The sequence below is a fragment of the Glycine max genome, chromosome 15 (genome assembly GCF_000004515.6).
Source record: "Glycine max cultivar Williams 82 chromosome 15, Glycine_max_v4.0, whole genome shotgun sequence".
Lineage (NCBI taxonomy): Eukaryota > Viridiplantae > Streptophyta > Magnoliopsida > Fabales > Fabaceae > Glycine > Glycine max.
In genome coordinates, this window is record NC_038251.2 from 15,757,964 (window position 1) to 15,829,868 (window position 71,905).

At 30.5% G+C, this 71,905-nt stretch overlaps 5 protein-coding genes across 18 annotated transcripts; 3 read left to right on the forward strand and 2 right to left on the reverse strand.

Annotated features, from left to right (window-relative positions):
• Positions 1–1,880: 1,880 nt before the first annotated feature.
• On the forward strand, positions 1,881–15,145 carry LOC100812435 (uncharacterized). 5 transcript variants are annotated; one of them, XM_006597764.4, is made up of 16 exons: positions 1,889–2,034; positions 2,123–2,168; positions 4,076–4,622; positions 4,701–4,974; positions 5,873–6,168; positions 9,008–9,190; positions 9,711–10,460; positions 10,540–10,634; positions 10,733–10,792; positions 10,853–10,965; positions 11,434–11,985; positions 12,205–12,279; positions 12,534–12,604; positions 12,697–12,754; positions 13,417–13,678; positions 14,077–15,145. In XM_006597764.4, exons 3-16 carry the CDS (start codon positions 4,210–4,212, stop codon positions 14,775–14,777), a joined length of 3,903 nt encoding a protein of 1,300 aa, XP_006597827.1. In that variant the 5' UTR covers positions 1,889–2,034; positions 2,123–2,168; positions 4,076–4,209; the 3' UTR covers positions 14,778–15,145. The 5 variants fall into 5 exon arrangements, with proteins under 5 accessions (XP_006597826.1, XP_006597829.1, XP_006597828.1 ...); XM_006597763.4 differs by lacking the exon at positions 2,123–2,168 and having other exon boundaries at positions 1,881–2,034; XM_006597766.4 differs by lacking the exon at positions 2,123–2,168 and having other exon boundaries at positions 1,881–2,034; positions 10,877–10,965.
• A 6,109-nt stretch (positions 15,146–21,254) lies between these two features.
• Positions 21,255–26,061, forward strand: LOC100812974 (protein phosphatase 2C 50). 6 transcript variants are annotated; one of them, XM_041009644.1, is made up of 7 exons: positions 21,255–21,400; positions 21,632–21,797; positions 22,037–22,144; positions 22,260–23,190; positions 23,292–23,624; positions 23,903–24,008; positions 24,655–25,519. In XM_041009644.1, the coding sequence occupies exons 4-7, from the start codon at positions 22,384–22,386 to the stop codon at positions 24,990–24,992; spliced, it is 1,584 nt and encodes a 527-aa protein (XP_040865578.1). In that variant the 5' UTR covers positions 21,255–21,400; positions 21,632–21,797; positions 22,037–22,144; positions 22,260–22,383; the 3' UTR covers positions 24,993–25,519. The 6 variants fall into 6 exon arrangements, with proteins under 6 accessions (XP_040865578.1, XP_040865576.1, XP_006597836.1 ...); XM_006597773.4 differs by lacking the exon at positions 21,255–21,400 and having other exon boundaries at positions 21,427–21,797; XM_006597770.4 differs by lacking the exon at positions 21,255–21,400 and having other exon boundaries at positions 21,427–21,797; positions 22,037–22,105.
• Positions 25,488–31,197, reverse strand: LOC100789241 (mitogen-activated protein kinase kinase 2). 4 transcript variants are annotated; one of them, XM_003546422.5, is made up of 9 exons: positions 31,020–31,197; positions 30,834–30,924; positions 29,693–29,827; positions 27,767–27,991; positions 27,495–27,677; positions 27,186–27,412; positions 26,729–26,774; positions 26,514–26,639; positions 25,488–25,749 (listed from the first exon to the last, which is right to left on the reverse strand). In XM_003546422.5, the coding sequence occupies exons 1-8, from the start codon at positions 31,100–31,102 to the stop codon at positions 26,550–26,552; spliced, it is 1,080 nt and encodes a 359-aa protein (XP_003546470.1). In that variant the 5' UTR covers positions 31,103–31,197; the 3' UTR covers positions 25,488–25,749; positions 26,514–26,549. The 4 variants fall into 4 exon arrangements, 2 of the variants coding, with proteins under 2 accessions (XP_003546470.1, XP_006597830.1); XM_006597767.4 differs by having other exon boundaries at positions 25,488–25,836; positions 31,020–31,196; XR_005888617.1 differs by lacking the exon at positions 26,729–26,774.
• A 7,392-nt stretch (positions 31,198–38,589) lies between these two features.
• LOC100813510 (pre-mRNA cleavage factor Im 25 kDa subunit 1) lies at positions 38,590–44,821 on the reverse strand. The gene is made up of 8 exons (XM_041009645.1): positions 44,646–44,821; positions 42,790–42,965; positions 42,492–42,537; positions 40,480–40,573; positions 40,319–40,392; positions 40,152–40,238; positions 39,963–40,073; positions 38,590–39,573 (listed from the first exon to the last, which is right to left on the reverse strand). The coding sequence occupies exons 1-8, from the start codon at positions 44,730–44,732 to the stop codon at positions 39,502–39,504; spliced, it is 747 nt and encodes a 248-aa protein (XP_040865579.1). The 5' UTR covers positions 44,733–44,821; the 3' UTR covers positions 38,590–39,501.
• A 5,633-nt stretch (positions 44,822–50,454) lies between these two features.
• On the forward strand, positions 50,455–53,889 carry LOC100814053 (uncharacterized). Of its 2 annotated transcripts, XM_006597775.3 has the most exons (6): positions 50,457–50,686; positions 51,459–51,528; positions 52,021–52,137; positions 52,353–52,479; positions 52,562–52,679; positions 53,501–53,889. In XM_006597775.3, exons 3-6 carry the CDS (start codon positions 52,029–52,031, stop codon positions 53,561–53,563), a joined length of 417 nt encoding a protein of 138 aa, XP_006597838.1. In that variant the 5' UTR covers positions 50,457–50,686; positions 51,459–51,528; positions 52,021–52,028; the 3' UTR covers positions 53,564–53,889. The 2 variants fall into 2 exon arrangements, with proteins under 2 accessions (XP_040865580.1, XP_006597838.1); XM_041009646.1 differs by lacking the exon at positions 51,459–51,528 and having other exon boundaries at positions 50,455–50,686.
• The last annotated feature ends 18,016 nt before the right edge of the window (positions 53,890–71,905 follow it).

Sequence of the window (71,905 nt, forward strand, 5' to 3'; positions counted from 1 at the left end):
TGAATTTTCTAGAATTTTTTAAATCCCCCGTTCAAACATATGGTAAAGACATTAAATTTCTATTTTGAAAATATGGGGAATGAAATCTGGAGAGACTTATATAAAAATATTTGGGTTGCGAGTTTTGATAGAATTACACAAGAATACTTTGAATGGTGAAGTATCTACATCTAATGAAGGATATAATGAAACTTTTGACTAATTTGTTCGCGGGTTATTCCTATCCTAAAATTTGTAAGAAGAATCAATTTGGGGGTGCCCATGCCGCTCAAGACTCCTTATAAATGTGAGACAATTTTTTTTATAAAAATATTATTAGAAAAATGATTTGCATTAGTTTTGGTTGATTATGTTGTAATATTTTTTTTTATTTTCTTACATTAAGTTTTAACGGATTTATTTTGATATTTTGTTTTTGAAATGTTTATTTTAAGTTTTAAAAACTTCATTTTAGTTTTTTATGTAGTTTTATTTTGGTCATTTCCTTTGTTTTCCATTCGTTAATATTTTAAATTTTGAAACAATTAATTATTTTAACTACCACAATTTTAAATTAATTATTTTACTTATATTTAATGTTATGTCAAAATTTAAAACATTGACATAGCACTAACATTTTTAATAAAAAAAAACAGAAAAAAGATCAAAATAAAATTTTAAAAAACATAAAAGACTAAAATAAAACTTTTAAAAACATAAAAAACTTAAATAAAACTTTTAAAACTTAACGTATCAAAATAAAAAAATATTAAAACATAATGAATAAAAAACAATATTTAATCTAACTTCTTTTTAAGAATACATTTTAAGTCTAGTTTTTCACATATAATTAATAACATATAATTCTATGGAACATATAATTTATCAAATAATTATTTATTAAAAATTAAATATTTAACAATTATGTAAAAAAAATTTACTCCTTTAATACATCTCTGGATCTATCTCTCCTTATCATGATTTTAATTTGGACTTTATCTTTTAATAAAAGTTATCTATAAAAAGTTCTTCAAACGTAATTTCAAAGAAATTTATGAAAATTATTGACGTGATTAACTCAAATGCTTGTTCAACCTAGTTCTTCAAAAAACAAAATTTCTTTCATTTTTTACAAAAGAATTTGAAAAGCAAAAAGAAAATGAGCTTCAACTCCACTCTCTTTTTTATATTTTAGAGAAAAATGGTTATATATCGATAATATAATTTTTTTTACACAATTATCAAATTATAACTTATCATTTATTAATTTTTAAAATAATTATTTTAAAATAATTTAAATTATAATGTATAATGAGATGATAATATAAAATTGTTTTACACTATAAATACATAGACATTAAACTCATATTTTTATTTGTCTTTTTCAATACAATAATTATATTTAAATATAAACGAATATTATTTTTAATGTAAATTTTTTATATAATTATTAAATCATAATCTATTATATATCGTAAATTTATTGACTTAGAATTGTAATTATAAAGAGACCATAGTGTAAAAGCTTTACACTACATATTAAATTCATATTTTTATTTGTCCTTTTCAATACAATAATTATATTTAAATATAAATGGATACTGTTTTTAATAAATTGGAACGAACAGAAACTTATATTCTCTTTCATATTATTCTTAATAATAATAACAAAGTATATTGATTTTGTACAGTACATATTATGCAGTAAATTATAAGAATAATAGTAACAATTATTATTATATTATTGATGATAGCATAATCACATGTAATTCAATGTCAGTCATACCGTATATAGCATTGTAGTGACAAAAACACCCTGCCAAACCAGGGCTCCTAAATTTTCGAAAAATACACGAGCATGGGCAGAAAGGTAAAATCACCTTAGTCCAATTAATTGCCGATCAAAACACCGGTATCTCCTCCTCCTCCATGGCTTCTTCGTACGAACTTCGATTTGGAGCTCACAGCAAAATCAAATTCTAATACGCTTTTCGATTCTTCTAATTTTCTCAGCTATTAAGAGAACCAATAACAAGCACCATTACAAGATTCGAGGTATATTTCGATGCATCAATTTTTATTTTTATTTTATTTTTTTGAGTTTGCTGTTATTTAATTGCTTCATCTTTTGTTTAACTTCCAGGGTTTTGATTTTGAAGTTCGTAGTATTTTATCGCGTTAATAGGATGGTTCGTGATTTTGATTTTTCGGTTTTTGCATTGATTCAACCGTTAGGGTTTCTTAACGTTCTGGCTGCTTCCTGTATGTGTTTTGTTGAGCTTTCGAACGAAGTGAGATTGGGGAAGTAGAGGAGAAAGAGTATCTGCATGCATGGAGTAGCTAAAACTTGTGAAACAGAACTATTGTTGTTTATAGATAGATACATCTTGCTAATTTTGTTTTATGTTTGGCTTTTTAATTGAATGTTTTGTGTACTAAAATTTAAAATGAGAAAATGCATGCTTGAAGTTCAGAGGGCGTATGATTTATTTTTTTATTTACTGTGTGGCCATTCCCTGTATATTGGCAGATAATGTCATTGAATTGAGGAATTTATTATAGGAGTAGGAGTAGACCAGAGTTAGTGTAGGAAGGTGAACTTGTAAACAATAGTGTGCATCTGTTGTCACTGGATTACAAATTCGGGCAGTAAAACTCAATTGTTTTGATGGGGTTACTTTTAAAGTGACGGTTAGAATTGATGATTATTTCTAATTGAAGAAAAAGTAGTCATCTTGTCTTTATGTTGACTACCTGTTTATGTTGAGAATATGGTAAATTGATGATGGACTAATGGAGTATAGTTCTTGGGTCCAAGATTGGTATTTGAAGTCACTAGTCACAGTAATTGGTGTTTGAAGTTGAGAATGAGAATTTAAGTTGTAGCAATTGGTCTTTGATGTTGAGACAGTAAGCCACAGTAATTGGTTTGCATACAGTATGTTGTTGACAAAATCTTCATAGCATTTGTCATAATTCATAATCATGTAGATTTCATCTTGTTGCCACATTGAGCATTTATGTCTATTAACTTACATTTCTCTATGTAATAGTTAGGCTTGGTAAAGTTAAATAAATCCATTTGCAAAGTTTGTTTGTGTTTTGTATATGAATTTGATCCATGGTTGCAATCAACATGATTTGCATTAAAGTTGAGATGAACTTGTCAGTAGAGCACAATGTTGATCCAGGTAGAATTGGAAGGTTTGTTACACATGGTCAATTCCTCGTTTTTCTATGGAGGCATAGCATCAAGTTTATTCATTCAATAATCTGCCGTTTCAAAAATATCTACATTATATCAAAAGGGTGTCTAATGGTTGTAGTTGTTGTTTAGACTAAATAAATATATTACATATGGTGATCCCCCCCCCCCCCCCCCCCAATCTTTCTTCATTAAACTGTAACTAAGATAGTTCAAGTAACTTAGAAGAGGGGTAATGTGCTATGAAGTTTTTGTATGATCAGTCTTAAAGGTATATTTTATTAAAATGATATTTTGTCCTGGAGATTAAGGTTAAAATTGAGATGGTACACTGTACAGAGAGCTGATAAGATTTGTGATATAAGAACAAGGACAAGGTCCTATGTAGAACAGAATGGAGAGGTATATATAATGTAATTTTATCCAATTGTTTCATGACATTTTATGTAAAATGGTGCTAAGGGCAATACTTGACCATGAAGCCTTTTTCTTTGGTGTGTTTTGTGATATAAGAATGCTGGTTCTGATAGTGTATTTTTTTCCTCTGCATTTGGAGATTTCTGTAAACTTGTTTTTGTCATATATGTAAATAATTAGTTTACATGCCGAATATAATAACATATTATTCCTTTTAATTTTTACTTTGACGTAGATGAGTTGAACTAGGATAATGATAGATAGTTGAGTCATTCAGACAAACTCTATGTGCTGTGTTACAAACCCTTAGCATTTGTTGAATTTTAAAAATTTCGTGTTCATCATACAAATTTAGGGTGCTTTTGGGCATGAATCTTGACTTTCTATCCCAAGTCTTTTACTGTGCACATGAATATTTCTACATTTCAGCCTGTTGAGTTTGATTATACTGTGTTATTGTTTTGATCCTTTCAGGTGCACATCCAATTGTTTCCCTTGTAATATAGATTTGCCCTTTATGTGCTTTAGTCAGTGTAGTGCTAAATCTTTGTCATGCACCAATCTCTGTTCTGTGTATTTGGCTCAAGAGATGTGTGGGAATTAGTGCTATGGCAACATCCACCAAGTTTGACATATCTTCTAGCAGCCCAGATAGACCATTGTACTCTGGGCAGCGTGGATCCCACATAGTTCCTTCGTTAGATAGATCAGGTAGCTTCCGTGAAAGCATGGAAAGTCCAATTCTGTCTTCTCTTCCAAGCATGTCAAGAAGCAGTTCTTCAGCAACACAAGGGGATGTGGTGAGCTTCTTCAGTTGTGTGCGTTTTAATCTAAAGTTGGTGGCTCCAGAGCATAAGTCTAATCGTCAAATAGATTATAAACGACTTGTCAGTGCTGCTTTTGGAATTTCTCCTGATGATTCTCCATCTAGTTCTGCCAAAGGCAAGCAACTATCATCCCCAGTACCAGAAGATATCAAACGACTCAGGGATAGTTTACACACAAGTTTTAGGAGGGCAAGGTAGTTCTTTCATTCTTTGTATGTTTTACTACTGGCATTGAAGTTAGAGCTGTTTAATAACGTTGTATTCTTCAACAGGGATCGTGCTAAAATGTTTAGTGAAGCCTTGTCTAGATTCAACAAAGATTTCCAAAATATAATTTCAAAGAAAAGGTCTCGAGCTGAAACTTTTTCTAATGAACGCTCTAGTTTCACGTTAAATGATCGATCAGTCTTGGGAACAAGTACAGGTAAGGTTGGAGTTGAAGGTCATGCAGTCACAGGTGGTTTTGAACATGACCAACCGAAGTTGGAAGAAAGAACCAAAAATGTTTCTAACAAGCGCACTCGAACTTCTTTGGTTGATGTAAGGGTATGTGTCTTTGTTTTCTTTGTGCTTGTTTGCTATTATCAACATGATATTCCATTTCTTTTTATGCCTCCTAATATAACTTATTCAGTTTTGTGCTGTTCTCATGTAAATAAGTTGTGGTTTTAAGTAGTGTTTAACTATTTAGACATCCCTTAGTTGTAATATTCCTCAAAGTGTTTGTTACATCTGTGTGACATGGGGTCCTGTTTCAAATTTGGTTTAGCAAAAGTTGCTAACTCAAACATTTTCCCTCAGTTCTTAGAGATACCACCTAATGTGTAGAAATCTATTATGAATTCTTTTGAACATATACATATAGGATAGGGATCAGTTACTCTGGGATTAACTCTTAAAGTTACTTTTTTCAAAAACTCTTTGCATATATTAAATTTCATTAATCTAACCATTGAATATTTTGATAATTGATATTATCTGAACAATTATGCACACAAAATTTTAGATAAATCAGACTTATAATTGACATTTTTTTTATATTTTAAAAAAGTGTATTATATGTTAAATTGAATTTACTTAATGAATTATTTAGTGCCTTTTAAAATCTTATAAAAATATATAGACTTGATCTATTTAATAAGAACTTCTAATTTAATGGTTGGATTATGGAAATTTAATATATACAAAGAGTTATTGAATTGAGTAACTTGATCCTCACCCGTATATATGTGTATATGTATATTGCATGTCTTTCATGAACTCTAGGTTTGTTACGAGTGTCTCATTGCTTTTATGAAATTGCCAAATTACAGAGTATGGCTCGTGATTGTGGCTTTACAACTTTATTTTTACTTCTCTTTATATGGGAGAGTCTGATTTCAGATTACCTTGGTTTGCTTTAAAATCTGTTGAGCAAAACTGACTTGGGTTTGATAAATTCTAGATGGATATACGGACTAATTCTCTTGTCAGGCCATCGGGGACTGTAGATAGAGATAAAGAAATACGGATTGCCAATAGTGGTGCAATTCAGGGTGAGGAACGAACTTTACCAATTGGAGGTGATGGGTGGGAAAAGTCAAAAATGAAGAAGAAGCGTTCTGGCATCAAACCAGATGGGTCTCCAAATGCAGCATTGACAAAACCTGTTAACCTTTTCCAGGAAACTAAACATGGAATGCAACAAAGACTAGCCACTGATGCTCGATCAAAATTGAGTAATGATTCTCATTCTTTCAGGTATGAATCATGAATGTATTTGTATGCATTTGTACTGTTTTAGACAAAATTATCTTATGGGTTTTTCTATCTTGTGCAAGTTTGCACAGGTTAAGTAGCATTAATTATCTACTTTTAATTAAATTTCATCAATTAATTAATTATGTTTTCTTAAAAGAATCATGAATGTATACTCTAATATTTGTAGACCCACCTCTTTATAATCTCTCTCTTTCCACTAAAAAGTTATCACTGATTGTTTTTATTTTACTGCATCTCCATCAAAATGTAACTAGCTCTGTAAAGTTTTTCTTTTTCAGATTTTCTTAACTCATACAGTGAAAAAAAAGTAATTCTAGTATACTGGGTTAAAAAACAAATACTGCAATCTTTATCTACAGTATTTTGAAAAGTAATATACTGCAATAAAAAGCAAAAAGCAAATAATGATTGAAACCTATTTTAAAAAGTAAATATAAAATAATTTTTAATTTGAGAACTCTACAGTTTTTTTTTCTCATACAGGAACAACAAATTATAAAAGAACTAGTTATAAAAGAACTAGTTACATTTTTATCTCTTGACAAGGAGATGCAGTAAAATAAAATCAATTAATTATAATTTCAGTAGAAACAGATAGATTATAGTGATGTGAGTCTATAAAATAAATAGGAGAGATAGATTATAAAGAGCTGAGTTTACAGTAGTAAAATAAATAGGAAAGAGAGATAATTACTTCCATCGAGAAAACATAATTAATTAACTAACCAATGTTAGTTAAAAGTGAATAATTAATGCTACTTAACCTGTGCAATTGCACAGGATAGAAAAATCCTTAGCTTATATATGCTCTCTTGCTTCCCTATAATAATTTATTAGTGCTGATTTAAATCAGATATTTAGTTTCCTTATGATTAGCCTTTGATACGACAATTTACTTGATCCAAAATTGTAGGTTCAAGATTAGATTAGTTTATCTTTTATATAGCATATTACTTGTATATATATGGTTACACATGCTGTAAATCATTCATTGAATAATACAGATTTTAACTATGAGTAGATAAAATGATAAATAAATTAATTAATGGCTTTTTATATATGAAAATGAAAAGGAAAAACAAAAAGATTAAAAGGTGTCAAGATTTTCTTTTTTCTTTCTTTCATCTAGGGACCAAAATGAAGTGTAAACTTTTTTCATGTAGGGACTAAACCTTTGTCAAGTATAGGGACCAAATACAACACTGTTATAGGCAGGGTCCAATGTGTAAATGCCTTTTCATTTTGGGACCAAAATGTGGGTTTTTTCATGTAAGGACAAAATTGAAAAATAGTGTCAAGTGTACAGACCAAATTACTAACTTAACCATAAATTTAATTAATAATCTACCAACAAAAGCCTGCTACAATTGGTAAATAGTTGGATCCCTTAAGCATGCTGGCCAACATTCACTCTTGGCCATATAATAACAAAGCCTTATCCCACTGGGTGAGGTTGGCTAGATGAATCACACAACGTCCAGGGACAGATCCAGGAATGTATTAAAGGGGGGCCAAATTTTTTTTACACTATTTCTTATATATGTAACTTCTAATAAATAAGTAATGAATAAATAATAAGTTTAACAAAAATATTTTTTATTAATTTTATGTGTAAAACTAGAGATATGATCTGCAATTAAAAGAAAATTTAGCTGATATTAACTCAAAAACCTATTTTTTTTATGTATTTTCCTTTATTAGTGCTTTTTTTTTTTATTTTTACTTTTTCTTTTTTTTCCTCATATATACACAAAAGGGTCCTAAGGGGGGGAAGGCCCTGCTTGCCCCCCTTGTATCGGTTCCTGACAACACCATTTGGCACAGTTATCACTCTTGGCCATGCAAATGAAAATATTTTGTTGGGAGTGAGTGACAAAACCCATTTTGGTGATCTCTATGGCTTGAAGGGATTAGTGATTGTTTGTATACCCTTGGTTCATTCCAAAAAAATATTTTAATTTGACAAGGAAGTTGAGTGAAATGTCGTAGAGTGTGAGCTACCAAGACGTTGGCTCTTAGGGGTGGTGCTATGATAGTGACTTGGGTAATATGTCGTGCCTAAGTCCCACATTAAGTAGTATGGGATGCTTGGTGGAGTATTTAAGTGCTTGGCCCTCCCCCCTTGCATCCCATACTACTTGATGTGGGACTTAGGCACCCCATAATACCCAAGTCCTTGTCATAGGGCAAGTTCAAGTATTGTCTTATAGTGAATGTACTAATCATATATTCATATGTGATTATGAATTATATCTTTGCAATTCCAATATGTAGATTAATTAATGGAGCAATTTATATAAACAATTATTGTTAAAAGTTTGTGCTTTAGAATTTAGATTCAATATAATGATGCGCAACAATGCCTTTAGTCATTCATTGTAAACACTGTATTTTGCAAATTAAAATTTTAAATTACTTGTTTCTCTAGTATCATTATTAGCAATTTATTACCGCGCTATACACATCTAATGCTAGATAATAAGTACTTGAGTTGACATCATAAGAATCACATATCATGTGTTAGGATAGCTATAGCTCCCTTGTTCTAGCAATGGTAATTTATTGCATATCTTCCTTCTATTGTCATAACACAAAGACAGAAATGAATGAAAATAATAGTGAAAGGCTTCAAACTCATCTGTAGCTGAAGTAACAAGAGAATATAGTTGTGAGGAATTGTGCTAAATTCTCTCTGATTTCAAGGATCTTTGATGGAAGATATCATGTAACAAGAATTTTTTATTTATTTTTAATTCCTGTTGATTATCTTTCTTCAATATAGGCTATCATATAATACTTTCATGTATTTTTGGTTTAGGTCGGGGGTTTCTAATGGAACTGTTGGAGCTGGAAAATCAGATGCTGTCTCTCAACAATCAGGGTTGGGCATACGTGTCTCTACCCCTAGAAGTGACCTAGAAAATAATTCTGCTGTCAATGATAGGCGGGATCGTCCTGTTAATTCAGACAAGGAAAGGGTGAATTTCAGAGCTGTTAACAAGTAAGCAAACTGGAGCTCATTTCTTATCATAATTTATTTCTTTCAAAAAGAAAATTACATTTATCATCGAAAACATTTTTTTCTTTCATGTAGCTTTCTCCTTGATTTCTTTGTTTTGATGGTTTGTTTATTTGCTCCGTTTCTGTTAAGGATCCTAATGTATTATAATTAGTACTCATAGCTCTTTCTTTGTCTTGATATATATCCTATAATTGATAATTGATTAGGAGTTTTGAGATACGCAACTGCTTTAGGATAAGATTAGTTGTTTGACTTGCATATGATGTAAAGCACACGGGCTTTGTAAAGGGGTATCCCTTACAAATATGATGAAGGATGGGGTAGCTTTATTATGTCGATGTTTATTATTTGTTGTTTACTTTTTCTTCTTTTTTTAAGGATGATTCTTATCCTGCTTTCCCTTTGTAATTTATCTAATTGACTTAATAAATTTACTGTCTTAATAAAAAATGTAATGTATAACTGATTGATTTTGTCTTTACAATTGTTCTATGCCCAGGGCAACTGTTCGCGATGAATATAATTCAGTGAGCCCTAATTCAAGTGCAAAAATGAATACACCTATTCGGGCGCCACGATCTGGTTCAGGAGTTGGCCCAAAGTCGTCACCTGGTGTCCATAGAGCATCTTTTCCTAATGATTGGGAGCCCTCGCATTGTATGACCAAGCCCCCTGCCAGTGTTGGCACTAACAATCGCAAGCGTGTGGCATCCGCACGATCATCTTCCCCACCTGTTGTGCACTGGCAGAGGCCACAAAAGAGCTCCCGTACTGCCAGAAGAACAAATTTTGTGCCCAATGTATCAAGTAATGATGATTCCCCTGCTTTGGATTCTGTATCTGATGTGACTGGTAATGATCTTGGGTTGGGATTTGTTAGACGTTTGGCTGGCAATTCTCCTCAGCAAATTAAATTAAAAGGTGATTCTTTAACTTCAGCTACCTTATCTGAAAGTGAAGAGTCAGGGGTAGCTGAGATTAAACCCAAAGAGAAAGGCAGGAAACCAGAGGAGATAGATCAGAAAGCTGGACAAAATGTTCAAAAGGTTTCTAACTTGGTCCTTCCAACAAGGAAAAATAAGCTTGTCTCTGGGGAAGAACATGGAGATGGTGTTCGGAGGCAAGGTAGGACAGGACGCAATTTTCCCTCTGCAAGGTCGCCAACGCCAGTGACATCTGAGAAGCTTGGAAATATAGGGACTGTAAAGCAACTTAGAAGTTCAAGACTAGGACTTGAGAAGAGTGAAAGGTTAAAATACTTCTATTTCTTAGGTTTGACAATTTGTTTAGGTGCACAGATTAAAGCTAATGTTTTTGATTCTACGTAGCAGGGCAGGTCGTCCACCAACCAGGAAACTTTCTGATCGTAAGGCATATGCACGTCAGAAACATTCAGCAATTAGTGCATCAGCAGATTTTCTTGGTACTAGTTTCTGCTTCTAGAAAAGAATAATGATCTCACCTTTTCATATGTGTATAATACAAGTATATCATTAATCACTTTTGGGTTCACTGTTTTAGTTGGGTCAGAAGATGGACATGAAGAATTATTGGCTGCTGTCAAGGGTGTTATCAACTCTGGTATGAATCTTACTAAATATTATCGAACTGTGTAGCCTAAATACTTATCTGATGGAGTAGTTCTGTACTTCCTTATTACTGCAGCTCGTGCTTTTTCCAGCCAATTCTGGAGGCAGATGGAGCCTTTCTTTGGTTTGATGAGTGAGGAGGATCTTGCTTACTGGAAACAGAAGGTACTAATTTTTTCCCTATTGGCTATTATGAGTGTTGCATTTCTTTTTAAGAGTATGTGTTAGATCAGTGATGAGCATTATTGTCACACTTCAAATATGGTGCTTTCATTTGTAAGAAAAGGTAGTTTAGTGATGCTTCAGATTTGTGCTGGTGTCCATAATCTTATAGCCCCGATGAATCCTTTGGTTGATTATTCTGGAGTTAGAATTTATTGGTTTTACCATAAATGTGTGTCCTGATTCTGTATGGAACTATGGCCATTATATTATCAGTTATGCTTATTCCTTATCGCACACATGCACGCATGGTTTGATGTATATTATAAAATTCCCAACCAATCTTGCATAAGTTATCGTTTTATTAATACTGGAGATTAAAGCATGATTTTATTGATCTGAATTTCTTAGACATACCTATCATGGGAATAAATTATTTAAATTTCAAATAATAATTCATTCATCTTTCAGATAAATCTTGAACCAAGTGGATTGATGCCAACTCCAGTTCCTTCATATATAGATGATTGTGAAGCTGTGGCTAATGGGTTTGGGTTAACTGGCTCTGAAAGAGATTTTGAACCTGGTGATCAAACGGGTGCTGGAATTGTAGCAGAACAGTTACAACTAGCTAAAGGAGATTCTAATGGAATTCCCTTCTGTCAAAGGCTAATATCTGCTCTGATTTCAGAGGAGTGTAACAGTGAAAGTGAAGATATCATGTTTGATGCATGTGATACTGAATCTGAGGCTGACGGAGAGTTGGATTTGAGAAGTTTGGATCACCATTCTCGATCTAATTCTCATCTTGCTTGTCGTTCTCCTTACAACGGTTATAGGATAACTAGGAAGTCAGGACATGATGAGACTGAAAGTGATATAGTTGATATCCCATCAACTAGGTTAAATTCAAGCCAGAACATGCCTACCTTGATCTGTTCTGAGTTGCAATATGCCACCTTGGGTATGAATGAAAAGCTTCTCTTGGAGCTTCAAAGTATTGGAATTTCCTCAGAATCAGTGGTTAGCTTACTTTCATAAGAATTTTTGTGCTGTTTTTCATGAAATCTCGATATTGGGGAACTATGACGAATCAATATCAGATGTGATTAAACTATCTTGTTCTAGTTTATTCTGTAGTTCCTTCAGCAGATTTATTTCAAGATGTTCTGTCTGTTATTGTAAAATCTGCTGTAGATTAAGGTTAGTATATACTTATTGTTTTTGCTTTTGTTTTTCAAGCCTGAAATGCTGCAAACAGATGATGAAGGAATTTGTAAGGATATCACTAGGTTAGAGGAGCATTACCAAGGACAGGTACCAACTGTTGCTGAAGCCAAGCTATAATGTTCTGACTTCTAATCATCTAAATGTTCTTTCCCCAATGTTTTTTTTCCATCTGTTATGTAACTTCTCTGAAAATTTGCATGTTGCTTTCCAAGTATTATGTAAATATACAGATCAGGTTAAGATCCAGATATCTGATTTATAGATAAATATAGAACCTAATGAAGTTATTTATTTTATCTAACATAATTCACCTTTTGATTTTATTTTCATATATATTGTAGATGTCCAAGAGGAAATGCTTGCTAGATGGATTATTGAAATCGGCTTCAGTGACAAAAGAACTTCAAGAAAAGTAAATGCCACCATTTATTCCCTGATTATTTACTTAATTTTAACTTATGTGGCTCATAGCTCTTATTGGAAATTCAATATCTTGATTAACAGGGATTTTGAACAAAATGCTCTTGACAAACTTGTCATGATGGCTTATGAGAAATACATGGTAACCTTCTTATTGTTCAATATCTCTTTTTGCATATAATCAGGTTTACAATTTTGGAATAAAATTTTTGCATTCTAGTCAACTATCTCCAAGACCAAGAGTTTTGTTACCATAGTTAAAAAGGCTAGAGATCTTTATACAAGAGTAGTGGACAGGACATTATTTATAGAGTTGGGCCATGGTCTATAACTCTGATTATCCAGGTATAAGAATGGAGGAAGGACACACATCAACAAGTGTATAGGACCATGTTCTGTTGTGTAGTAGTGTGTGTAGCCTTAAATGCAGGGGCTAGAATTTATCGTACGCATAATAGTTTGTGATCTTAATGTCCTAATAAGACTTGGATGGGGTGTTGAGGTAACAGCAGCATGAAAACTTACCATACAACTGGAAATGGCAACTATCAACCATGTCATACTCTGCCTTTTTAATTCAGACTTGTGATATCTTTGACCTATTCTTATTTTAGTGTTTAGTTTTATAAGAGAAACCAAACTCCATGCCCTGCCTTGTTATCTTGCATGAAGTAATTTAAATTGTCTAGGAATAAAAGTTGAACACTCCATTACATTAATAGATGATACTATTATATTAGAAAGTGTTCTCTACTTTATGAATAGGTTGTGTGGCTGAGTGAGTTGACAATAACTGATTGGCAGGCTTGCTGGGGTCCTAGCTCATCAGGTGGGAAAAATGCAAGCAACAAAATCGCTAAGCAAGCTGCATTGGGATTTGTTAAACGAACATTGGAACGATGCCGGCAATTTGAAGATATGGGCAAGAGCTGCTTCAATGAGCCTTTGTATAAGGATATGTTCCTTGCTGCTTCTTCACAGCTAAGTGTTGTTCGGAAATTAGATGGCATAGAGGCTGAATCCACAAAACCTTGTGCTTCTTCCTTTTCTCTGGAAGCAAGAACTGGTATCATCCTCATTTCTTGAATAAATATTCTAATATACTTTTTCTATCTTAGCTGTGTTCTGTTTGAGCATTTTAGCCATATTTCAAATATGGCTTTAACTTTATATGCCATCTTCTTGTGGACTTGAACCCTTTGTCCCCAATCCTGTCTAATTAAATACTGCCCAACTAAAGCAAAAGGTACTACCGGCTAAAGAGGTAACTGCCAACTAAGAGGTGAAATTTTTGTTTTGTTCCCAATATTATATTGGGTACAGGATTGGGGGTGGGAAGGCAGATGATTAGAGGCCCTTTTTTTTTTTTTAATCTTAATTGTTATATCAAGTTCCGTTCCCCCCTTTTTTGCTCCTGAGCACAGCCTGGAATTTGATATTTAATTCATGTTTTTCTATCTGCAGGTTCCATGGGTTCACAGCAGAACCCTTCACAATTTAGTCAGAATATGAAAAATCATGATCTCAATTCATCAGATATTCTTCCTGCTATAAATGGTTCATCTGAACAAACTAGTGGGAAGGAAGATCTGTGGTCAAACAAGGTGAAGAAAAGGGCATTGTCCCTAGATGATGTTGGCGGTAGCATTGGAAGTTCTCTATCAAATAGTACAAAAGGGAAGAGGAGTGAGAGAGACAGAGATGGAAAAGGACAATGCAGAGAAGGGCTATCTAGAAATGGAACTTCCAAAGTTGGTAGGCCAGCATTATCTAGTGCTAAGGGAGAAAGGAAACTCAAAACAAAGCCTAAGCAGAAAGCAACTAAGCATTCTGTTTCTGTAAATGGCCTCCTTGGCAAGCTATCAGAGCAACCTAAAACAGCTTTGCCTTCTGTTTCGAAGTTTAACGAAATGTCTACTAACAGAACTGCCAAGGAGAAAGATGAGTTTGACATGGGTGAATTCGATGACCATGAGCCTATTGATTTGTCCAACTTGCAACTGCCTGGAATGGATGTGCTTGGTGTTCCTGATGATCTTGGTGACCAAGGTGCTGATCTTGGTTCATGGTTGAATATTGAGGACGATGGATTGCAAGATCATGATGACTTTATGGGCCTTGAAATTCCCATGGATGACCTTTCAGACTTGAATATGATGGTTTGAAACTGCTTTTTTTGTATAGTACTGTTCATTATACCAATGACAAAGGAAACAAAGTACCTTTAAGAAATGACTAGTTACATAGGATGGTTTTATGGCTATTCCTGCCCTCAATTAGGTTAATATATATTCTTTGGTAGACTTCCTTCTCCAGCTGTTTCTATTGACAGATCCAACTGTTTTGGATTTTGCTCATGTTGAAGTTCACGACTTCCACTGTAAAGATATTTTTGTTCTTGGTACAAGTTAGTATTCCTAGTGATTGTATGTTAGCAAACACTGTATCCTGGTTGTAGCTCTTATAAATCAGAGAAAAGCCTTGTGTACATACATTTAATTTTTCTAATAAAATCAGCTTTCATTTACTGAAATGATCTTCGTGGCTACACTCCGTATAATTCCCTCTCCCTCCCCTGCAGTTTATTTTGGTACTTGTGTTTTGCAGGTTCAGTTCCTCAACATGATGCTGTTCAAGTTGTTTACTGAGCTTCATCCAGCTGTTCATGCAGATTTCCATATGAGGCTTTCCTGGAAAATTTGGTATATATGATGTAAATGTGACCATTTTGTGTTTTCATCAGATAATGAGTGCTGCTCTTCACTCTGGACAGTTGCTGTCCTGCTTATGATTTGCATATATGACAGTTTCTGGCTATCTATCATCACTGTGGCTACCTAATGACTAGTTTATTAGCTGCAATTCCAAAGCTCTTTTTCCCTGTCTTGAAATAATCTATTTGTAGAAGGTTTTGCCGAGGAACTTCTGAAGATTGCAATGGCATTTTGTTGAAACTTGTCCCAAATGTTCTTGATACGATCAACCTTTCTGAGAAATTACTATGCCAGGGAATCTACATATCTTCTATAACTTCTACAAAGGAAGTTTTGATGTGACATTTATTCATAGAAAATATTTATTTTTTATTCTAGTATTCTTTGCTCATTTATCTATTTAAGTTTTTGTTTTTGTTTATGAGAAATATTAAAGTTATATTTACTTTTTAATTAATAAATGGTGAATGTGTTCAATTATGATTTCAAAAGATTTTTCTTGTACATAAAAAAATGTTGTGGATTAAAAATGTAATGACTTCTAAGATTTTTTTAAAAGATTTTTATGATTAAGATTTTATAGTTTGGATTTTAATAAATTTATAAAATATGAATTCTTATGATTTAGAAAGACTTTATAAATTTATAAGATTTTAAAAAATTTCATGGATTATCAAATATTGTAATTTTACGCATTCATATGACTGAATTGAACAATAGACATTGATCAGATTTAATTTTTAAAATAGTTCTAATCCAAACCGAACTCATACATGTGTATATTTTTATTCATAATTTGATAATATCACCTGTGTTTATATTTTTATTTCTTATATATCTATAAAATTATCATAAAACTTATACCTATTTATAGAAAAGGTTAATTAAAGACCATTTTTACTAACTATTTAAGTTAAGATGCATAAATATAGCTATATAATGATATATACATAAAATATTTGATATTTTAAATTAATTTTTTTATAATTATCATATATCTTATCATTTATTTAATTTTTTCTCAAAAAAATAAAAATATGATAAAAAATTAAAAACTAATCCAATCTAAACTATATCAAATTCGATAGGATCGGATTAAAGTTTTGAACGAAATTGATTGGATGATAAATTAAAAATCAAAGTGATTAAATTTTTCCTTCAAAATTGATCAAATTTAATCCAACTGCATGTAAACATGTCTAGCATTCATTATTCGTAGACCAAGCAATAAAGCATGTAAACATGTCTAGCATTCATTATTCGTAGACCAAGCAATAAAGAAATACACTTGGATTGCTGTATGATTATGTAACAGATAGAGAAGGAAAACTTACAGCAACAAAGAATATACAATTGCTAACTTCTGTAATTAGCAATCCACAATTGCGAAATGTGGTAAAAACGATTGGAGCTGCAACATTGTAAAAAACGTGATTTCACAGCACAACGAAGAGCATCACGATGCCATGAAGACGAAGCCAAGCAGTGGTTAGAGAAGCCTGACTCAAAATTACAATCATAAAATTGAAACTAGGATTCACGTGGTTGTTAGAAGGAAATTTGGACTAGGGTCCAAAATAGAATTTTTGGTACATTTTTTTTAAAGCTAACAAAATTTCATTCCAGGCAAAATTGGAACACAAGGTGTGTTCAAAATTTACCAACAACATTACATGAAAAAACCTCATTGCCACTTCTACCAATAAGATATCAACCCCCACCCCATACAACATGGGTGATGTTAGGTACATTCAGTGCATCCAACATTTTAAATGAATAAGTAAAAATATCAACCCCCACCATTACATGAAAAAACCTCATTGCCACTTCTACCAATAAGATATCAACCCTCACCCCATACAACATGGGTGATGTTAGGTACATTCAGTGCATCCAACATTTTAAATGAATAAGTAAAAATATCATATGGATCTTGATCCATATGACTCATACGTTAATCCGTATGAATCATATGAATTAGTATGATCTCGTATGTTTAAATTATACTTAATCTGTATATTTTATACGGATCATATAATATGTAAGTTTAACTTAAACATTCAGATCAACCACGAATTCGCGTACCTTCAATGCAAGATAATTTTAAAATTAACAAAAAATACTGGATAGATAAACAATAAGATGCACATAGTAACACTCATACAATATCCATCTCACAAGACCAAACAAACTTTGGACGAGTTAACTACCCAAATCACACGTAAACCCACAAAACTATTGATCTTATAAGGAGTTCGTTGCAAAGAAACTCCCTTGTGCTGCATAAAATATTACCAAGCACATAAAAGACTTTTTCCTATCATTAACTTTTTTACCTGAGTGCAGGAAAAGCGTGTGATATTCTAAGAACATTTTTAATGGAAGATTCCAAATTATATTACTTTTTGGTGGACTCAGTATCATATAGAATTAAAGATCTCTTTAATTTTTTTTCTTTATTGATAGATCTCATTTTAATATTTTAGATAAATTTTAATAAGTTTGATATGAATTCACTTTTAAATATTTTATTAAAATATTTATTAAATTTTCTTCGTTCACTTCTCTTGTTCTCCTCCAGCGTCCCCTTCCCCCTTTCCCCTACCCCTTTGCGCGTGACCCCCCTTCCGGACCTCTGCGGTTTTACAAGTAACTGTCAACAACATAATTCATCGAATATGATTTAGATATCAGAAGACATTTTATATGTGTGAAAAATCTTAATTAAATATAACTAAATTTTGTTGTCATCTAAACAAAAAGTGCAAGTTCTTTTTTAATGATTGAAAATCTTGATAAAATACTACAATATTTTTTTTTATAAAAAAAGTCTTTTAAAATCTTTTATTAAGAAATGTTTATATTTCATATTATTTTTTGGACCAATTATTTTTTTTTTGTAAATAGTAAATACTATTATTTTTTCGTACGCTCAAGAATTAATATATAACTGGAGGGGCTTTTGTGGTGAGTAAGATTCAAACTTACGTTTTAATTTTAAGATAATATCAAAACATATTAAATCCATTAAAAGGATCATTAATCATATTATCCATACACAAATTCAAAAAAAATATTGTTAAGATTGAGTTACGTTTAAACTTAAGACTTACAAATAATTTATACAGAAAATATGATTAATATTTATTATTTAACTTGATTCAAATCTTAATTATTACTAACTCAGTACCATATACAAGAAATAATTATTTAATTCATCAAGATGAATAAAAATAATTAAATTAATTATTTTATCATAAATTTTGATTTTATTTCAAGACTACTCATATATTAAATGATTTAAAAGGTAATTATTTTTCAAATTCAACTAATGAGTATACCTTATTTTTTACTAATAGTAGAATAAATACACCCAATTTGATAGGAAAATGAATATAATCTATTTCACTAGCGGTGACGTTGACATTATCTAATGGCATGAGTTGCTTGATTCATCATTAATGTATACTGAAAGCTTTTAAGTGACACCACTATCCTCATTGTTTGTTCTTATCTGAGTAGGCTTTTACCTTGGTTTTGGGCAAGGGAACGTGCGGGAAAATGACACACTGTCTAGGCGACCAAGCCTTTTACCCTTTACCTATAGGAGGAGATTTTTATATGTTAATTAAAAATATTAATAATATAAACTTTGGCAATATACTTTAAGTTATTGATTAAAATTTACATGAATTTTAATGTAATTTTATTCATTAAATTTCACATAAATTTTATTCAATAAAGAAAAAGTGTGTCAAACACTTTTTTCTGTTTTATTTATTTGTTTATTCATTTTTTAAGATAATGTTTAGATTTTTTTATAACTATATCATTAGTGCAACATATTCATATTTTACTGATGATTAATTTTAGCAAGAAAAAATAATTAATTAATTATTTTTAGTGGGATTTTTTCTTTTAGTTATATTTTTTCTCTTTATAAGATTCAAATACGAGATATTGCTTGAAAAATGAGTGTAGTTTCACTTAAATCATTCACGAGATAAATAAAGTCCAACCAAGAATTATTTCCTTTAAAAAACATGAAGCTTAATTTCCATAAAAAAACATGAAGGTTAATTTAATGGTTTAAATATTTGATTGGTCTTTGTAAGTTAACATTTTTATTATTATTTTTTGTCCCTATAAATTCATTTTTTTAATTTTAATCCTTATAAGTTTGACGTTTTTTCAATTTTGATTCCTCTGGTCTATTTTCATTAATTAAATAATAATTGATGTTACAAATGGAGAGTGATGTGACACTATCATGTTGGTCAATCATTGTCACATCAAGAACAATGCCACATCAACACTTACCCTAGAGGGATTAAAAGAAAAAATAATTTAGAACTAAAAATGGAAAAAAGAACTTATAATAAGGACTAACAATGAAAAACATGAATTTATAGCGACCATATGAAAAAAACAACTTACAGAGACAAAAATGAAAAAAAAAAGCTTACATGATGAAAAATGAAAAAAAATATATGCATTAAAAGAAATAAAAAAGTAACATATCTGTAGACAAAAAATATTTAAATTTTAAATATCACATACAAATTTAATTAAAATCAATATATAAAATGAAATAGGTAAGAATGAATTAATTATAAGATCAACGTATAGTAGATATTCGTAAACTGATGCATATTCCACTATCCTTGGCAGAATTATGTTTATTCCATGCACAAATATGTATTCAAGATTCTTGAAAATAATAGCACTAGTGAGAAACAATTGAACTTTGTCACTTGCATGTCACATGATTTTAATCATGTGACAAATACCTTGGTTAGTTAAGATATGCGTTTTGAGTACTTTGGAGCAAAGATGAGACTTTCCCGTTGGTATTATCTTAGAGGAACTTATGAAAAACTCCCTCGTGATTTCCAAAGCTTTCTTGTATATAAGTTTTTGTATTCATACTTTATCCAAAATAAAAATACTTAGGATTTATTTTGTTATTATCTTTTGCATTAGTTGTTTTTAATATGGCAATTGTCATTTTTGTACAACACAGTACTCTCAACACAATATTTATTTTTAGTTGTTATATTTTTTTTTTCAATTTTAGTCATGTAAGTTCTATTTTTTTTTCATTTTCTAGTCTTTGTAATTTTGTAAGTCCTTATAATGTCACTGCTAAAGTGGTAATAATTAGATGTCATTTTTTGTTGATGATGTCATCTTTTGTTTATATAACACGTGATGACATCATTAATAAAGAGTTTTTAACTAAATTAGATAACATGAATCAAAATTGAAAAATATCAACTTATCAAAACTAAAATTAAAAAAAGAAGAACTTCTGTATAAGAACTAAAAATATAAAAGTATTTATTTACGGGAACTAATTTGATATTTAAATTTAATTTGATCTACAAATTACACTTTCAGGATCTCATGTACCATTCAAATTTTATATACTATAATTTGAATTTTTTTTGTCACTGATATCACCTGACCCATATCTTCCACATGTAATTGATTAATTACTCAATTAAATTCCATGATTTGTTGCCTTTGTGCATCTCCCCTAGGCCGTGGGGATCTTCCCTTGATCTTCACGCACATGTCCTCGAACTCATCTTTCCCTCTTGGGTGCTCTCCTACTATTGGCTTTGACCATTTTTGCTAATTATTTTTCTTACATAAATGCATAAAATAATATTATGTTGGCTATGGTTCAAACTTGATCTCGATTATAGTAAGAATGTTGTTGTAAAATCAAAGCACGTTTGTAAAAAAGATACGAATGGATGAGAGATCAGAAAGAAAGACTTTTCATGTCCAAAAATCTTGTGTGGATATCGGTAATATTAAAGAAAGTGTTCTCTTTTAGATATTTGTTAGGGAATGATGTATTGATGTAACCTAACCAAACCGACCAACTAATAAACCAAACGAAAGTGCTACGTGTCAAACTCTTGCATCATTAAGCAAGGGAACAAGTGTGAAGCCTCCAACAATTTTCTTTTCTTTTCCCATCCTCTTTGGTTGGTGAACAAAAGATTTTGTTTAAGGAAGTCTTTTTTTTTTTTTTTTTTTGCTTTTTTCTTAAAGATATAAAGGTAATCAATCATGAATCTATTACGTATTGTAGTTTGTTTTCATAGGATGAGACTTGAGAGTCCTTTTTATTTTTACTTTTTTTAAGCAAAGAAATCTGTGAAGAAAATACAAATGTTTCATTGTTTAAAGTTTGATACAAAAAGTCAATAATGGCATTGGCATTGGCATCTACTTACTGATGTTTTGGATCCTCCTTTTTATTCCTTTTTTTTTTTTTTCATTTTGTGAAGGTAAGCAACAACTCATTGCTTTTACGGTTTCAAGAAGTTAATCTGAATGCACTCAAGAAAGAAATGAAGGCAAAATTTATATAGATAGCAATGGCATAAAGTGGGTGGAAGTTGACATGAGGATGGGTGGCCATGTTGTAGTTGACACATGAAAAGAACATAAGAGGTAAACCCAGGGGAATTAATTTTCAATGGTGGATGTTGTTTCCCTCAGATCCAAGGAACTTCTCTTCTCATTCTGTACTATTTGTTCTTGTCCTTGTTTTCTTGTTTATTTATTTATTTATTTATTTTTATGACCCCATTCCCTTGTCTCCTTGTTTGCTAGAGAGAGACAAGGCACTGACTTTGACAATTATTTGGATTTGGGGTTTTTCTTGAATCATCTATTGTCTTCTGCCTCAGGAATTAATCGAAGATTGGTGAGAGGGTAGAGAAATTAAAGATTTTAGAACAAAACAGAGTCCAAAACTGGTGGATTAAGAAAGGGTCTAGAGGGCTATTCTAATTCTAGTATCTAGCTTCACTGTTTCAATATAACCTTTGATTTTGAATTTTTTATGTCTAAAACTAGTATTGTTACACTGTAGAGGAGATTGTTCTAAGATCTTTTGGTTTCTTGCCGTAGGTGTCTTCTCGGTGTTTATATGCCAATTGAACTTGTCATAGAGAAGAGGGTTGATGGGGTTAGCATTTATAGGATTCTAGAGGATAAGGCTCTTTTTTGCTACAAAGCAAACTAAAAAAAACCTATGGAGGAAATAACTTCGACGGTTGCAGTGCCATTCACACTTGGGAATTTAATACAAAAGGAGCAAGCAGTGACAACCCACATGGAGATAACTGGTCTCAAACTCAGGGCAAATACATCATCATCTTTGATATTAAATCCTGCAATTGAAAGTGAAAAGCACACAGATATTGGGCCACAAACCCAAATTGAAGTGTCTTCAGAGGCAAAGGAGAATCCCGTTGGAGCTGGCCTTGTCTCAGAAATGGTTAGTCAAGGAGACAATAATGGTTTATATTCTGAAAGTCTAAATCAGGCAATAAAAGAGAATGAATCATTGTTAGCTAAGGATTCTCAGTGTGATCGGCATATCTCTCAATCTGCTGCTGGTGGCAAAAGTAGTCCTTGTAGGGAGGAATCTTCTGTTTTGAGGACTAATTGTGAAAGAAATTCACCTATTACCATCAAGGTTGATGATAACATAATTGATGGAAAGTCTGGTTCGACCAAGCTGCCACATGCTAGGGAACATGAAAGTGATGATGGAAGTGGATCAGATGAGTCTAATAAGAAAACATTTGATGTGCGTTGTGAGATGCCTGAGAAGCCAACATGCTTGGAATTGAGTGGTAATACTACTAGTACTACCCCACTTTGGGGTTGCTCATCAGTTTGTGGAAGGAGAAAGGAGATGGAAGATGCTATTGCTGTTAAGCCTCACCTTTTTCAAGTCACTTCAAGGATGTTAGTGGATGATCATGTGAGTGAAAACACAAAATACTCACCAGCCCACTTTTTTGGTGTCTATGATGGACATGGCGGCATTCAGGTATGCCTTAAAATACTTCCTTTAAATTATACTATTATTTTATCATTGAAGTTACTCTTTGTTCCATTCTATTTCACATAGAGGGTGTGATGTTCTCATAGGTTGCCAATTACTGTCGGGAACATCTTCATTCAGTGTTGCTTGATGAGATAGAAGCTGCAAAGTCAAGTTTGGATGGAAAGAAAGAGATGGACAACTGGGAGGAGCAATGGAAAAAAGCATTCTCCAATTGCTTTCACAAAGTGGATGATGAGGTTGGAGGAGTTGGTGAAGGTAATGGTGTTAGTGTTGAACCTCTTGCTTCTGAGACTGTTGGCTCCACTGCTGTAGTTGCCATTTTGACTCAAACACACATAATAGTTGCAAACTGTGGAGATTCAAGAGCTGTCTTGTGTCGCGGAAGAGAAGCATTGCCATTGTCTGATGATCACAAAGTAAGGCATTTGATTCAAGGACTATAATATTACTTACATAAAGTTTCTTAAGTGTTTTTAGTATTGATCTTGGAGTTTCAACTTGGTAACTCAATTCACATTTAAAGTCAACATTGAATATCAAGGTGAAATTCCAATTTTGATTGGATAACAATACCAAAGAACCTAAAGAACTATAACTAAGTTTTGTCCTCGTTTCAATTTGTTTATTGGACTATTAGTTAGAAGTTCAAGCTATCTGATGGAGTAGATTTTTAACTTTATTTCATCTTTTGCAGCCAAATAGAGACGATGAATGGGAAAGGATAGAAGCTGCAGGGGGAAGGATCATACAATGGAATGGGTACCGAGTTCTAGGTGTTTTGGCAGTGTCAAGGTCCATAGGTATGTCTTTATTGTGTTGTTTTTGAGCACCAATTTATACAGGTACAAAAATTTATATATGCTCAATTCTGGCTTATTTGATTTTGCATTTCCACGACAAAAAGTTTCTACACAAATCTACATAGAATGCAATGACAAGGTAAATTTTTTCTCTTGGTATAACGTTGTATCTTGATGTATACAATACCAATGTTGGTATAATATTATCTTTTGATCACAAATCAATTTGCTTAGCTTTTTTTTCTTTCTTCCCTGCTGTTAAATTGACAGAGGGGATGAGAACACTATTTTCTGTTCATTATTGGTTCAATGAGCCGTGATTTTTGGATCCAAAAGCGCTCTGATAAATAATAATACTTCAAAATATTGCTTGACGATTTAAAGAACTGGAAAGGGATAGCTCAAGCCAAGCTTTTACTTAATCTAATTTGACTTAAAAATAACATTAACATACTTAATTATATTAATTAATAAATTATAAGATTACGTAACTTTTTTCTTTTTTTACATTAATGGGAGGTAATCCGTCCCCACCACGTTTTATGGATTCTGAGTGCCTTTTCTTAATACTTATCATCCATTTTATGTATAAGATTCAAGTCATATATACTTAAGTTTAACTTTGTTTCTTGTTGTTGATTAAAAGGTGACAGGTACTTGAAACCGTGGGTAATTCCAGAGCCAGAAGTGAAGTGTCTCCAATTAGACAAAAACGACGAATGCCTCATTCTGGCCAGTGATGGTTTATGGGATGTCATGACAAACGAAGAAGCCTGTGACATTGCACGAAAGCGAATCCTTCTTTGGCATAAGAAGAATGGCAACAACTCATCATCAGAACAAGGTCAAGAAGGAGTTGATCCTGCAGCTCAGTATGCCGCAGAGTATCTTTCTAGACTTGCCCTCCAAAGAGGAACCAAAGATAACATCTCTGTCATTGTTGTAGACTTGAAGCCTCAGAGAAAAATCAAGAAAAAAGAATAATATAGATACGCATAATCTAGAATAATTGTTACATATATTCTATTATTTTAGAATAAACCATTAATTTGGTCCCTCGACTATTGCGCTCTCTCCTAAGTAGTCCTTAAACTAATGAAATTATGTAAGTAGTCTCTAAAGTATTGAATATTCATCAGTTTAGTCCCTAAACTGATACTACTATACTAACATTCAGGGACTAATTTGAAGAATTTTCCAATATTTGAGAGACTATTTAGAATGATTGATGATACTTGAAGGATTACTTGTATTATTTTTACTTTATGGATTATTTAGGAGAGAGTGTAATACTTTAAGGATGAAATTGATGGTTTATTCATCATTTTACAAGTATTTTTCAGTCCATAACATAATTTATTTATTCTATTAGCCCTTAGTTTTGAAACAGGGCTATGTAATGTATGCTAAAATTTGTTCTGCAGAGGGATGCCTCAGCTTAAGATGAGATTGAGATGTCACTGTAGAGCTGCTCCCATCAGAAAGTTAAAATATTTTTTATTGGTGTAAAAGTTTCAAGTTGTCCACTCAAGTAATCAAAACAACAACTATTGAATTGCATTATTAGTCATTGTCAAATGAGCAGGCATAAATTTTAGAAGCTGGTTTCCTTGGCTCCATTCTACAAATTCTGGTCATAGGCAACTAGGAATCCTCTTCAAGGAGTACAAATTGCAGTTACATATGAAGTGACAGCAGTACTTGCCATTTGCCCAGTTGACATAGAATGCCATATCTTTCACTGTGCAAATAGTCCAGAATATTAGTATGGAAACTTGGAAAGTTGCAAACGAGCACATCCCACATTTACTTGTAGTTTAGGTAATATCTGTAAATTATGATATTGGCTTTAGAAGAGTATTCCAATTTCCAATCTGATTAGTAGCACAATAAAAGCTCTCAACACAAAGGCTCATTTCAATAGAAATTGGAAATCAGTCATATAAAATTCTAAGCACCAAAGCACCAACCTTTGTAGTGATTACCAAGGTTTTAAAAAAGAGGAGTACTAGCAACACATTGTGACCCACTCTTTTGAACAAACACTCTATAATTGATTAAAATTTATTGAAAACTCCAAAATCAGGCTAGAAAATCATTAGATAATAAGTGGACTTACAAAATTTGTGATTTTCAATAAATTTTTGCTAACAATAGAGTGCATGTTTAAAAGAGTGTATTGCTATCTTTTTTCTTTAAAAAAAATGGTTCGTGGTCGTGATTTAGGCTGCAATGTCAAAGTTTTTGGAGTCTCCAAATTGCCTTGCAACCACAATTTCAATCACATTTGTTTGTAAATCTCTGCAGTATTAAGGATCATGATAAAATTGCAACTGTGGCCACAATTTAAAGCCTTGGTGCTTACAATTCACACTAACAGATCACTCCCTCAATATAGAAGCAATAATCGTGACAGATCAACACATTCTGACTGTTTAGATAGTAATTTACATTCAAGAATGCCTAGTGAAGTTACATGCAGTGCAAATTTGAATAAACTGTTACCTTTGAATAAAGTCCAGGATCGGAACATACTGTGTTCTATATGGTTGCAAGTGTACATCCTGAGTTGAAGAAATAAGCTGAAAGATCCACGTTCAAGTCCTCATGCATGTTGATAAAAGGATGATTCTGTAAATCAAATCATAGATATACACCGTAAGAATGACTACTTGATCTATTTTACATGGCATACTCATATAGTTAGGATTTATGCATACTATAAGGTCCCGAGCTGACGGTCTATCCCCTGGATTTTTCTGTAAACTATAGACAGAGAAGATTGAATGAGGATCAGAAGTCTCATAAAAATGCAGAGACATAAAATTCATGACAGAATAAGTGATTGAAGGTGCCAACCTTTTAGATTTGGTTTAAACACAGATGGAGGTTCGTTCCATAAAATAATATATCTTAAAATATAAGGCTTCAGATCACAGAATTTAGGTAGACTATATAACAAAAATATGAATATAAGGCCCCACACACAATTAGATAGACTACATGTTTTGGCTACATACTCATTCTGCTTTTGAATTGTTGGCTCATCAAGTATCCCAATTAATTTCAGGATGAGACTCTGTGTGCACGTGTGTGCATGTGAGTTTTCATTTTCTTTTGATGGGCCAAGATTCTTGAGTTATATGATTTAGTTACTGAAGCATACTTAATATTTACCATGCTGAGATAAATGAGCAAAATTCTGGAGAAAAATCATCTGATGGAGCACTGGGAGAAGGTTTTTCCACAATGACTTCAATAAGCTGGAAAATATTTTCCCACCCTTCACGATCCGGTGGTGTATATGGAAACTGCCCCGTAGCACACTTGAGCAAAATCAGTCCCAAGCTCCATATATCACTTTTGTAGTTGTAGCCATGCTGGTTACCAATGATTCTTTCTGGCTGCAAAATTAGCATGATGGATAAATTATATTCCAAAGTTCGTTAGAGCAAAATGATAAATATACTCGCATTTGTTACTCACCGACATATAGCTGTATGTGCCAATGAATGTATTTGCTTGACCAGATGTATTTTCCATGATTACACTTACACCAAAGTCAGTAATCTTTACCTCCCCTCTATGATTTATCAGCAGATTAGAAGGTTTTAAGTCCCTATGGATAATATGTTTTGCATAGTGAAGATACATTAAACCCTTGAGCACCTACATTTTAGTATTAAAACAAGAGTCTAGTTAGGCATGCAGCGAAAAGAATTAAAGGTGCAAGGATGAAGTAAAATATTATTCCTCACCTGCTTGCAGATGGCAGAAAGATACGACTCTGGAATTGTTTTAACTTTGCTCAGAAGATCTTCCAAGGACCCTCCGTCCATGTACTCTAAAATGATTGATATGACACCGTTATGATAGAATGAATTGTAGCAAACAACAACATAGGGACATTGTGCTGATTGATTGATTTTTAGCTCTTGTGCTATCTGCCTGCGGATAGGCTCCTCAATAGGCATTTGGATTTCCTAAGTCATGAAGAACACAGCATAAGATACAAAAGAAAAAAGTGGATTGGAGTACATGATTGGATTTATGTTGCCATCAAAGAAATCGGATAGGACAAAACTAGTCTGTTACAAGAACCTAGATTAAGATAATGATACAGATGCAGGAATTTCAAGCTAATAAAATTCATATTGTTAAAGCAAACAACCACATACAAAATATTAAAATTTGGAAACGCTAAAAGCAGGACGAAGAACCAATATACTGGATTTATTACCCCATAATTGCTGTAATTCCAATTCAAAGTAAATGTAAATATAATGAATGACAAAAAAGAAATTAGATTTAAATACATTTTTATTCCTATAGTTTATCTCAATTATGGTTTTAGCTCTCATATTCTTAAAGTTTGGTTTTTGATCCATATACTTTTATTTAGTTTAGGTTAGGGACCCTCCTACCAACAGTATGGCATCACATGTTCCCTTCAAGAGACAACCATCTAAACCAATGTCTAGTAAGTTATTTGGACCAAAAACAAACAAGCATGTAACTATAGGAGCTCAAACTTAAAGAGAATGAAACTATAGAGCAAAAACCTAAACAAACGAAACAAAACTATATGGACCAAACATTAAACATTTAAACCAAAATTGAGATGAACTATAGGGATGAAAATGTTGATTGGATGGCAAATGCTGCTCATCTAAGCCCATGGGTCTGCATGTTATTTTGGATCCCCTCCACTTGCTCCATGTCAGCTCCTCCTATTGAGGGATGCTATGGGGCTCTCATCTCCTAGATCTGTTCCTGTCTAGCCTTCTTTTTCTTGGGGCTTAGCCCTCCTCAACATAAAAAAATAAAATAAAATAGGGATGAAAAATGCATTTAAAGTTTAAACCATATAATTATGACAGTTGCGGATGTCTTCTGTGTTTGGGGTCTTCTGACCATAACCTAAATTTGTCCCATTGAACTGATTAAAATATAACAGTTCCTAAGAAGAGATCCACATCTCAATGATTTATGTTCTGTGAAATTAGAAGGTAAAATGTTGAATGAAAAAGAAGATGGTGTTCAGACATAATGGAAAAGAAACAAACTGCAGCAAAACTAACTAGTGGAATGAAATGATTTTACTCTTCATGAAATCAAGTAATCAATTGGTTAAACTCTAATTGAGATCAATACTTTCTGGAACTTTATGTTTCCATGATTTACACTGATTGCATAGAGATATTTTTAAATTAAAAAAACCAAATTATGTGGAAAATTTTAAAACTTAGATTTGGAGTCTAACTCAACCCTACAAAACCAAAACTAGTTTATAAGGTGAGAATTGTTCTCCACTTATATCTTTAGTCAATGTGGGACTTCAACATGTCTTCTTTTGCTCTGGGTTACCCATCATAATGTGGGACTTCAACATACTCTCATTGTCCACAACTACGTGATCACAATTAAGATTTACTGAATTACAATTTATGTTCTTGTGACTTACAATGATTACATGGAGATTTTTTTTAAAAAAAATCACAAAATCTAAATTAGATTGAAAAATACCGTTTCATCAATGAAATGGATTTAATGGACAATAGGAATGATTTTACCTTTGAAATTATGATTTAGGTAGTACAAAAAAGTTAACAAAAAAAGGAAATTAGGAAAGAAACGGAAAATGCAAACTCAAAGAAAGGTATGTATGCAGCCAGCAAGTATACCTTCAATGCAAAAAACTGATTAGTCCATTTGTGTTGCACCAATTGCACTACCCCTCCATTTCCTTTTCCAATCACTTTGATTGTATCAATGTCTGCCAAACTTAACTGGTTATCTTGTGGCCTGATCGGGGGTGGCTGAAAATAGCACAAATATTAAACATTTAAACTCAAATACAAAATTATCAGAATTCAACCCTCATGTAATCTGTTTTCAAAAGTATAGTGACCAAACAAAATATTACTAAACAGGAAGACCAAGATTCAAACCCCTTGTACCAGAAACCACAATGATTGGATGCTACAAATGATTGTAGCTACAAATCTATGGAGATTGAGATCATAACATAGAATAAAAGTGAGTTACATTATTCTTCACCGTGCTTTTCTTTCTTCTCTTTGTATCTCTTAGTTGTAAAAAAAAGTTATACAAAAGGGTTTTATAAATACAAATTTTCAAATCCACGAGGTTGGTGCAATGGTATAAGGTCTTGTTGTATTCACATGAGGGACAACGATCTATTTAGTGTGAGAAAACTTGTTCGATTCTCATCGTGTATAAAATTTTCTTGGACCACACATAGCATGAGTGGAATTAGTCTCTCCCCCAATGAATCAGGTGACAAAAAAAAAAAAAAAGAACTTTTCAAGGCATAAGAATTTTTCCAATGTGAAGCATACACTTCTCTTTCGAGTCTAGACAACACCAAAACAATTTTGTTTTCTACCAAGAACCTTGGGAGAAATACACCACAAAAATTGATAACTACAATTGTGGAGTCCAGTCTTATAAATCCCACAATTGAATTTCATATTTCCAAAGTGGGCTTAAGTCACATATCTTGCAATTGGATCTTAGCATCTTAAATCGAATGGAAAGGGAATTACAAGCTCATTTTATTTAGTAGTTCATGAAGTGGATGATATCTCCTGAACACGATGTTTTCCTTCATCAGCTTATCCTCCATTTATTTATAGAGAAAACGAATGTAAGAGAAATAAAACCAGAAATTAAATTCATTAGCAATCACTAAAGATCAAATCCAAAAGGAGAAACAATTCACCAACCCAATTGAATACACACACTTTAAAACAAGCAACTAAAAAAGTGCAAAATATAAAAAAGTTAAGAGAAACATGTTACAGCTTCCACTTCATTCTCAGAGACAATTCGAACTCCTTCATTATTGACAAGCAAGTCACCAGCCTTAAACGTTCCACTTTCAGGCTCAGACCTGCCAAATACCCACAATTCCAATTATCCAAAACAAAAACCATACACAAAACAAACACATTCATTGACACAAACAAAAGATCTAGAGAGGCTCACCGGAACTTTGTAAATGAATCACGATCAGATGCAGCAGGAACTGTGAGTTTGAGACCAGAGCTTATGCTCCCTGCTTTCTTCATGATTATGATTATGTGCTCTTAGTGGGGTTCCCCAGCTCGAAGAGAAAATTTTCTTTATTTATAGTAAGATTTTGTATTAATATAATGAAAATATGTGTGCAACTAAGTGTGGTTGTATTATATATTATGTGCAAGTATTTTAAGTTGAAAGTGAAATGTTTATTATTTTGAAGGATTGTGGTACAAGACTTTGACTTGCAATAAGGACTAAAGCAATAAGGTTTGAAGTTTGAAGACGAAGACTTGTCTTGACTTTTCAGACATTTTATTTACCCGCGTCGCATGCTCTCTCTTCTGTCTTTTTTTTCTCCGGTCGGCTACTTGTGTTCTCACGTGCAATAGCAAATAGTAAGTTTTCATTTAATAATTATTTGAAAACTATGGGCACGTATCTATTGAGAGTTATCTTCACAAGAAACTAATATGAATTATATAATTATAAATAATTACTCTCATATTAAAAAAATTACTCTTGTTGGATACATTTCCAACAAGACATAAATAAATTTTTTCGATGAATGTTTTATACTCAACGATTATAAGATTCAGACCCTTTAAAATGTTCCTCTCACTTTATATAAATAAAATCTTTTGTCTTGTCTGTGTGATAAGAGGAGTGATACATACTTTTTTTAAGATTCTCTTTATCATTAATTAAACATTATTCATTATTATAAAATTATTAGTAAAAATCATTAAATAGGAGGTAAGACTTATTAAATTTTGTATTTTTTTAATAATTTTTAGTTAATATATTACTAGCATATCTCTTGTAACAATAACTAACTCATTATAAAATAGTCTGAGATAGAACATTTTTATGATCTTTTTTTTTCATTTTTTCTCTTTTATTTATTTATTTATTTATTAATTTGCCATTTTTCTCATAGATATACAATACCTACCTACTCCATTATTTAATACACTGCCAATGTTGCTTTAAGTTAGGTTGTCTAATTTCTATATCCAAGCTAAGTTAGCCCACCGACGACAAGAAGAGTATGTAATCTTCTTCTTCTATAGTCCCCTCCTCTCTTGTGAACACAAACACAGATCCTGTAAATTTTATTCAATAATTAAAACAACTGTTATTATACTATATTCATTTCAGGTTTTTCAACGTTGAATTAATATTGCTTATATTTTAAGGGTGGGCTTGGCTGACTATATTTTAAACTCGAGTCCGATGACAAAAAAACTTAGGTCAATAGATGATTATGAATAATCCATCCGAAAAATACAAACCACTCTATTAGTTTGGATTTTCATTGTTGAAAATCAAGGAAGAGAAATAAAAGACTTGTTCACATTTATTCTTCAATCTGACTTGTTATTCAGCCGATAATCTTGTGCGGAAACCATTGCTGTTTTCTCTTTTCAAACTTGATTGCAACGCAATAGGACAACTGTTGGAAACATAAGGGAACACAAAGTTAAAAAATCAATTGTGTAATCATATTAACTTTGTGTTGATAGATGGACAAATAGTAAAGTTGGAATGGAAATTCGAGTATCAAATTCACAGGGACTTTGTTTGTATTTATGTGAATGAATATTTGATTAAGAAAAAATAGTGAAAAAAATTGATTTGAAAAGATTATGAGAAAACACTAATTTCAATTGGTGGAAAATTAAATCAAACAAGAGAAGAAATTAAACAAGAATTTAAATTATTAATTAAAGACAGAAAAATTAGAGAACTCAATAATATTATAGAAGCAAATTCAGAAGATAAGAATGGTAGGAACTTAACCTACCAGTGCTACTCTTTGATGTAATGTTAATTATTTTTTTTTATTTACAATTATTCTAATTTACACTTGCATCTACTAATATACTCTAACTTTGGTCCCCCGCATGAAAGAGTCTAATTTATCTATTTTTTCTCCCAAGTTCATTTGCAAAGCTAAAATAGTAAATTGCATTAAGAATAAAGATGTGTAGCAGGCAAAACAAATATAAACTTATCCCTAGTAATGACTTTATTTAGATACATTTTTCTAGGTCTATTAGAACATAATGTTTCTCAACACTATCTCTAAAATTTACCATGCAAATGGGTGATCAAGCCACAAACAATAATATTAAGCACAATAAAGGATAATGTAAATGTAATATTATTAAATAGATAAGAAGACAAATTACATCAAGAGTAGTTGAATGTCAAGTCTAATTGTCATGAAAGTTTTATAATTGCAAAAGGAAAATATTTAGCAAACGGAGAAAAGATAAGAAAGAGAATGAAGGAAAGGAATGACTCTCAATGTTTATTTCTCCTTCTTCTAACTTTTGCCTTTTATAAGAAATTATATTCTCTTGGAATTTTTGTATATATTTTCCTTCTTCTCTCTTCTTCTTTTATAGGTGTAGATTAGTGGACTTCTTACACTAAGTCCGTCTTTAGTTTCCTTAATTAGTCATGTTTTCCTTAATTAGTATATTTTTCTTGATTAGTCATGATTTCCTTAATTAGCTCGTTTTCCTTAATTATTTCTGTCTTTGGGAATTATCTTGCTTTTTGGACTTTATTTAACTCACTAATCATCCTAAGTTCATCACTTTTAATATTTTTTACACAAAAACTTAAATGATATTAATTTAATAATTATTTGCTCAAAAAAAATCATGAGAAAAAAATTACAAATTCATATATGATTTAACCCTAAAATATACTCATAATTAACTGTTATCACTTTAGAAAATAATTTATTTCGATAGTTAATTATAGTTTATTGAATTTTTATTACACTTGATTATTATGTTTGGATGTAGACATGTGGTAAGTGAAAAATAATTAAATTTAATCCATTTTGTTTTAGCTACTTAAAAGAATAAATTTTATATTAAATTTACAAAAGAAACATGAAGTTGTATGTATTAGTTGATTTTGTATTTGAAATAATCAATTACTAGAAATAAAATGAAAAAAAAAGTAGATAAAAAACTATTAAATTTTAAGCATAAGTTTAAAAAATTATATCATTTGAAAAAGAATATCTTGCCAAATACAAATAAAATATAGTCAATAAAGAGCCTTTCAAGGTACAGTACAAAGAAGCTCGTGGTTGGAAAAAAAATTAGAAAAAGGAACCATACATTACTCTAAATTAATAGTCCAAAGACTGACTTTCTTTATGGTCTTTTCTGATCGAGATAATGAGTATTTTAATCATTTTCTTGGTCTATTTCCTTTGATGCTGCAAGGATGACCGACCTTGGTGTTGGGCAGCAATCAATTGACATAAATCAAATTGTCACAATGTTAGAAGGACAAATAAATGCCAAAAGATAGGTAAAATTTGCAACCGTGTCCAAAATGTGTCCCCAGAATTTATATCACTACTAAACCTTATCATTGTCCTAGCACTTATATATATCATTACGATATGCTTTCATTTTTTATTTCTACGGATAAAAAAAAAAACTCATTCTAATGACTGATGCAACCCCACCACACCATCAGATCTGGATTTTTATGCATTTTAATTTTTCACACATTCATGTATTCAGCAATTCAAAATCAATCGTGTCATGAAAATCAGACAGTTCATATCTTATTTCAATGAATCATGAGTAAAACACACATTTGCGATCTTCATCCAATGGTTACAAATACTGCGACTATGTGAATGCGTATAAATTTAACCGCACTAAATCTGGTCTCCACGCGATGTCACTCCTGATTATCCGTTCCAACCCAACTCAGCAAATCAGCAACAAATCAGATACCAAAGAACAAGAAACTAACCTCCAACTGTCAGTATTTTCTTTTCTTTTTGGTCTTGTTTATGGAGTTAACATATTGGAAATCGATGAAAACCAAGTTAAGGGTAAGGTTGTGCGAGAACAAGCACAAAACCAAGTCAAATATTATGCAAATGCATCTGAAGCTACCTCACTAGACAAAAACTGCGTTATCTGCAATAAATAGATAAGGGTTTCATAATATTAGAAAATAAATTGATGTTTTAATTAGTTATTTGTCTAATAAAAAATAAAATAGAGTTTATTTTTATAAAATAATAAAATAACGAGAAAAAAAGTAAATAATAGACTCAGAGTATGCTATAAATAGAGACATACTAGCTCATTTTTTACAATTAGGATATGTTTTCCTTTTCTTTTTTTCTCTCTCAAAACTCTTTCTTTTTTTTTGTATATATTCAAATCTGTCTCAATAAAATTATGATCTCAGACTTTTTAACCGTTAGATCATTCTAAAATTTGGACACCACATTCAGAATTCATTTTCACACATTCCCATCATTGGGATTTGCGAAATAATATTGATAGAAAAAGAAATAACCCTCGCACAAAGAGTGAAATTGATATTCTAATCTCTTCTCCTTCTCTTTAATGCTTGAAAACCCTAGTAAAGCAACTAGGGAAAAAGCTTGAAAAATCTTAAGGAACCGTTAGAGACACCTCTATCACTGCCAAACTGCACACGTGAGTCCGCTTAAAAGAACACGTGTAAGGATCCTTAGAGAATCAAATTGGAGTTTATTTTGAAATGTTTATTGTATTGTAATTCTGCCTTTATGATTATAATCACAAGATTATTATGTTTGACGGACCAATTGATGCTCTGATGCGAATTGGTTGATAAAACTGAGTGTTCTTCGTTTTTTTATATTTTTGAACCTATGATTTTGATTCATTTAATTTTGATATGATTATGTGAAATTGTTTAAAGGGTTTTACTCTCCATGTTGTGAGAAACATTTTTGTATAATTTATTTGTGTTTTGAACAAGATTTACTAGATTAGCATGAGAATTAGATTGTTGGAAATGTTCTTTGTCACATTTTGGTCTCATAAGCTTATTACGGGTTGATGATTATAACACATATATATGTATATGAATTGTTAAAATAAATTAGGAATTAATAGTTTCAAATAATAAAATTAAATTGAAAGAAAATTAATATATGAAGATTCAATGATAAATACTTTCAATACATTTTTAGTTTAATTATTTATTAACTCTTTTTAATTGAAAATAATATAGTTCGATTTAATATATGCATGTTTTGTGTCAGGTAAATATTAATACTATGTGATGTTTATATGATTCATAAGGTGTGATAACATGTTAAGTTGGGATTATAACATTGTGATTAAGATTTGGTATATGTGATAAATTGAGTATGTGTTGAATTATAAGATATATGTGTATTGAGATTTTATACGCATTGAGTTGTGAGCTATGAACTATACAATCACACAATTGTAAGACCCTTAAGGGCAACAAGTTAATGTGCGACGAGTATTGTGATGGGATCCACTGTGGAAACCCGACGAGTTGAATCACTTTGAGGCACGACGAGTTAAAATGATTTTGAAAACAATTGAATAGTTGTGTGTATTGCATAGTTCAAACTCCAGTGACACATGTATGATTTTAAATGCCTGTTTTAATGTGATGATTAATCATATGAACATAACATATTAATATTATTATTGTGTGATATGTATATGATGAATGAGGCGTGATAACGTGATGTCTTGGGATTATAAAAGTGTGATCAACTGTGTATAAATGACAAGTTGAGTATGTGTTAAATTGTGAGATCACACGAGTATTGAGATGTTGTGTGCATTGAGTTATGAGTTATAAACCATACAATTACACGATTGTAAGACCCTTTAAGGACGACGAGTTAATACGCAAAGAGTATTGTGATGGAATTCATTGTGAGAACCTGACGAGTTGAATCACTTTGAGGCGGGACGAGTTAAAATTATTTTGAAAACAATTGAGGAGTCGTGTGTTTTGTATAGTTCATAGATAGAGTCTGCATGTTAAAATGTTTTTTGAGTTGGACCTGAATCAACAGGGAGAGACCCTAACGGACTCTTCGGAGTTTAAGCCTTGGGGGTAAATACACCCGATTTGAGTGCTCCTTTAAGCTTGTGTCGATCCCACATGGTTGGAGCATTCTCGCAAAACAGTGTCACCCTGACTAGTAAGAGTGACCTAACTTATCAGTGTGCGGTCTGTCTTATCATGTACTCCTAGGCGCCTGATGAGATTTTTCATTGACATGGTATCACATTGCATATAGGATTGAGTCTTAGTTTATCTGTTGCATAACGCTTATGTAATGATCATTGTGACTTGTTACGTGATGGTAGGTAATGAATTGTGTGAGTGTGAGATGTTGTGTTGTACTTGAGATGTGTTGTTCTGAACACGTAATTAATGTGAAGGTGTGGAATGTAATTTTGTGATTAAATCCTTGGGACGTACGCAATGAGTAGTAAAATTATGTGAATTGTGCTAAGTTGAGTTTGTTATACTTATATTATATATATGTTTTCGTTTATCTCTACATGGTTAGGAATGTGATAACTCATTCCCTGGGTATTGTTTATGTTTGGATCTTGTTATGATCTCGAACCTTGTGTTTGTGGGAGTAAATGGTAGATAGATGGCTTTAAAGAACCTTGTGTTAGATGACGCTGGGACACAATGCTTTGATAGGATGTGACATTGATGCATGGGTTTCTGTATTAATTGCATGAAATTCTAGACATGTAATTTTTATCATTTTTGAGTCACGTGCTGATAGGGGTGGAAATAGGTTAGGCCAGGCTAGGCTTTGAAAGGCCTGAGCCTAGCCTACGAAGAATTTTTTAGGCCTGAGCCTGGCCTATAGCCTATCAAAGACTTTTATTTTGGCTCGACCTGACCTTTTTAAAAGTCTAGTCTGGCCTGATAGCCTTTTTAAAAGCCTTCTTCACATTAAATCTTTAATATTCCTTTTGCTCTGGAGTAGGTAGGAACGTAATAGGAAAGTTAAAGGAAAATGAAAGTCAATAAAAATAATGAGGAATATAAAGGGACACATGACTCACACCTAAATTGTAATTAAAGTCTTACTTGATTATAGGAAATGACTCACACCTAAATTGTAATTAAAGTCTTACTTGATTATAGGAATAGAAGTTATGGAGCAATAATGTGTAATCAAAGTCTAATAGTTTAAAAAAAAATTAATTATACCCAAAAAATAATATAAGTATATATACATATATATAGGCCGGTCTATCAGGCTTACAAGGCTTTTTAATAAGCCTAAGCTTGGTCTATTTAATTTAATAGGTTTTTTAAAAAGCTTGAGTCTAACCTTTTAATTAAATAGGTAAGTTCAGGTCAAGCTTTATGTAGGTCAGGTCGTAGGCCGGCCTGGCCTATTCCCACCCCTACGTGTTGAGTCTTTAATTCATTCTCTGGAGTTTTGGACGGTCTTGTTTTAAGCCGGGAATGTTTTCATATCCTTAATTGATAAGTTTTTAATTTGGTGATTAATGCGAATGTGAATTTTTTTACCTACGTGAACTCCATTATGTTTATTGAATAAAATCATCTTATGTAATTTCGCATTTTCATGTATTTTATTATATAAATATGTATAACTGGATAAAGAGTATCAAATTATCTATTAAAATCCATCTGCATAAAAGACTTTGAAAAGTACAAGTAAATTTCAACAAAGGCTAATTATTTCAACATTGTATACATGAGTAGCATCAAAAACTCTTCATGACTAGTCTATCTCTAAGAAGTTCGATAAAAAAAATTATAAAAAAAACCTCCATTGCCACCAACTCTATTAACATTACCTTCCCTTGCAGCATCAGTACTCTCTTCTCTAACCTGTCAAAACCAGTCTAGATTCTCCTTTTGGCATTGGCAAGATCAGCTGCTCAAGCATTCTTTCTAGCACCACAAGATCCTTCCGGCATTCAAAACACCATTTCAAGAGCCAAAACCTCACTGTTTGGTATATCTTAGAGATTCTATGCCAACAAGTCACAATCTCGCATCACGGCCATCAAAGAGTCAAAAGTACAAAGCCTTTTACTGAATACACTTGCATGGCATCAAGTTACATGCTGATGAACTAGCTGTTTGTTTTGTCGGTCAGACAGTTCTTAATGAAGACCTAACTCTTTACCTTCTATGTTTTCCAAGAAACTTAGAAGCATAATGCTAATAGTTATATGATGCCTATGCAAGCTTATGTGTTATCCATTATCATGTCAAGTGAAAACAAAGGCAGAATGAAAGAACCAGTCAAATCCATTACTCTAAGAAAATTTCACACTAACCATGCAAGTATAATATATGTAGCTATTTTCAACATTACAGTATAATTTTTCGTATAAAAGCTATGACACATACAAGCCTGTGTCTGGACACCACAAGAGGAGAGGATGCAAGTATAATACATGCAGTTATTTTCAACATTACAGTATAATTTTTCGTATCAAAGATATGATATATACAAGTCTGTGTCTGGACACCACAAGAGGAGAGGATGCTAACGAGCAAAGGCTGCCTAATGAGGCCACTTGAACTCTGGATGATAAAAATAGGTTACAATCAGGTATCACGATTCAATCATGTTGAAAGAGAATTTTGACAGCAACTGTGGGACCCCTGATATAATTTTCCCATATGTCTGAAAAATGCACAGTAAAGGGGTCAACCTAATCATTAACTGAACACTCCAGCATTTCTCATTGGAAATATTGGATAAGACAGACTATAACCAACCAATGTCCTTACAGTTTTCAGGAAAACAAACTAGTACTCCCAGATGAAGTCAACCACAATCACCATAATGAGGGGGGGAAAAGGAATTGTTATCCTTGAATAATGTCAGTTTGACCATGCTATCCTAAAGTATGTTTTAATTTATAAACATAAATGAACTATAATAAATAACACCAGACTAGCCACATGTACTAATTTCAAATATTACTCTGAAGTGTGAATGAAGGCTTAATGATATCACTTATCAGAGCAACCTAGATACTTTCCATGCAGATGGATTTTCTTAGTCCATACCTTGTGATTTTCATGAACTTGGCACAATGGGACTGCAAGCAACCTCATGTTTTTTGGCACAATGAATTTTCGACTCTCTGGAAGCTTCACAAGGAAGACTTTGATACACTCCTACACCAGAAAGCGAGACTATGAAACTAAGATATCTCCTAACAGAACTTGTATAAACAAGCCATTGGAATTGTGTACCTTTGTCTGTTTCACATTAGGTGGCAAACAAGGAAACACTAATGTTTCAAAATCAGGCCTCCACCACATCTCAAGGCATTCACCCACCTAAACCAAGTAAATTATAGTTCAAATGCTCTATGTGATGTGAGGTTTGTAATGACAAGTAAAAAAGACAAGTTTAATACCTCCCATTCTGACCCATCCCCATCTTCGATAATGGAGAGTTTCCTTGCCAGCTTACGCTTCAATCCATCAGTATCTAGAAATTCACAATTTCATCTTCAGTAATATATCACAAAAACATTCCCAAAGCTTTTCATTCCAATGTTTGAGCTTCCTCTAATACCTGATTCACCAGGCCTTAATCGGCCACCAGGAAGTTTATATATGGAATTTCTTATTTGCAACAGCAACAAATGAGGATGTTTGAACAATTCAACCTGATAAAAGAACGTTTACATTCTCAGTTCAGAATCAAATTGCAAAGCTTAGGTGTTGGACAATATCTATTTAGCACTTCGGCAACAAAATCAAATGCCCAATAGCTAAGATGAAGATTATGAATATAAACTTCAAGAAAAGTTAAGTCAATCACGTCTTCCCCAATCTCAATTTTCAAGAAGAAATCTCATATGTTTACTTGCAAAAGGAAGTTTGAAATAGAAAATAGACCTCAGGAGGCAATAGAAGAATATCTATCTTGGGTAAACTTTAAATTAACAGTAGGCATGATGAAATTAAACATATATAAAAAGTCATATAATGGAGAGGAGATAGTGTGGTAAGTCACGCCAGAGCAAGTGAATCCCACTATTTTTAAAACAGCATACAAAAACTTTTTAGCTAGACAATCAATCTCTGCACCAGTATCAGTGTGAATTTGATACACAGTAAAATCAAAAACACTTTATGATACAACAGAAATATAACTCCCTCTCCAGATATTTGAGAAGTTGCTGCTCTGCCTCCAATATCTGAGAATTTAAAAATTAATTGGTTCTCTGTTTTAGTTGATTAAACAACTGCTTTAATTAGAGGGCGAGCCCTGGTGCAGCGGTAAAGTTGTGCCTTGGTGACTTGTTGGTCATGGGTTCGAATCCGGAAACAGCCTCTTTGCATATGCAAGGGTAAGGCTGCGTACAACATCCCTCCCCCATACCTTCGCATAGCGAAGAGTCTCTGGACAATGGGGTACGAAGTTTTTTAAACAACTGCTTTAATTAAGGTCTAATATAGGTAAATACAAAAACTATTAGTTTGAATCCTCATGAATGTCCCATTCGTCTTAAATTTTACTTACATAATGATCACAATAATATACTGGATGTGAATTGGCAAAATTTAAGCATAATAGCTAAACGGCGTGTTTGATTCCACATCAATACAGACTTGACACGGAAGCTTCAAACTGTTGCTTTTGCATAAATATATATAATTAACATGATTTTATTGCTGGACGTGAGTATTGGATGTGTGTCCAAACATACAGCAAGGGAAGAGAGTAAGTGGAATCACACAGACAAAAACATGACACATAGAGTAATTGGAAACACAGACAAAAACATGACATGGACAAGGCTATTCTAACGAGAATTTATCTTTAACAAGATATCTACTCTTAAAGTTTAGTTCGTTAAGAAGGTGAGCATGCACTTTTAGGTAATGATTGACCACCTTTTTTCTTTTCGTTCAAACTAAACACATTTTTCTGAAAGTTATTTAAAAAATAGAATTTAATTTTTATACACATGTAAAAAAAAATTATCTTGTTAACTAATAAAAAATCATACAAAATAAAAAATCATAGTTTGTATGACTATATGACTTTGAGGATAGTTATTAGATAAGTTAACAAATTTATTATACAATCAAATTATAATTAGATGACTGAATAAAAATTATTTATTCTTTATACTCTCGGGTATATAGATAATTTATGCACTCAAAAAATTAAGTACCTTAATTCTTATACAATAAGCAATTTAAAAAAAAAAAAAAACAATCTTTCTCTTTTCTCTCCCCACACTCTAGTTTCTGTCACCTTGCTCTGTTGTCTCTGTCTAGTCTCTCAAGTCATCTTAAAAGAAATAAAAAATTTCAAATTGTTTGTTTCTTCCTTTTGAAATTCTTACTTTGAGTTTAAAAATAACTTCTAAGGAAAAAAAAGAAGCTGGCCGAACATAGCCTAAACTAAATTAAACGTGAATACACACCTCTTCTCTTCCACCATAAAAATTGTGAGGCTTATGGTCCCAGAAACTTATACAAGAAATCACATGTAATTATTATGAAGTGAAATCAAATAAAAGAAAATGCAAGAAGCGAATGAATGGCTAAAGGAATAACCAACGAACGAACCAGTACGACAGCTTCCACACAGGTTCGTATTCCTCGGGCAGCATAGCTAACAACGCGCAAATTCAAATATCAAAAAAACAAAACAGTTAAAAGAAGAAAACAAAGAGAGACACGTGAATTGCAATAAAAAAAATGCAAATGCTAAGCTATTGAGATATACAAAATTACGTTTGTTTATGACTTTTTTTACGCTCTCTTGTGATTTTCAGGATAAATATTTTCTCTTTTTAGTTCTTTTAAGTAATGCCTTAAGCACTGACACTAAAAATTAAACAGAGAGGGGAGAAAGAAAACGAACTTGGATTTCATCCTGAGAACACGATCAGCTGAGGTGAGGTATTTGGAGGGAAAGGCATCTTTGGATCCAAAGTAGTAACTGCTCAAAGGATAAATATCGAATTCGAGGCTCTGATCATCGTTTCCGCTGTTTGGATCATGCAAAGCTGTGGCACTTCTTCTTCTTCTTCTCCTACACTACTTTATTGGTGAGACTCTTATTTATTTTCTCAAGTTGTTCTATTCTTTTAGTAAAAAAAAAAGTGATTATATTTTAACAATAAAAAATTTTAAACATTAAATTAATATTTTTTTTCCTCTTTATCTCTCTATATTATACTATATCATCAATCAAATCACAAATTATAAATAACTCATAATTATCCAATAAACATTAAGTAGTGATTTACTTCACCGGTAAGAAGTGGTGTTAAAAAATATCTTAAATTAATTGTTATTTTAATTACAAGTAAATTAACGATAATAAGATTTATTTTGTGGAAAAAAAATATATTTATTAGGATTAAATTGATCTACAAATTTTTAATAATTTTGATTAACTTTTAGTTAAATTCTAACTCACCATAGATAAAAAAAATATTATAACATTTTTAGAAGAATAAAAAAAATTACTGTATAAACTACTTTTTTATTTTTTCTTCTAAAATTTTTTTTTGAAAAAATATTTAAACAGACTGAACAGGTTGGATAGTCTATATAATTATGAAGTTCTACATTCTAACATTTTGTGGCCTCTAGCGTCTTACTCCACTCTAAACTTTTAATTAAATTATTATAATTATAATTTTAGAATCTAAATTTATTTTATATCGGAAAGTATTTAATGATTTCAAAATTTACTATCGTAGAGATTTAATTTTTAATGTGTCACATCCTCAATTTTTATATTATAAACGACATAATTTAGTTTTTTAAAAAATCAATTAAAAATATTAGCTGAGCATAATTTTCTTTTCTTTTCGAAATTCTAGTGCTTAGGGGGAACAAATAGGGTTTAATTTTCTATTTTCTACTGCTGTTGGTGGTGTTTTGCGATCTTTGTGTGTCCATTGTGTTTGCCTATCCTTCAGAGATTAATCTTATAATTATGATTTAATTTCGTAAAATAGGAGTGTAATTTGAATTTATATAGTTTATTAAAAAAATTGAATTTATACGGGCTTACAAATTATCTAAGCGTTAAATTGGATTTCGCCTGATAATTTGATCTTTTTTTATATGATGAAGTGAATTCATAAAGAGAGGTTTACTTTCTGCACTTTCCTACTCTAGTAATTTTTAATTTCTTGAATATTTATAAACTATCCTCTTTATATTATAACTTTTTAGACGGGATATTCTTTAATATACTTGTAATTTGAAGATGTAATCTACTATCCTGAAACATATTTTAGGATATATAAGTCTATTATGAAATATTCATTTTGCAATATATTTGTAATCCAAAAATATATACTGAAGCACCTATTTTTGAAGAAAAATTTCAAACACATTGTTTCAAAATACATATTTTGTAACACGTTTTTGAAATTTACAAATTTATTATAAAATATATATTTTATAATACATTTGTAAATCTGAAATATGTTTCAGAATACCTATTCTAAAAGTAAAAAAGATAATCAAAAGTTATCTATTACAAAATAGGTCTTCCTTAACATATTTTTAGGTTTAAAAATATATTACAAAATAAATATTTCATAATAGATTTAAAAATACTAAGATGTTTCAAAACACCCACACTAAAACCTAACACCCAACACCCACTCTGCAAAAGCCAAACACCAAACACCTACATTGGAACTCAAAGCCACAACAAACCAAAGGATTTTTAACCAAAAAATGACCATCACTTACATTTGTTGGCATTCCACCTAGAGGGTGAGTCCCACAAACCACTTTGTTGGTGTCATGCCTAGAGGTTGAGATCGTAAACCATTTCATTGAAATCGTGTGAGTGATGATGATACAATGGCTGTTGCGTGGGATTTTTCGACTGAGGTTAAGAGGTCACCCCAATCGCGTGAGGGTGAGACATTTGGGGAAAGAGAATGTTAAGACTCATTAAAGGTAGTTTTGTTCACACAATTAAAATGAAGAGTGTAGGAAGCAGGTAGGGAAGTGCAGAAAGCAAATATCTCATAAAAGTGCAATTTATGATAACAATTATGGGCTATACTAATGGAATTGGGCCTCATAGTTTTCAGGCCCAGAAAGCCCACTAATTAGTCCTCTTGGTTCTCAAAAAAATCCCAAAAAGCTCACTAATTAAGCAGGTAGGGAAGGGCAGAAAGTAAATGACTCGTAAAGATTGCAATTTTTTATAACAATTTTGGGCTACTAGTAATGGACTTGGGCCTCACTGTTTTCAGACCCAGAAAGCCCACTAATTAAGTCCTCTTGGTTCTCAAAAAAATCTCAAAAAGTGTCAGCATATTGAGTTTTGGCATGTACACGTCCAAAGCACGAAATATGCATAAATCCAGTTCAAGTTTCTAATTCTATAAAGTAATCCATATATCAAGAATCATACTCTAAACTTTCAAATGAATTCCATCCTCATTTTGAATAGAATCATAGGTGTTTTTCCTTCCCCGATTGGTTGTGACATCATCAAAATATTTAATATTCCTATCTCCAAATCTGAATCATTTGCACCTTAATTTTTTATACCAAAGTAACTCATCTCCAAAAAGGATCTGCTCATATTCTGACATGGAGATCATGAAAAAAAGAGTTTATGCCATATGGCAAATGTTTATGGATGGCATTGAGTCTGCTTATAAGCTTCTTTTTTTTTAACTTTGAAAATATTCCCGAACTAAATGTTCCAAAATTTGAGCATGTCTTGAAGCTTTCATTCATTATTATTACGTCATGTGTTGAATGGTGATGCACCAATTGGAGAAAGTATTGTGGTGCATAATAAAAATCTTCCAATTTGACCTCTTTTTAAGTTTTCTAGTACATTAACATTAATGGGGGGCTAAGATTGATTGAGTCAACAGCAGCCTTGGGCGAAGGCAAAAATTCAAATTTTGCAGCTACGTTTAGACGTAGAGAAAAGAAACAGAGGGATATTTTTATGATTAATTAATAATTATTAATTTTTAAAATAAAAATTTACAGACTAATATAAGTTTAAAAGAATATACTTCACTAAATTTTATTTATTTTTGTAAATATTATATAATTTTTAAAGTATATTGTTTTCCTTAATATATCGTTTACTTAACAGTAGCGTTTAAAGCGTCTTTTACACTTTATTGTTGTTTCATCTTTTATCATAAATATACTTCTAAATTGAATAAAACCTTAAAAGTATTCAAAATTTTGATGAAAATAACAATTGAATTACAAACAAATAAAAAAAGACAAATTTAAATAAATAAATAAGGCTTATCCAACTTTTTTATATAAATAAATAAATAACCTTAAATATCATCTTAGATTTTAAATTCTTGACTATACAACGTAAGGCTTGTACAATTATTCTGGTCGCTATATTTAGGTAGATCTCATTTACGTCAAATTGCAGTAATTACCCGAGAAACGTGTACTGTTTGTTGCCCTACTATTATATTCATTGCATTAGTTTTCAAAGGATGTTTAACCCTGGTCGGTGTTTAAAATCAAACCAACAGTTGTAAAGTGTTAAATCCATAAAAAAAAAATTTAAATCTGTTAAATCGAAAATTTCAAAAACCAAAATTTTTTAAAAATCACATATTTTTTTACATTAGGTTAATTTTCAGATGTTATTATAAAAATCAAATCAAATCAAACAAACCACATATTATAATTATTATAATTATGTTTATTTTTATATTAATAATTAATAATAAGTATTAAATAATTTATTACTTTTTATTTATTTTATAATCAAGATATATATTTTATTTTCTTACATTAAAAAATGTATTAATATTACTAAAATAATATTAAATATCAAGTGATACACAAATTACTATTATATTATAATAAAAGTTGATAATATTATTTTGTATTAATATTATATGAGTGAACATAATAATTTTTAATTAAAATATGTTATATAAAATTTAATAAAAAATAATTCATTTTTAAAATTATATAGCATATATAATAATTATGTAAATTTAGTTGATATATTTAAATTATAATATTAAAAAATAAAAATAATCATAAAATTAAACCAAATCAAACCAAAAAAATTAATTTGATTTGTTTCAAAATTAATATTATATTTAAGTCGAATCAAACATTATTTTTTATTTTATATTTTATTCAGATAATTTTTTATCTAAAAATTAAATCAAATCAGGCTACCAACACAATGCATACCACACTCGCAGACTATATTGTAACAATAGAATCTTCAATAAGATTCTACAATAATAAATAAATAAATTAAGATCCATTTCTTTCGTTTGTTATAACTCATATCCTGTGTTTTTATATGAAAAAACCTCCCCACGAAGGTTACATCATACTATTTATTAATCTATAAATGAGTGCTACAGTAGTTTATATATCCTTATTTCTACGATCTCCTTTAATGATTTTTAAGTATTTTAACATTTATTAACTATTATTATTAATATTTTAATGTTGATTAATATTTAGCTTCGACAGTTAATAATTTACTATTTATTTACTCCAATTCCCTTAAATCAAAATTCAATTAATTAACTAAGTTGTAAGACATAAATTGTGGTTGTAAACCATTTATTTTTCCTTTAATAATTAGAAATGTGGTCAAAATAATACTTTTATCTATAAAGTTTAAACAATCTTTTCCTTTTGAGTTAATTTTTAGAACTAAGCGAGATTCAATTTATTTATTTTAAATATGATATGGTATGTTAAAATAGCACGTGCAGTAATATTCCTCTTCTATTTTGCTAACAAGTTTGAAAGCTTAAAAATAATACGAACCGACCTCTTTATTAAAAGTTTAAATAAATACTCAATTAAGTTTTCATATATAGAATATAATCTATTTTTAAATTATTATCTGACATTCATTTTTTTTAATCAATTATTTGAAGGAAAAAAATTATCATTCAATTTATTATCTATCATTAGTCGTCTTCCGATAAATGATGACATGATAAATGAAATATAATATCATCACGCCTTGTCACACCTCATTGTCACATCATCATTTTCGATAACATGATAACATGACAAGATGTGTTACTGATTGGACGGACAGCATGATGACGTGACAAATAATAAGTTGAAACATAAAATTTTTTATAAGTAATTATTTAATAAACATGAATTTTTAGGGAGTAATTTGAAAATAATATATTTTTCAGGTATGTAAAACTTAATTAAGTCAATCTAAAAAATAACTTTTTAGTTAATATATGATAATGAAGAGTTTTATCAAAATAAATAATTTAATTTCTGATGAAATGATAAATAATAAATTTTATTATTTTATCAAAAATAAAAATAAAAATGGTAAATTTAAGTTATATTTGAAAGTAAATCTTATAAAAGTCAATAAGAAAAAATTATTTCTCAAACACTTTTATTTGATAAAATATTTACAAACTTGTCAAAAAACTCAAAATTAATTAAAATAACTTGATGAACATATATGCAATTTACTTTTATATAAACTTAAGAAACTTTATCCTATTTATTTTTAAGATAATTCCTCATTTAAAATAAAAAATAAATTAAATTAATAAAATATTTTTTACTGGTAGGAATAAAAAAAATACTATTTAAAATTTATAATAATCCATCTATCAATTTATTAGGTTTAATCAACAGAACTAGATTAATAAGATAATATTAAAGGTAAAATTAAAGAGTTAAGATGCATACATTTAATATCTAAACAAAGCTAAAAGAGAACCAACAAGATCAAATGGTGAGATGTAAATTTAATATTTTGGATCCATTGAATAATGAAGGAAGTGTGAGGAAAGTCATAACATGTTACAACATGTGTACCTTGATCATAAACCGTAAAACACTAATTATATATAGTTTAAATAAGTTTTTCATACCTGAAAAATATACCGCTTTCATATTACCATCTAAAAATTCATTTTTTGTCAAATATCTACCTAATTTTTTTTTTAATGTTTCAACTTACTACATGTCGTTAATCTTCTTTCCTTTTGTTAAGTGATGACGTGGTAGACAAAATGTCATGTCATCACGTCCAATCATTGTCACACCATTGAAGGTAATGATATGACAATAAAGTACTCATGACAAAACGTTATGATATGACACTCCATCTGTCATATCATTACTTACAACTAAGGCTTGTGCCCTTCCATCCTTTGGATAGACAGAGAGGAGGGGCAGAGTTTTTGGTTTTTTCATGTTGTCAAAAAGTTGAACAATAAAAATGGATGACTAGTGCCTGGTCGAATTGATCAGATCATGTAGGAACAAGGTTCAAGTCTACCTGTCTGTTAGGATGTCTCAGCTGCATACATCATTGCACTTCCACTTGACACTTATCATTAATTAGAAACGGCTCATCTTGCTGTGACCTTCTCTTGAATTCTCAAAACTTCTTTCGCTCCATCCTCGCTGGGGTAGAGAACCCATCGCTGTCTCGATTGTGCTACCAAAGACTTTGGGAAAGTCGAAATAGGAGAGCACTCATCTTGGGGTGGGTTTACTACTTAGATGCTTTCAACAATTATCCGCTCCGCACTTGACTACCTAGCGTTTATCGTGGACACGATAACTGGAACACCAGAGGTGCATCCTTCTCGGTCCTCTCATACTAGGAAAAAGTCATCTCAATGTTTTAACACCCACAACGGATATGGTTCTAATGACACTAATAAAATGAAACTAAAATTTTTTTCAAGTATTTGGTTGAAAAAAAATGTTAAATAATAATCTAAAAATAACTTATATTCCAGGAAAAACTTAATTAAACTCTTAAAAAAAACATTTAAAAAACAATGTGTGCCTCTGTAGCTCGTTGCTACTTACTCATTATCATAATTTTATTTTAAAACAAACGTTTGACTTTTAAGACTTCTAAAATGCAATAACAATTACTAAGTCATACTTTATTTTTTTTCTCAGAATTGTTATTCAATTATTTATTATTTATAACAGTATTAAATTATTCATAGAAAATAAAATAAGAGGAAAAATTATTCCACCACCGCCAAGCACTGGCCAGTGCTGACCATTGACCAATCAAAAGACACTGTTATGAAGAATAAAAATGCAGAGTCAAACCAGAGGTTTAACAGTCAATTACAATTTGGTTTCAATGATTTTTATTTGCAATCAAATTAAGGTTTACGAAGCGGCAATAAATTTTCAAACATAATTTTGTAATATATCCTTTATTATGAATAAATTTGTTGAAGTGAAATTCACAAACTTTTATAATTCTTTATCAATTTCAGTCAATGACAAAAAAAAAATAGTAAGTTTAAGAAGTATATGAAAATCTCTTTTTTTTTTTAAAAAATGTGAAAATGAGCTGGTAGAGGAAATTAATTAAAACAATGTGAAGCAAGGCAAGGAGGCTGCGTAAATATACTGTCATCCGTTATTTAAGAATTGCAGAATTGACTATGTGACAAAGACAATTTATATCACCAAAAAAGAAATAGACAATTATATTTATTATTCAAATTGATGTATTAAATTAAGGTTCGTATGATTTTAAGAAGACAAAGACGTCGTCAATTCTCTTCAGCTTCGAGCTGTTTTTAACTTTTATTATGTTTGAGATGCGCTTATTTTTTTGGAAAAGGTCTGAGATGCGCTTATAATACAAGAGAAAAATGGGGTAACGAAAATGGCTTATCATGTTTAAGCACCTCTCCAATACAAAGAAGTTCTCTTTTTTGAAATTATTTTCTGCTCCTTTCTCCATTCTTATCAGTGGAACTTCTTGTTGTTTTTCCAAGGCAAGTGTTTTTTTTCTCTCTTGTTTTTGGTGTTTTCTCAATTCTGTTTTTGCTTTTTTTTTTTTTAATGGGTATTCCATTTTGCCTTCTGGGAATTCTCATGTCCTTCTTATGCATAAAAGCTTTTTCTTTTTTATGTTTCTTTGCCACCTTTAAAAGCCTTTTTTTTTCTTTTCATCATCTTGTTATGTTCCACTGTTCCTACATGTTTTGTTATAGATTCAATGAATTGTATGAGCTCAAATTCTGAATTGGGAGATGTTCTGGATAACTTTAAGTAGATTTTTTCATACCTTTGGTTCCTCTGTTTTGAATTTTGATACCCGTTGCAGTACAATGCATGATTAGTTTCTTAATTTTCAAGATTGGGGTTTTAGGTGGCTAATAGTTTTGTTGATTCCAATGGTTTTGTTCTCACTGGTCATTAATATAAAACCTTACATTTCAAAGCCTCTTGCCTCCGAGGGAGCCATGAACAAATGTTCTAAGGTTCTCAGTAACATACTACAATCGTGAAGCATTCTGAACAACAAGTAGAATGCTAGAATTTCCCTCAGAAGTAAGAACAACTGAAAAAGTAAATGTACATAATCACTTGAGTTCTATAAATCATGCATTCTAAAGATTTTCTAAGCTTCAAAGTCTTCAAAACTGTCGTGCCATATCTTGTAATTGTTATGTATTTTTCTCTTTTATCTACCTATAAAGTGAAACATATTATTGGTCTCAAAAAATAATTTTATCTAAGGTGTCAACTAATTCTGTGAAACAGGGATTTTGAGTGTTGTTTTGAACAGTTAAGGGCTGAATCTGTAAATTAGCACTGCAACACAGGGATAAAGGTACTCAAAAGTCAAAACGTTTTCTTATTAATCTTATTAAGCAACTAATTCCTCTAAATAAAATTATTAATCTTATTAATCTTTATAGGCTTATTAGATTATAATTATAATAAGGAAAAGCTTCTTGGTACCTTTATCTATATTGTCTTTCAAATGTGCAGAATGTGCTGCTATGTACTTATTCACTATTCTGATTCAATAGTGATCCTTCACTATTCTGATTCAATAGTGATCCTTCTCATATATGCCAGTTTGAAATTTTATTCAAACAATGTAAATTAAATAATATATTGGCATCAGCTTGATATGCAGGAGATATTTGAGATTTGAATGGTATCCGTCTTAATCTTTCACTCCTTACCTGCACTTTATCCTTGATTTTCCACTATGACGATATTACTGCATTCATAACTTGTATAAGGCATTTGGAACTCAACAAGAAACAATGCAACTCAATGCACTTACATGAAATGTGATTTGGTTTGATTACAGATTGTGGTATGGAAGAAACTGTTGATTTGAGAAATGGTGTGGAATTGGCAGCATCAGTCTCTGATAAGCATCTTGACCTTCTAAGGCCATCAGCACGAAATTATTCAATTTTTAGAGGTAATGACTGTCTATGAATATGATGATATATCACTATACCTGAAATTCAAAAATTAGTTTCTACTTTCTAATGGTTTTACTTTGTTTTTCATACTTTAGTTAAAGTGGAAAGCAGGGATTAGTTAAATAATACAATTACAGCAAATGTGTCTCTTTACAATCACCATAAAGTTGTTTAAACAAGTTTGCTCTAACAACTTTTATGGCCATGACAGGTCAAGCAATGGATGTTGCAGACCATGAAAAGGGCAACTATACCCTAATTAGAGGTCCAGAGGATTTCCAAACGGGACTTTATGACAAACCCCTTCCATGTTATGGTTGTGGAATTGGATGGTTTTCGTAAGTAATTTATCTACTTACTGTCTTCCCAAATTTCTTCTTCTTGTAATCTTGTCTTATGGTTTTGTGTGTTTAATTTCAGGTTTCTTTTTGGATTTCTATGTCCACCTCTGTGGTACTATGCAACAATCCTCTACTTTGGAAATTATTATAGGAAGGATCCTAGGGAACGGGCAGGGTTAGGAGCCTCTGCAATTGCTGTAACATTTCTCTTCCATCTCTCTTGTTTAATTGTCTGTGTGCTCATGCTTACATTTTCCAAATAGCCATTGTCAACATAATGCACTAGAATATCATCAACCATAATTATGTAAACTTCGTACCCCATTGTCCGGAGGCTCTTCGCTATGCGAAGGTATGGGGGAGGGATGTTGTACGCAGCCTTACCCTTGCATATGCAAAGAGGCTGTTTCCGGATTCGAACCCATGACCAACAAGTCACCAAGGCACAACTTTACCGCTGCACCAGGGCTCGCCCTCATCAACCATAATTATGTAATTCTCTTAATTACCTGCATATCAAATTCCCTGTACCACATACTAAGCGCGTATTATTGTTATTCATTAAGGGTTAGCCTGATAGGTCCAACGAAAACCACTAGGATAAACTCTAATATAATATAATCTTAAAATTTGAGATTAAACCTAACCTAACCTCAAAAGTTAGTTCACGAGATGACAATTGCCTCCTATTTTATATCCACTATTTTGGCCATATACTATACTCAATGTGGAATCTCTAACACAACTTGTATGAAGCTAAAAGAAACCTGTTGAAACTTGAAACTCCTATTTACAAGCAAAGCTTCTAATGGTCAGACTCAAACATACATTTTCTCAAATTGAACAAGCAAGTGAGCTTGGAAAAGCTATATACCCATTTTAGTAGTCATTGTGGATTGCTCTTCTTTATAGTTATTCATTCTTATCATCCTAGTTTTAGATACCTCATACCATGTATTATTGTATTGTTCACTTTTTGTTTCTTCATTTTCTTCTGAATGCCCTGGTGATCTTGCAGGCATTAATATGCTCAGTAGCATTGCTGATCGTAGGAGCTATTCTTATGTTACGCTCCCCCTAATGCTAGTTCCGGTAATAAAGCGAGAATCAATAATTGATTAAGATGGAAATCAAAAATAGTTGCACGTGTATATAACAAAATATGAAGAAAAAATACACTTGAAGATACTACATAGGCTGTACCATTAGAGAAGGATGAGAAATCACAGCCTTGGTAAATTTGTGTATTAAGTGTGCACAAAAGAAATATATCTCACGTTAAGTTGTTACAAATCTTATAATTTTTACTATTGATATTTTTTGGACAAAGAGAGTTCCATGTTGGAGAATACTTATGGCTATTGATTTTGCTATAATGTTATTTTGAATAAGAGCACATGTTCAAACTCTCATTCTAGCATCATCCTCCAAACACTGTCTTGAAAGTAAAGCATAAAGAAAGTTAAGGCAAGAATATATAAGTGTTGAAAATATGGAACCTTCCGTTGATCAAAGGATCACCGTGGCATAAATTGCATAGTCTCGTCAAAAGATTTATAAATCTCACAATTACAAAGATTAAATGTTCATAATAACCAAAAATAAAAGGTTAAATTAATCCAAAAAATTTAAATTTTCATTTAAAAAAAAAAAAAGAGTTTCAGGCCTTTGCTAGACACTTTTTTTTGTCTATTTCCTTGTGGTGTTTTTTTCTACAGTTCTGGAATTTCTTCCTATACTTCTCATATTGCTTCCAGAATGATCATTCCGAAAACCATATGAGAAGTGCATGAAGCAATTCGGTAAGTGCAGGAAGCAATTGCCATTTCCTTGTTTAGGCACTTGTGCATTCAATCGTAGCATGGGCCTTTTGGACCATACTATTGGCCCATTGATCCAAATGAGAGATGTTAGGATGATCCATTAAGAATGAGAAACGTTGTGTCCACGACCAAATCAATGCACGACAACTGCATAATGTTATAGTATCATTTTTTTGTGTGGCATGTAATAGTATCAAATTATCAACAGAAGCCATACCCTACACATTACATTACATATTATACGTATGGTCTAATTGTAGGCCAATTACCACAATTAAATTGATGATTAAATAGATGGGCAACGTTGCTTCTCGTTTCTCCATACTGTCTCCGCAATCCATTGAAATCAAACCATGTATCATTATCAAAATCACATCGTTTTGGTTTTAAAAAAAATTTATAACTCATGAAACCTTTTAAATGAAGTTTATTTTTTATTATTATCAATTTTTTATGTATATTATATTTTTTTTTCAATATTAGTATGATATTATATTAAAATATTAAAAAATATATATTTCATTAAAATCAATTTGATCTCATTTTAATTCCAATTGAACCATTGATCCTTGAACCAAATATCTTTATCAGTTCCATAACTGATCCAATTTTTAGAACATTGAGACTAACTAAAAAATTAGTTGAAAGCTAAAAGTTAGAAGTTGATAATTGAAAGTTGAAAAGTTATATTATTAAACTATAGGTGTTCAATAAAAATAGCTGAAGTAACTTTAAAATGTATAATAATAGAAAAATAATAAATTTATAATTTATTTAAAAAGAACAACTAGGAAATTGAATAAATATATTAAGGATAAAAAATAAAAAATAAAAAATAGAAATTAATGTTTTAAAAAATATTACTTTAAGTATTGTTTTAAAAAATGTTAGAAATCACTAAAAAAAACTTGTTTATCAGACGCTAAAACAAATTTTTCTATCAGTAAAAAAGTTACAAACTAAGTAAAATATTTTGTTCAACATAACCTTAACCCGTAAATAAAAAAAAAAAAAGTTCTTCAATTTAGCAAGCTAAAACAATTACTTAACTGTTATATAAACAGATGATACATGCAAGCTATGTTGATTAATCTCACAATTTTTAATTTATAAGAGTTAATAATACTTAATTAAATTACTAAGGAAAGTCACACAAAAAATTAAATCACTAATGAATAAAAAAATCACTATTCACCCATTTATAATAAAATCTTAAATTATTTTTACACAAAACGTCTAAGTAAAGAAAACTCTCAATATTAAGTGCAGTTTCAATTTTGGTAAATAGACTGAGCTCAAGTGCGCAACCGCAGTCTAATAATTGAAAAAAAAATCAATATTTTAATTATTTAATATAAAAGAAAAATGATAATATACTGAGAAATCATATGTCATTACAAACATTCAAACAATATATATTTACATTTCCAATTTAATTTTAATGACGTGGTGAATGTGATAAGAAGACGTCCCATATTCTCATCGGCATATAGGGGTCTACATGGATAACTTTGATAAAATCCCTTATCTAATTTAATTAAATTTGAATGAGTTGATTTAGGTTAATTTTTTTTAAAAAAAATAATATGTTTGTAAATGTTTTAAGTTGGGTTAGTTCAGTGAATCAAAATATTTAAATTTATCTTTTATTTTTTTAAAATTTAATATTTTTTATAAGTTAAAATTTTATTAAATGAAATATCAAATACATTTCTTTTAATTGTTACGTGTAGTCAGTGGACAAAAATATCAAGAGAGGAGTCACATTATTATCATTATTTCCACGTAAGTTAACATATCATGTTAAATATGATTTAAAAATTAAAATATAATAAACGAACAACACACTCACGAAGCCAGAAAACCCTAAAAACTAAAACTATTACAATATAGTTTGACAATTTTAATATTCTCAAATAGTCAAATGGGTAGTGTACACTGAAACTTCAATTAAATCTAAAATAGTTTAAAACAAATTTAAAAAAATAGATGTTCTACAATTAGCTTTGCTACAACATATTTGAACCACAAAATTTGAAGCATAATAGTAATTGATTTTTTAAAATTTAAATATATTATATATGTTGTATATAAAAATAAATAATAATAATTTAATATAAATCAATTGATCAGGTCAATAGGTTTAGATATTGAAACTCGTAACTCAAAGGTTGACAATAGATTGGGTCAGATTTGACCCAAATACAAAAAATACTCAACTATATTGTTTGAGTTGGTTTAGATTAGTTTGGCTGTATATAAGAACACTCTTATTTTCACTACTCCACTCTTCACTTCCATGTGACACATGGTAAAAAAAAATGAAAAGATTTTTATTGTATGTCACTTGTGTGGGCTTTTTGATCAATTGGGGTAATTTTTTTAAAATTTATCAAATGAAGGTAGTTTTTGAATCAATTCTCATTTAAGGGTAAGTCGTAAAAATATCTATGACTTCATAATTGAAAGTCCTAAATATTTATTTGACTTTTGATTTTTTATTTTATATTTTTATTATTGTTGTGAATTTTGGTTGAAGTCGTGAACATTGATTCAATTTGTTAGAAATTTCTTAGAAGTCATAGGTTGGTTACCTAAGTACTATATTGAGTTTTATATAATTTTTATTGTTCTAACGCACAAGTTGTAAAACATATTATGATTTCTTTATTTTTTTATGCTAATTTTTTTTGTTTCAGTTTGGTTATTTATCTTTTAAAAATTTCAATTTGATTATTTATTTTATTTTTTTGTTTACTTTAGTTCTTTATCTTTTTAAAAACTTTATTTGATCATTTATCTTATTTTTTGGTTCTGTTTTCTCCTTTCCCCCACTTTATTCTTAACAAAAGTGTTCATCATTAAATGATTAACAACATCGAGGAAATAAATTAAACAAAAAAATAAGATAAATGATAAAAAATAAACTTTTTAATAAATAAATGATTAAATTGAATAAAAAATAAGATACATGAACATGTTTAATTTTAAAAAAATAAATAATCAAATTGAAAAAAGAAATAAAACAAATGACTAAATCACTTTTTTTAAGGTGCATGTGAAATTAAGACTTTAAAATGGTATGACCAATAATAACTTTGGAGGCAACAAAGCTAATATTTTACCCAAAGTCGTGTGAGATTTCACGACTTCTAAGTCATGACTTTGAAGTCTTGTGTAATTTTTACAACTTTGAATTTGTTAAGTTAAAAAAAATACAAAAGTTGTAAATCAATAGAGAAAAGTGGTATTATTTCTTTTGACTTCAATGAGAATAAATGTTAAAAAAATCATAAGTTGGATAAAGTTTTATAATTTTTGTTTATGAAATTATGAACACTCTTATGACTTACCCTAAATGAGAATTAATTCAAAAAATACTCATATTTGATAAATTCAAAAAGAAAAAATTTATACCCTTTGGTTCAAAAGGCCCACTTGCGTGTGAATTTTTATAGTAGATGTAAAGCATCATTTTATATGCCAAGTAATTATTTTTTAATAGCACGCGGCCTAATTTGAATTATTTAAAAATTATGAAAACCAAATAATTTGTAATTATACAAATCAATTTAAATTTGACAAAAATATATTTGCTAAGTAAAATTTTATATGCCGTCAAGTTTTATCGTTTTGTGCTGGATTTTAAATATTGTTTTGACGATCATGTGTGTTTAATTATTTTGTGCGAGAGAGACATAGTTCAATCATAAGAAACACAATTGTTGTTTCTGAGTTTTGCATCCGCTTAGAAAACAAGATTTTACCAAATTAAACATTTTCAATCATAAGAAACGACAATTTTTGTTTCTGAATTGTGCATCCACTTAGAAAACAATTTTACCAAATTAAACATGTTAGTTTTTGTTTTTTTTCTTCCCAACTTTCACTAGCAATCTTAACTTTCACATGATTTTTAACACGTATTTTTTTTCTTTTCATTTTTTTTATTGAACATGTGGATCAGCCAATGAAGAATTATTTGAGCTTAATTAAAGATTTCAAATTTAAATTTCAAATACAATTGTATTAAATACTTAAAAAAAATTGTGTCATTATAGTAATCATATTTAACTCAAATAATAATTTTTATACTTATGAATTGAAAACGTTATCAAGAAGTTTACAATTATTCTAACAATATTAATTTTCATAGAGAATACCAATGGCAAAAAAAAGTGTGTATCTTTTGTTGGGAATTTTTTTTTGACAAATCTTTTGTTGGGAATTAATAAACCAAAATTCCGCTTTCATGAATTGAAAATAGGTACTGGATAGAAATAAAATAAGTATAAGAATACAAATATAATACCAAGAATTTTAACATAAAAAACGTTTTCAATGCGAAAAAAAAATAAATACTAAATCCACTCTTCAATACTTTTCTCACATTCTTGTAATTATGAAGAAATTTCCAACATCTTAGAGTCTCCAAGGGAATTGTTTGCAGCAAACAGAAGTTTACAGAAAAAATCCTCCTCATTTCTTCCATTTCTATGATTTTAAAAAATATATATTTTTCATTAAACGTGTATCATGTTGGTTTCATTTATTTATCAAAAACTTTATTAGTAATAAAAAAATGAATAGAAAATAAATGGAGAGGATCATGACCCAAAGTTTACACTTTTCAAAGAAGCATTAAATTCTAAAAAGTAATCATTTCAAAGTAAACGTTTGTTTGGTCCTTTTTTTTTTTTTTTTAACTTTGATAAGTAATCATTTGTCTCTATCAGGTTGCGAATCCTCACTCGTCTCCTTGGAGCAAAGTAAATGTAAGTAGGGATAAATCTACTTTAAAAGCCCCCACTAAGTTTTTAATTATCCTCAATATAAGAAATGTTTATAGTTATAAATTGCTCTCATAACCTAAAATATAATTAAATAATAATTTATAATATAAATAATGCCCCACTAATATATAAATATAAGTATTTTTTTAAGTATTCTTTGAATCCAAAGATTTTTTCCTGTTTTAAACTGGGACATCATCTTATCTCCTAAATTTTCTCTAAAAAAAAATTATCAAACGAAAGAAAGAATAAAAAACCACATGAGACCATTGTTGCATTAATCTCTCCATTTTGGGAGAGAAAGCATATGGTTGAGCATATGACTATAGTGCACTTATTTTCTTATTTAAAAATATTTTCTCAATTGGTACTATATTATATTATATACATATTTTTTTTTCACTTACTATATAATCAAACAAGAAGTCATTTGGTGGGAGTTGGGTAGAATGTTAGAGGTTTTAGGTTTAAACCCAAAAGCGATCATTGTACAAAAAAAATGTTCTTTTCACTTTCTTTTTTTAAACAAAAAAACAAGACTTAATTACATTTTAAACCTCAAATTTTTACTTTTTTGGTTAATTATACACCAACAAATTAACTTGAGACATTTTAGTTTTAATTTTAAAAAAAATGTAAATTTTACTTTCTATGGTTGACCTAACGTGACATGATGACAAAAGCGTAAAAGTTGAAGGTAAATTTGATAAAAAGTAAAAAGTTAGAGAGAAAATTCATCAAAAAATTAACAAATTTGAGAATAAAATTCACAAAAAATAAAAATTTTGGAATAAAAAGTATAACTGTTTTAGCATAACATGTCAACTCAACAAAGAATGATAAGATTCGTAAATTATTTAAAAAATTAAAAGATAAAATGTGTAAAATTAATTTATTGGGGATGGAATTTATAAGAAAGTAAAAAAAATTAAGAATAATAAATGCAATTAAGTCTAAAGATAAGTGTTAATTAAACATACACTTGAATACAAAATGGTACCAATCCTTATAATTTAAGTAACGATATAATTTGATAGTTATGTAACGGTCTCATATAATTGCATTATGTAGAAGAATAATCTTATTTTTCATAAATACTGTACTGAACTCAGACAAGATATATATCTTCCGCTAGAAAATACTGTCATCTATAGATAAATAAAAAAGATGATACCCTATACCAGTGAATTCCCCTCACTTTTTAGGTTCTGCGGTTCTATTAATAAAACAAATAAACAAAAGGGGGAGAAACTTCCGTGAAAGAGGTCAATTCTTTATTTGATTTGATTTGATTGACCTTCGCAACAAACTATATACATGTTTAAGATTCCTTAGTAAATAATGGTTCTCTTACCTTCGATGAAAATAGAGAGAGGTTAATTCTTTAATCATGGAATTTAGTCCAAGGGATGTCAAATTAATATGTAGTAAATTAAAGTTCAGAAATCCACATTCCTTGTTCAATGAGAGTCAATTCACCACCTTCTTAATTCAACTAAAAAAAATGATGGCCGAGATTCTTAGCAATTAGTAATTACTAATACACCTTCAAAATTTCTAAAACTATATATGAAACATTGAATAATGTTTTATATCTACCAAAAAAATATAAATGTAACATCCTATAGGTTTTGTGAAATGGAAGCTAGTTGTTGGAGACATGGAGGCTTGGACTGTTAGATATCTGAGGGGTCACTTTGTGGGTTCTTTGCCTATAGTTGTAGGTAAGCCTTCCCTTCCCAACCTGTCTCTCACTCTCACCCTCTCTTTTTAAAATATACATATCCCTAAAAAAGAGAGAATAATGCCCCCGTTGAAACACGAATGAATAAACCTAAATACCTAACCCTAATTTCACTCGTGTTTTGTTGGTGTGTTAGCCACGTTCCTAATCCGTAGAAACATTATTTTGATATTTTTTGAAGATTAAGTGCTTGTGTCGTTTATTGGGGTAGCATATGATGGTGCCTGCCAGGGTCCTCTAGAACAATGTCCCTATGAATAGGATAAATTGAATAGAATTTGAGCTCTCAATGCCCCTACAAAGTAGGAAAATGGAGTAGATAAGTCTTGTGCTTCAAACTTTACGGTTTGCTAGAAAAGTGTAGTTTGGTGCGGGGTTATATTTGTCGAGGAAAATTGTATCTGTCACGCACCAAGGTTTTGGTGTATTTGGATGAATAATTTAATAATATTTTTTATTATATTAGAATTTATCTTATAGATTTGACCGTGAGATTTATTATAATCAGTTGAGAAAAACTTATCTTAATAAATTATATTATGAAAGTTATTGATCAGGGTTGATTTGTGCTGGGAGGTTTATATAACATGTATAAGATTTTAGATTTAAGTCTCAGTTTTGCCATTGCATACAAAAAGAAATATTCAGAAAGTTATTTAAATAAATTTAAGAGAAAACTTATGATAATTATAATGCTTTCTTTATCAAGTCACTATAATTAAATTTAAGCTTACATATGATTTAAATCTTACAAAATAAGTTTTGATTTTGATTCCTATAAAAAAAAAATTCTTTGTTTCTCATCCTTTTAAACTTTGAAATTATTATTTTAGTTCCTATAAAATAAGAGAATTTTGATTTTAATCATTGTAAAAAAAATATTATGATCACTATTTTTATCCCCTAAAATTTATTTTAAGGTAGATAAATAATATTTATCTTAGGAATTTATAATTTTTTTGGAGATATCATATGCTGACATAACACTACCATTAACATATGTTACTTGGAACAGTCACTTGATAAACGAGCATTTAACAAGTTCCACATAATTGGGAGAAAAATAAAATTTTAACTTTTTGAAAGATGAAAACTAGAATAAAAAATTAATGAAGCCTAAAATCAAAACACACAAATTTTATAAGGAATAAAAACACATTTAAACATTAAATATATTTTTTTCTGATGTTTTTTTTCTTCTCAATATTAACGAACATATAACAAAACTTTCTCGAGAGAATTCATAATTTCACTACAGTCTACAAAGATGCTTCCAATTGTAGAGCTTGAACTAGAAATTTTATTTCTCTCTTGATCTTTTTCTATTACTTTATGAAAAAACAGAGATAAGCTTTCATATAAGCAGGGATAAGGATTCATTATTTTTTTTATTTAGATTCACGTATATAACATATTATATTGCTCCATCAAGAAATTGGTAGTTAAGAGATTTCTATCCAAAGTCGTGTCCCTTTATATAATTCCTAATATCATATCTTTTCGTCAAATTATTAAGGTCATGTCTTCTTATTTAATTATTGAATTTAAATAATTTGTCATACTCATAATAGTTAGAGTCACTCCTCATTCAGCCGCGAAAAAGGGAAAAGAAAAGAAAAGCTTGTTTTGGAGCATAATTGCATGCATGCTAATGAAAATAGGATTTTCCACATGTTTAACTTTGTTTCATTGCTTTTTTTTTACATGGGTTAATTTCACGAGTTTGAGCCAAAATGAAAAGAGAATAAAGGGTAAATAGACATTTTTGTCTCTCAAGATGTAATTCCCTGATAAGTGCGTCCCTAAAAGATGAAAATATAAAATTTAGTTCTTGAAAGTGTAAAAAGTACGACAAATATGTCTTATCGTTAACTTTCATTCGTCACCGTTAATAAAATAGCCTACGTGACACGGAAGGACAAATTTGTTACTGAAATGATTGTCAACGTGAATTGCCAGTATAGGGGCATATTTGTCATAATATTTTTTTCATTTTTTGTCTTCCCACTCTACTGACAAATGCGTCCCTGTAAGATGAAAATGCAAAATTTAGTCCCTGACAAATATATCCAGACGTTAATAATAGATTGTGACTTATTATTATTATTATTATGTGTTTATAATTTATTGCTTCTATTTGTTTAGTACTTATATAATATATTTTTTAAATTTAATTTTAATATATATATTTTTATTATTTTAATTTCCTTGTCAAACCTTAATTTTTGTTGTTAATTTTTTTTATTATCTTATATCTTATAATTTTATCAAATTTCTATTAAAATTTTTCAATTTTAATGTTTTAAATTATTCCATATCACAATTCCAACTTAAGTGCCCTCATATTTAGATTAAAAATAATATGTCAAGAGTTTTGAGTAGAAAAAACTCAACCGACCGCGAGACCAAATTTATTTATTTATTTATTTTTAAAAAAGAATTTAATCAACTATTTTTTTTTTGAAAAATCTCACAAAATTTAAACTAGATAAAGCTAAAGTGGAATTATAAGTCTTTTTCCTTAATCAATAATATATATATATATATATATATATATATATATATATATTAAATATGAAAGAATCCTTTGGATAAACCTTATGTGTTTTCATTCGAGACAACACTTATTATACATAATATAAATAAAATGAAAATAATTACTAACAAATAAAGAATCCAAATAAATTTAAATAAAAAATATAATAATGCTTAAACTAATACAAAGGTTAACTTTAAAACAAAACAAAAAAAAATTAATATAGAGGTTTATTCTTTGCCGCCTTTAGAATGCAGAGTTGTATCTCTACTGATTTAGGAGCTGCAACGATTTTGCATTCCATTTAACATATTATGACAGAGTACGTAATATAGATTATTAATTAATTGAAGAAACAAAAAATTTCAAGAAATAAAAGACTTTCATTTTTTAAAATGGTAACTCAATTTTTTTATATCATAAAACTAAAGAATTTTATTTTATTTTGGAAAATAAGTAGTTATATTGATTAATTAAAAAACTAATTAACAATTTGATAGATGGATAAATAGATAGATAATCAAAATATAAGAGTTCAAATCTTAAGTTGTATTTTATTATTTTTTAATCTCTTTTTTCATAGTTTCTCTCCTATACAATTCATTATTAACGTCCGGATATATTTGTCGCACTTTTTATACTTTTAAGGACTAAATTTTGTATTTTCATCTTTCAGGGGCGTATTCGTCAGTAGAGTGGAAAGATGAAAAATCAAAAAAATATTATAACAAATATGTCTATATGCTGACAATCTACGTTGACAATCATTTCAGTAACAAATTTGTCCCTCCATGCCACGTAGGCTATTTTATTAACGATGACGGATGAACGTTAATGACATGACATATTAGATACAAAAGTGATTATTTATCCAAGAATAAAAAGTTAAAAAGTTTGCTTTGGGCAATATATATGGACGAAAAACGACACAAAGTTCACTCACTATTTTTTTTCTTAATAAAATAAGAAAAGTGGACGAATAGGAAAACATTATCAACACCACTGATTACTGAGTTGGATGTCAATGACATTTTACGACATTTAACAAAGATTTATCTAAAAAATTATTACACAAATTAACTTCAAACACAAATAATTTTACTTAATCATAATTATTCAACTAGCTTCTAAACATCAACAAAAGCTCACCCAAAAGATTATTATACAGATGTAAACTATAAACAATTTTATTCAATTAGCCTCCAAACATAATGAGATCTCTATGGAAAGGAGTGTCCAACAAACAGAATTTTAATAACTTCCTGGAAAATAAAAAACACCCAAAAAAATTATGAAAGCTTATTATAATATAAACTCACCTTTATAAATTCATAAATTTTCAAATCATATTTTAGATCAATCTATCTGGAGATGAGAATCCAGAACAGAGCCTAGAAGGCTAGAATGGATAGAGTCGGTGGTAGACATGGAACACTCTTGGCAACAATTAGTCAAATGGTAAAAATTTGAAAGAAAAAAAAAAGTCTCGTTTGGGTTTTCGTCTTTTAACAAAGTGCGCTCCCAAAAAGCCAGGTTTAGCGTTCTCTTGTTGCAAAGGGAAGTGAGTTTCAATCATTGCTACCACGCTCCAATGATTTAGGGCAAGCGAAAAATGTAGGAGTACGAGTTCTTAGTACTTGTTTGTCGTATGACACGTGACCTTAACCCGTTATTTGCGAAAGAGAAGAAAATAAAAATACACAAAAACAAATGTACACGAAAAAACAAGACTTGGATTAGGTGACTAAAGCGTGTGTGTGCGTACAAATATAGCTAGCATGTATTATGGATAAGAATAGTTACTTGGGGACAAAATAAGAGATTGCTCTAACTCTAATGTAAGTTTTGTTTTTTATTTCTTTTGTTTGTCTATATAGCTCAAATATTTATTCTTCCCCTTCTTCTTTCTTATCTTTTTTGATTACGCGTAGATTGAATTGGTCGATAAAGACAACGTAATTTACTTTAAGAATAAACATAAAAATTGGATTCAAATTGCAACAAGCAAAGGCATTTTGTTCATCATCTTATATACGTAATATTATTGATTGAATGTCATTGATATCACTTTAGTTCGGCCCACGAGTTGCAATGATCGAAAAAATTGTCAACGTGTGTGTTTGATTTAGTTTACTAAAAGTTAATATTTAGCAGATTTTTTAAATATTTTTTTTTAAAAATGATGATTTTCTTCCAAAACGAGGCTGATGAACATGAGGCTCTGGAGTGGAGCTTGGGGCGGCGCCACCGTACGCCAGCGAGTTGGATTGTGTTCTCAAGATGATATGCGCAGAGGACAATTAGCAAATTGTGTTGTTGGTGACACTAGAATAGTTCACAAGTTATTAAAAGTGTATTTGGATGAGATAATTTAAAATTTTAAAGAATTTTAAATTCTAAGAATTTCAAATATTTTAATTGAAATTTTTTTATTTTTAAAATTTTATATTTGAATAAAGAAATTAAATTTTTTTCATTTTTAAAATTTTGTGTTTGGATAAAGAAATTAAATTTATTTCATTTTTTAAATTTCATTACACCCAACACAAGTACACCACACTTTCTCATCCTCTCTCGGCCTCCCTTCCCCTAAACCCCACCAATCCTCAATATCAAACCTCACCGATTTTCTTTCTCTCCTCACACACTTTTCTTCCCACACCTCCACTCTCCCCTTCGCCTCCACCTCCAAATGGGCCCGGCCCAGACCAAAGCCCCTCCTCAAAACCCTCTCCGTCCTCGATCACGTCCTCATTAGCGTTGTCGCAGGCGGCCTCGCCGGCGCCTTCACTTACGTCTGCCTCCTCCCCCTCGACGCCATCAAAACCAAGATGCAGACCAAGGGTGCGACACAGATTTACAAAAACACCCTTGACGCAATCGTGAAAACCTTCCCGTCTGAAGGCATCCTTGGCTTCTATAGCGGCGTGTTCACGGTCATCGTCGGCTCAACCACATTGCCTCACGTCACGCGCTCATTGAAGAGAACGAGAATTGCGACCCCTAGATTGGGAAAACTCCAGGTGAGAGTCGCGTGTCAGAGAGAGAGGTTCGCCTCCATGAAAGCGAACGGGAATTTTAGAATTCCCTCTTTTTTAGACAGGATTTACAATTCCAAAATTTTAGTTAATTAAGAATTATCTATTAAAATACTAAAATTTAAAATTCCTTAACAGGACATCCAAACAGAAAATTTTAGGCTTAGAAATTTTAAATCCTCTAAAAAATTATTTTCCTTATTTTAAATACTCCATCCAAACATAAGGATTTTCGTGTAACTAGCATTGGAAAAACTGTACAATCAACGATTTTTTAGTAAAAAAAAGTTGGAGAGAAAAAATTAATAGAATAAGTAACTTTTTTTTAAAAAAATAAAATAAATTTTTAAAAAAATACAAATTATCACGTAGTTGACTGTGACAATTATATATATATATATATAGCATTGGACCCGTGCAATGCTAAAAAAAATAACAGACTGAGAGAAGAATAGAATAAATACAATTTAAAAAACAAAAATGAAATGCATTTAAAAACCAAAAAAAATTACAAACTGTCCCGTCGTTAACATGTGACGACGACAATGCACTTTTTTTTAGTAAAATAATATTGAGAGAAAATAATAATAGAATACATAAATTATTAAAAATAAAAATAAAATGTATTTAAAAACCAAAAGAAATTACAAATTGTCCAATTATTGACATGTGAGGACAACTAGACAGTTTATATATATATATATATATATATTAGTATACTACTTTTTAGTAAAAATCAAAGTGAGAGAAAAATATAATAGAATACATAAATTTTTAAAAACAAAAATTAAATGCATTTAAAAAACAAAAAAAATTGTAAACTATCCGGCCGTTGACATGTGAAGACAATGGGATAGTTTTATATATATATATATATCTTAGAAAATAGATTGTCTAGTGCTCTTCATTGGTTTATATGGAAGAAAATTAATTATTCATCTGTCATGTATTTGGACGAAACATTTAAAGAAGGTATAATAAAATACTCTGTTAAAAATGTTTAATATCATAACTTTTAAAATACTTTAAAAATTCTTTGACATTTTATCCTTTGTTAAAATCAGGAATTTAAAATTCCTCTAAAACAACTGAAAATTTTAAAATTCTTCATCCTCATCTTCTTCTGATAGAACTCGCACGGTGTTCGTTCCTTTCTTAATCCATCGCCTTCACGCTTATGCATAGAGACTCCACATTATTGCCATTGTGTCTTCGACTCTGACATTTTGGACCTTTGCCACCCTTTCCAACTCCCTACCACTGGCCGCTCTTCCGTCTGTGCACGTTGGCACCACCACCATTGTGTCCTCCATTGCAACATTCGGCACTTTTCTACGGTCATTGCAAGACACACTTGCAACGACTCCAAAAATACCTTGAAAACTTTGCAACCAACGAGTTCATATTCGTTGTCCTTTGGAATGTTCGCGAGCATGACAATAAGATGCATATTTTGTTTATCAATATTTCTCTTGGAAATCACAAGCAAGAAACTACAAAACCCTTTTCAATCGGTTCTCAAAATGAAGATCATCAAACTTTTAATTTCAAAGAGTGATTTCTCAAAACAAAGATCATAGAACTAAAACATTATTTGCAAGCATGGAGAATCAATGGTGGAATTTTCTCTTGTGTTGGATGTGATGTGTGGCAGACAAAGAAGATGAGGAGAGGGAGAAAGAGAAAAACTACCATAACAAAACTTGCATTTGTATTCAATTATTTATTTTATTTCTATTCTATGAAAATGCTTCAAAAATTAAATAATCCAAACCAGTTATTTCATAATTGAATGGAATTTGATTGCTTTTGAAATAAATGAAACACACAAGAAGAAGGTTGAATAGTGTGTTAGCCTTTTCTTCAAGATGAAAATCTTTTCAAAATCAGTTATGAGAGATATATTCAAAACCAAGTTGACAAAGGATAGTCTAATGTTAAAAAAACCACAAAATAGTTATCAAAGAACTTGTGTGTCCAAAGATGAGTTCAACAAAAAATAAGTTGAACACAAGAACAAAAGTATGAACATGTGTTTTATACTAGTTCATTCAAATTATGAGTTACGTCCAATTTTCTTTCAATCTTAAAAGGTTTCCACTAATCAATAAAATGTTACAAAACAAGTATTATTCTCTCACACTCATGACTTACAATAAGTATTCTAGAAATCACTTCTACCACACCTTTAATCTCATCCTAAAACTGGAAAACATCTAAATATTATTGGATCACTAAGTCATTCTAGTTTTCCAAACAACAAGTTTGAATGATTACAATCAAATAACTCTCATAAATAGAAAATGCGATGAAGAACAAATTACAAATTAAGTTTGTTAAGCAAAGAATAGGCACACTAAGCACTCAATGTTTAATCATCCAAAGATGAAAGTTGTATCAAGTTAAAATGACAACACTTCGAGAATGTCATATTGCAAAAGTTAGATTATGCCAAACTTCCATATTGATTTATAAGCTTCAAGAGTATGATTGTCGTGGGATTAGAGCCATCTAATTTTTTCATTCTTTCAGAGAGCTTGTCCTTTTGTGTGACGTGTCAGGTAGGGGTAGAAAAAGAAACAAATAATAGTATTGTACTTTTCCTCAACATTGTTCATGTTGTCTCATCTACTTACACGAAAATGATTTTGTAGAGAATATGTTAATTTTGCTTTAGCCAGCCTTATAACAATCACACTTGAAATTCAAATGATGAGATAGTTTGAAAAAGGAGAGAGAACAAATGTATATAATTTCCAGAAAAAATCATCCTCATTCAAAGCACAACTAGTGTGTTAATATAAATCAAAGTGTTAGTGTCTTAATTCCAGTTGGGCAATAAAAAGGTTCTAGCATAATAGATGTTGGTTTTCACAAATAGCTTTGGACGCTTGTATAGTTATAACGTGTTGGACACTAGAATTGTCTTTTAAGAAAACAAGTTGTAAAGTCCAGAAGTGCATATCGGATGTATAATCATTATGAACATAACTTAGTGTAAGATAAAAGATACAATATCAAATTTGTTTTGGACATATATGTCCTGAAATGCTTAATAAACCTTCTTAGACTATCAAATTTTAATACTTTTCATATCATAAAAACTATGAGACTTTGAGGGGTTAGACATCACCCATGTGTTTTGTTCTAATAGCTTTGAATTGAATTACTTTGCATTTCAAAACTCTCCATCCAAACACAAGTTAGTGAATCAAGGACAATATTTTTTTAGGACTATTTGCAATATACTCTATCACACTTTTTACTACAAGTTAATTTTTTTTTCAAAAATTGCAAAATCATCATTGGTGAAGTTCATTAGATAACATGTGCGAGACCTACAAAATTTAATAATTTTTAATAAAGTTTAATCAATAACAAATGATGTTTTACTTGATGCTTTATTTAATCTTTTGATTATATAAATAACAAAGAATATGCTAAAGAGAGGAGTGCTAACAGCACACTCTTTAACTTATTCTTGAACACATACTCTCCCTTAAGATTAAAATGTATTGAAAAATACAAAATCAGGAGAAAAAATAATTAAATAAGATGTGGGATGTAATAAATTTTATGATTTTCAATAATTTTCATCCAATGAGAGATGATATATTCATAAAAGTGTGTTAAAAAATGTGATCCTAACATTTGTGATGATAAATAATATTATTCTTACCAAAATTTGAAACCGTGGCACGTCAGGGTTGACGTGGTTGAGTGGGGTCTCGAACTCTACACGTTGGCTTGGAGAGGTACCTTTGACAGGAGGGGGACTTACAAAACAAAGGACTCTGACGCTCAAGTAAAAATATGAGTTAGGAAAGAAAATCAAGTATATGCTTGATAAGGCTTGTATGAGCGAGAGTGAGAGGTGTAACACTCCATTTTTCGTAAAATAAATTAAAAAGATTTTTTATTTAAAAATAAATAAAGTTTTATAAAAATGATGATATTTTTACAATTAAATAAATAAGGAGAAATAACTTTATTAATTAAAATAATTGTTTGAAGGAAAATAGAAAATATATTTTATTTATTCATTTGATAGGAAATAAAATATAGTTCTTTTTATAAAATAAAAAAAAAATAGAATAAATAAAACACCCAGAGCACCCTAGCTATAAATAGAGACGTAATAGGTCACTCTTTACATTTATGATACGTCTATGCGATCTCTCTTCCTCTCAAATTCGTTTTCCCTTTTTCCTCTCCCAAAATCCACTCTTTTTCTTGCATATACTCAAACTTATCTCAGTAAAACGACAATCCCAAAATCATTAACTGTTTGGAACATATTTTCGCACACACCCACCGTTAGGATTTTTGAGATAATGTCTGTGGTGGAAGAAATGTCCCTCGCACGGAACTATCTTTTCTCGTAAACACCAAAAACCTGTCTTAGTAAAATTATGATCCTGAACTCGTCAACCGTTGGATCGTTGTGAAATTTAGACACCACCTTTGGAACCCATTTTCACATGTTTACACCATTGGGATTTGTGAAATAATGTTTATGCAAATATAAACTAGTCTCACACTTTAACAGTAAAATGGAGACTACAATCGTTTCCCCTTCTCTCTAATGCTTGAAAACCCTAACAGAACAAACATAGGAAAAGCTTGAGGAATCTTAGGGAACTACTAGAGACACCGCTATCACTGTCATACTACACACATGAACCCTCTTAGAGGTAAGAGATGAGTTTATCACAATTGGGCACAAAATGAACATGTGTAGGGATCCTTAAGGGATCAAATTAGGATTTATTTTGGGATATTTATTGAATTATAATTTTTCTTTTATGATTATAAATACGATATTGTTGTGTTTGACGGACCAATTGATGTCCTGATGCGAATTGGTTGATAAAATTGAGTGCTCTTAGTGTTTTCTTGTTTTTAACATAGGATTTTGATTAATTGATTTTGATATGATTGTGTGAAATTGTTTAAGGGGTTTTACTCCCCATGTTGTGAGAAACATTTTTGTATAAATTGTTTGTACTTTGGACAAGATTTGCTAGATTGGCATGATAAATTGTTTTATTGAGATTATGAAATTGTGATTAAAATTGTGCCTAAGTGATAAATTGAATTTGTGATTAATTGTGAGATAACATGGTGCTTTGAGATCATAACATTGTTATTAGGATTGAGTATAAGTGCAAAGTTGAATATGCGTTGATTTGTGAGATACACATATACATGTGATGGTGGATTGTAACGTTGTGATATGTTAAACTTGTGGACATGAAATTTGGTTGTGAATAAGTGTGTGGTTAACACTTGATGTGACAATACTTGTATTGTGAACTGTGAATTATACAATAATCCGACTGGTGTTTACCTTGAAAAAAGTATTTATGCGTAATGTTAAAGGGAAAGTGTAGGATTCCTAGTTAGGAACCTAAAGCGTTAAATTATAGCGCAATGTATTAAACGTGTTTGAAATACGAGTATGAGATCATGGGTATTGTATGATTCAT

Bases quoted from the DNA above. Each gene is read 5' to 3' on its own strand.
- LOC100812435 (XM_006597763.4), top strand. From the start codon at position 4,210: ATGGCAACATCCACCAAGTTTGACATATCTTCTAGCAGCCCAGATAGA. The intron at 10,635-10,732 runs GTACTAGTTTCT...TCACTGTTTTAG, and splicing joins TGCATCAGCAGATTTTCTTG to TTGGGTCAGAAGATGGACAT. The intron at 10,966-11,433 runs GTACTAATTTTT...TTCATCTTTCAG, and splicing joins TTGCTTACTGGAAACAGAAG to ATAAATCTTGAACCAAGTGG.
- LOC100812974 (XM_041009642.1), top strand. From the start codon at position 22,384: ATGGAGGAAATAACTTCGACGGTTGCAGTGCCATTCACACTTGGGAAT. The intron at 23,625-23,902 runs GTAAGGCATTTG...CATCTTTTGCAG, and splicing joins CATTGTCTGATGATCACAAA to CCAAATAGAGACGATGAATG. The intron at 24,009-24,654 runs GTATGTCTTTAT...GTTGATTAAAAG, and splicing joins GGCAGTGTCAAGGTCCATAG to GTGACAGGTACTTGAAACCG.
- LOC100789241 (XM_003546422.5), bottom strand. From the start codon at position 31,102: ATGAAGAAAGCAGGGAGCATAAGCTCTGGTCTCAAACTCACAGTTCCT. The intron at 30,925-31,019 runs GTGAGCCTCTCT...GGTATTTGGCAG, and splicing joins GATTCATTTACAAAGTTCCG to GTCTGAGCCTGAAAGTGGAA. The intron at 27,992-29,692 runs GTATACTTGCTG...TTCATGACTTAG, and splicing joins ATCAGTTTTTTGCATTGAAG to GAAATCCAAATGCCTATTGA.
- LOC100813510 (XM_041009645.1), bottom strand. From the start codon at position 44,732: ATGAAATGGTTTACGATCTCAACCTCTAGGCATGACACCAACAAAGTG. The intron at 42,966-44,645 runs GTAAGTGATGGT...CCAATAAAGTAG, and splicing joins TAGGTGGAATGCCAACAAAT to TGTAGGAGAAGAAGAAGAAG. The intron at 40,574-42,491 runs GTTCGTTCGTTG...TTCTTTTATCAG, and splicing joins GTGTGGAAGCTGTCGTACTG to GTTGAATTGTTCAAACATCC.
- LOC100814053 (XM_041009646.1), top strand. From the start codon at position 52,029: ATGGAAGAAACTGTTGATTTGAGAAATGGTGTGGAATTGGCAGCATCA. The intron at 52,480-52,561 runs GTAAGTAATTTA...GTTTAATTTCAG, and splicing joins TGTGGAATTGGATGGTTTTC to GTTTCTTTTTGGATTTCTAT. The intron at 52,680-53,500 runs GTAACATTTCTC...GTGATCTTGCAG, and splicing joins TAGGAGCCTCTGCAATTGCT to GCATTAATATGCTCAGTAGC.